We start from the raw sequence: 72,089 nt of genomic DNA, 5'->3' as shown, positions 1-72,089 counted from the left end.
TTTTCTGTCTTCAAAGGACAAGGTACGCTACCTTACACTTATAAAATACAGCTCAAGGAAGATGCTAAACCTGTAGTACATGCCCCGAGAAGAGTCCCAGCCCCTCTCAAAGAGAGATTAAAAAAGGAACTGAGCAGAATGACACGGATCGGAGTCATAGAGAAAGTGGAAGAAAATTCCATCACGTGTGTTAAAAAGGGGAACTCCCAAGAGTTACGTGTTTGCCTCGACCCCAAAGATCTGAATGAAAACATGATAAGAGAACATTATCAGATTCCCAAGCGTGAAGAAATCCTGAGTGACATGGCAGGTGCGAAGTACTTTAGCAAATGAGATGCATCGCATGGATTTTGGCAGCTGAAGCTGGACACCGAAAGCTGCAGGTACACCACCTTCAACACACCATTTGGGCGTTTCTGTTTTCTGAGACTGCCATTTGGCATAAAGTCTGCGCCTGAGATCTTTCACAGAGCTATGGAGTCAATCATAGAAGGTCTGGAAGGAACCCGTGTGTACATTGATGATTTGGTTGTTTGGGGAAACACGGAACAAGAACACAATGAAAGACTTGAGGAACTGCTACAAAGAGTTCAAATGAATGGACTTAAACTAAAACGAGAGAAATGTCTGTTTGGAGTTACAGAATTGACATTCTTGGGAGACAAGCTCACAGCAGATGGAGTGGTGCTAGACAGAACCAAAGTGCAAGAAATACTGGACATGCCAGTTCCAACTGAGAAAAAAGGACTTCTGCGAGCAATGGGGATGATAAACTTCCTGGGCAAGTTCATTCCAAACCTCTCTTCAAGAACAAAGTCCCTAAGTTTGCTGCTGCATCACAACGTAGTCTTTGAGTGGACAACAAAACATGACAAAGAATGGCAAGATCTAAAGAGAACTGTGACAACTGAGCCAGTCCTTGCCTACTTTGATCCATCAAAACCAACCAAAATTTCCACGGATGCGTCGAAAGATGGGCTAGGTGCCGTACTGCTGCAAAAGGCGAGAGACACATGGCAACCTGTACCTATGCATCCAGGTCAATGTCAGAGACTGAAAAATGCTATGCTCAGATCGAAAAGGAGTCACTGGGTCTAGTGTTTGGATGTGGCAAATTTCACACGTATGTTTATGGACTGCCCACGTTCATAGCAGAGACTGATCATAAGCCACTGATTTCAATGAGGAAGAAAAATCTCAATGACATGACGCCCAGAATTCAACGCATGATGACGTTGCAGCGCTATGATTTTGAGCTAATATACACGCCTGGAAAATACATCGTGCTTGCTGATGCGTTATCCCGAGCGCCGCACCCTATCAGTGACATCAAGGACTGCGTTACGGCGGAGGAGGCTGAGGCTCACATCAACATGGTCACAGCCGCGCTTCCTGCTACTGACGTTATGCTGTCAGTCTTGAACAAAGTGTCACAATGTATGAACAATGGATGGTCAAAAGGGAACTGCCCTCAGTTTTACCCGATGAGAGCGGAGTTGTGCATGGCGGACGGCCTCCTGCTGAGGACGGACAGGATTGTAGTTCCACAAGCTATGCCCAAGGACATGCTTCAGTGTCTTCACAAAGGACACCTGGGAGTGGAGATATGTAAGAGAAGAGCACGAGAAGCCATCTACTGGCCGGGCATTAACAAAGACATAGAAGAAATGATTCAAAAATGCCAAGTTTGCCAAAAACATCAACACAAACAAGTCAAAGAGCCAATACTGGTAGCTGACCTTCCCACAACTCCCTGGCAGAAGGTAGGCACTGATTTGTTTCAGATAAGAGAACATTATCAGATTCCCAAGCGTGAAAAAATCCTGAGTGACATGGCAGTTGCTAAGTACTTCAAATTAGATGCATCGCATGGATTTTGGTATTCATAAATGTGTTTGGTTTGCTTTTGAAATAAAGATTTTACAAAAAACGTATGAGTAAATATTTATCATCTCATCAATATTTGCACAACAGAGTACTGAGTTTCGAGATCCTCACAATAATAATTCTCAAAATTATATTTCTTATCAGTTTAGCTTAGTTAAGGGATATTTTATTGACAATCTAACATCACGATACAAAGACGGAAAAAAAATTGGTGGTGGGGGGGAGCGAATCTTTTTCTTCTTGGTAGGGGCCGGCGTGAAATAATTGAGAAGCACTGCTAGTATATGCAGACATTATATTCAAACAATCTTGCAGCCCGAGTGAACCGCAGCATCGGTCAGAGAATCGTAAACGTCCCACTGCTGGAGCAGCAAAGGCTTCTCGGGGCATAGGCGGAAGTGACGCGAGAGATGACTCACCAATGTGGCGTGAATTTAGTTATTTTGTTAATTTTTTTAATCAACCGAAATAAAATATTATATAAAAAATATATATATTAAAATAGAACAGCCAGGTGTAAAAACAAACACAGAAGCAAAGAAATATATTTGAAAAATACGCGCTTAAAGCATGACGTCATTAGCAAGCGCGCAGCTTCCGCAAGACATCGACCACATCCACCGATCCGTCCACACCGGAACAAAAACAGTCCACCGCTAAATTCTTCTGGTTTAGTGTGGAATGTTGTGTTTTTAATCCTGCAAATAAGGATGCCACTACAGCGAGGTCCGATACTGTCGGCTTTATTGACATACGCTCAACCCCACACTGAACTGCGTAGCGCCCGCCCATTGTCCCAGCTCGGGCCAATGGACCATACCACAACATAAAGGGGGTGTATGGGTTAAACCATCACCACCCGGTATATACACACAGATCACACCACATCTCCCCTTTTAAGTAAAACTATGAATGATCTTAAATAGTCCAAAGCATGCTCAACATTTAAACAATGACATCACATACTTTTTTTTTTCAAAACACCAACATTCCCATCAAAAATCCAATCAGTACATCCCAATGTTACCCCACCTATTTTTATTTCTTTCCTTGGATCTGTTTTTTTTTTTTTTTTTTTTTTGTTATTTTATTTTATTTTTTTTTACAGATCCAGTCTAACGGGCTTCCTGACAGGTTTGCCCGACCTCGTTCTGGGAACGCCCGATTGCGGGCTGGCCGTGGGTGCTGGGGGGGCTGACACTGGAGCGGGTACAGCTGCTGGCGCAATGCTAGGCTCCCCCGTTGGAATCAAGTGATGGCGGTTTCTGCGCACAGTCCCACCAGGCACATCGACCATGTAGGATCGTGGTGTTGTGTGCTCGCCAACCACAGTCCCCGTGATCTTTGAGTCAGTCACCCACACCTCTTGTCCAGGTGCAAGCTTGTCTAGAACATGCACCCTGTGGCGCCTGTTAAAGTGATTCTGTTCCACCAGTCGCATCTCCTTCTCCTTCGAGTTGACAATCGCGGCGTGAGGAAGAGACGGGATCAGCAGCGAAGGGAGAGTAGGGACAGTGGTCCTGAGCCTACGTCCCATCAGCAGCTCCGCCGGGCTGTGTCCGTTTTGGAGAGGAGTGGATCGGTAAGCCAGCAAAGCAAGATAGGGATCCTCAGTCTTCTTGAGGAGGCCTTTTACAGTCTGAACAGCGCGCTCAGCCTCACCGTTGCTTTGTGGAAACTTGGGACTGCTCGTGACGTGCTTAAATCCATAGCTCGCAGCAAAGGTGGCGAAGCCATGCGCAGCAAACTGAGGTCCATTGTCCGTTATCAAAGTCTCAGGCACTCCATGACGGGCAAACATGGACTTGAGATTCACTGTGATGTCAGCAGACTTTGTGAGGGAAAGGTTTGCTACTTCCACATACCTTGAATAGTAGTCAACGACCACCAAGTATGATTTTCCTGCCAAAGTGAACAGGTCCGCCCCAAGCTTTTGCCAAGGTCTCTCCGGGAGTTCTGAGGGCATGAGTGGTTCCATGTGATTTGTGCGCTCTTTAATGCACGTTCTACATTTCTGGACTAGCTCGTTGAGTTGTTGACTTAGGCCTGGCCACCACACAGTTTGTCTAGCGCGCTCCCTGCACTTCACTACTCCCTGGTGACCCTCATGTAACTTAGCAAGGACATCGTTCCGCATCGTTGACGGAATTACTAGCCTGGTCCCCTTTAACAGGAGACCGTCGTGGACGGTAAGAAAGGCACGTTCTGCCCAGTACAGCTTCAGGACCCCGCTACAGGAATTGTTGGCAGTCCAGCCCTCCTGGCACAGTTTCATGACAGCAGAGCACACACTGTCAGCTTTAAGGTTTTCTCTGAGAACGTCCATGTAGGTGGCGCTCACTGGAAGATTGTCGATGACGCTGTCTACATAGATATTTGTGCTCTCCATGAGCTCGTTGTCTGCGCGTGTTGTTTCTGCATGCAATGGCGCACGTGACAGAGTGTCGGCTGTCCACAGATTCTTTCCGGCAACATGAGACATTGTGTAGGAGTATCCCATGAGCCTCATCCTGAAGCGCTGTATGCGTGGTGGGAGAGTGTCCAAGGCTTGAGCACCTAGGAGACTCAGCAGAGGCTTGTGATCGGTCTCCAATCCAAAGTGATGTCCTAACAGGAAATCTCTAAAGCGTTCACATGCCCAAGTGAGTGCAAGGGCCTCCTTTTCGACCTGTGCGTATCTCTGTTCTACCGCTGTGAGAGAACGCGATGCGTAGGCGACAGGTCTCCATTCATCGCTCCACTTTTGCAGAAGCACTGCTCCCAACCCAAAGGAAGACGCGTCAGCCGACACCTTCGTCTCCTTGTTCGGGTCATATAGCGCCAGCACAGGCGTGGAAGAGAGCTCCTCTTTCAGTCTATTGAAAGCTTGGACTTGGTCAGCTCCCCAGACCCAACAGTTCTTCTTCGAGAGCAGGTCCCTGAGCGCTTTATCCTTCTCTGCCAGCTGCGGCAAAAACCTTCCCAGCTGGTTCACCATGCCTAGGAAGCTGCGCAACTCACTGACATTAGTTGGCTCAGCCATCTCTCTGACAGCTGACGTTTTGGCTGGATCGGACTTCACTCCCTTGTCTGAGATGATGTGGCCCAGGAATTTCACTTCTTGAACTGAGATTTCACACTTCCCAAGGTTGAGTGTCATTCCAGCATCCACCATCTTTTTTAGAACGGCATGAAGTCGAGAATCATGCTCTTCCTGTGTGGTCCCCCATACAAGCATATCGTCCATGTGACACACTACTCCTTCCAGGCCTTCTGTGACTTGTGTGGCCATTCGGTTTTGGAAATGCTCCGGCGCAGAAGTAATTCCGAATGGCAGTCGGTTGAAGTAGAACCTCCCGAAGGGCGTGATGAAGGTAGTCAATTTTGCTGACTCCTCAGCCAAGGGAATCTGCCAGAACCCCATGTTGGCGTCGAGCTTGCTGAAGATCTTAGCGCCTGCTAGTGAGCCCAGCGTCTGCTCAACTGACGGAAGGATGTACTTTTCTCGCCTCACCGACTCATTAAGCTTGGTTAGGTCGACACATATGCGTGGATCAGCATTCTTTTTAGGCACCACCACCATGCCCGAGCACCAATCTGTGGGCTCCTCCACTCTACTGATGACCCCGATCCTCTCCATGCGCTCCAGCTCCTTTTTGACTTTGGGCATTAAAGGAAGAGGGATCCTTCGTGGAGTCTTCAGCGAATATGGCACTGCATCGTCTTTCAGCTTGATGGTGTAAGGCTGCTCAACCACCCCCAGACCGTCGAATAGCTTCGGATAGCAGTCTTTCAGGGTCTGAATGCTAATGCTGTCCAGACGAGCAACTAGGCCCAACTTCACACTGGCTGACCTACCGAGCAGGGCTATGTGCAGGCTCCTGACCACAAACACTTCCTCGACAGTCTCTCTTCCTCGCCTCCGCAGCAGGATGTTCGTGGCCCCCAGCACATCAAGTGGAAAGCCGCCTGGACCCAGCAGGGGTTTAGGTGCTTTGTGTAGGGAGGGTTTGTTGCTGGTGTACACTGCATCGAACACATATTTCGGAATCACAGTCACATCTGCGCCAGTGTCAATTTTGAACCTGACTTTTTTATTTTTCAGTTTGAGATTAACAGTCCATGGGTCATTTCCTGCTGCCACAGAACCTAGAAACAGGCTTTCATCCTCTGAGTTCTCCTGAACCTCATTGACTGATTTGGCTGATAGGCACACTCGTTTAAAATGTCCTTTTTTTCCACAGCCGTGACATATGACATCATTAGCAGGACATTGGCTAGGATGGTGCGATTGACTTTTTCCACATTTGCGGCACCGCTTGATTTTCTCAGCTGCAGCGTTACTGCCCATCTCTTTCTGAGCCTTTGGCTTCTTGTGCAGTTGCTTGCCTCTGAATGTAACTCTGTCAACTTTAGCAGACGCATCACCTCGCAGACTTGTTTGCTGACGTTTTATTTCCTCACTCTGCCTTGCCATGCTGATTGCTTTGTCCAACGTTAGGTCTTTATCCATCTGCATACGTTCAGACAATTTGGAATCAACTAGTCCTACCACTAGTCTGTCCCTAATCAGTTCGTTATGCAGAGCACCATACTCACAGTGTTCTGACAATGTGTACAAAGCAGTCAAAAAGGAATCCACACTTTCGGTTTCCCCTTGCTTCCTCATATTAAAGCGTGCTCTTTCGTAAATCACGTTCTTTGAAACAATGAAGAAGGCATGGAAAGCATTCCTTACTGCGTCATACTGCCTCTCACGTGCGTAAGACAGGTTCAGTCCTTTCAAAATGTCGTCCGCCTCGTCGCCCATACAGTATATTAGAGTGTTCACTTGATTTTCCTGGGAAGATGAGTGAAGGTTGCTGGCCTGCCGAAACCTCTCGAACCTCCTAATCCACCTCTCCCAGTCCTGGGGTTTGCTGAAGTCGAACTGCTCCGGCGGTTGAATGCTGAACGTCGCACCCGGCGCCACCACAGCTGCCTCATGCATCCCCGACGCAGAAGCACGTTGGCCGCTTCGCGAACAAGGCTCGTCTTGCTCTCCGTCCATCACGTCCACCGTTTCCAATAAACTCAGGACTTTACAAGCTTACTCTGGACATTCGCCTGTAGCCACTTCTGACACCATGTTGTGTTTTTAATCCTGCAAATAAGGATGCCACTACAGCGAGGTCCGATACTGTCGGCTTTATTGACATACGCTCAACCCCACACTGAACTGCGTAGCGCCCGCCCATTGTCCCAGCTCGGGCCAATGGACCATACCACAACATAAAGGGGGTGTATGGGTTAAACCATCACCACCCGGTATATACACACAGATCACACCACAATTTTGTTAATTTTTTTATCAACCGATTTAAAACATTATATAAAATATATATTAAAATAGAACAGCCAGGGGTAAAAACAAACACAGAGGCAAAGAAATATATTTGAAAAATACGCGCTTAAACCATGACGTCATCAGAAAGCGCGCAGCTTCCGAAGGGCCTCGACCACATCCACCGACCCGTCCACACCGAAATAAAAACAACCACCGCTAAATTCTTCTGATTTAGTGTGGAACTGACTGTAATTTTATCAAAGGATGTCCAGTGCTACTCTAAAGGACTACGACATAATTCATTAAGTCTTTGTGTCCCGATAACCTCATCTTCGCGCGTTGATGCTTTTCGGCGTAGTTTGCTTAGCTTGTTAGCTAGCTAGCCGCTAACAAAAAGAGGCACATGACTCATCGCCAAGCAGAGATCAAGTGCGGATTTTTTGTAGTTATCATTTGAAAATGAGTGAAAGAACGACACCCAAGTACAAAGATGAACTTTCTGGAATAAAAGAAGAGAACGAGCAACATCTTCAACTGCTGGACGAAGTTTGCAACCAGCCTCGTGTTGTGCCACTCAAAGCAGGTTTGTACACGTCTTACTCTCATTTGCGTTGTAAAGAACGACATTGCATGCATCACAACATTAAGTTGTTTGGGGAAATGCGTTCAAGGTTATTGCCGTTTTATTTTTAAATATTGCCTTTTACTTGTCGGTTTTCTAAACATTTGTTTATGCCAAATAAAATCAGTGCAGAAAATAAATGCCAAAGAATAACCAATAGTGGGGGGTGAACTCCATGTTTTCCCAGTATAAAATTTGAACTGATTATTTTACATTTTCAAATTTCTGGTTTTTATATCTTGTTCAAGCAATTCCTTCCGGAAGGAATTCTGCCTGACTCTACAAAATGTGCACACTGCGGCGAAAACATCAATGGCGGTTGATCAATTTTAGTGGATACAACACAAAATATTACGTTTTTTTTTTTTTTTTAAAGTCAAGTACGTATCGGTCTTTTTTTATTTATGAACTTTGTACTGGCTTGGTCGTATGAGAGTCAATGAACCTCGGGTGGCCCTGCACTGTTTTGTGCACGTGTGCGTAGTTTCACCCCATCAAAACATTTAAAATACATTGAATGCATCCATCCAGGGTTGCACGGATCTCATCAGTGATCAAGCGCATGCTGCAAGGAATGCATCTGCATCTTTGGCTTACTATGGGCTGAAAAAGGGAGAATGTCACAACCCCCTTTTCTACCAACAAGTCCAGGAACATTTAGTTCCTGGTAATAAAGTTCCTGTGGCCCAGGTGGTTTGCATCTCCCCCACAACTCGTAGTTCCTGGTAATTTATCCAAATGACAATGATGACTTAACAGTGGGAGGTCTTTTGTCACTTTGTTACTCATTACTGACACCCTTTGGCTGTTAAGCATCATTGCAGTTACAAAATAATTCAGGGAACTCTTATAATATTATGGCGTATCTTAGTCTAATTTTAATACATATTGGATAACTTTAAAATATACATTCATTATTCAAATATGTCAACATGAAAGTCAGAGCGAAAGTATTGTTGCTTAATTTATGTGTAGGGATTTTGATTCTTCACACGTAATTTTGTTTTAAAATTTATTTAGAAACAAAAATTTTATAAAAAAAAAAAAGGGGGAATGTTGGAACGTACTAGCAGGCGAAATGTCAGTTTGGGAAAAAAAAACAAACAAAACACAAACATAAATCATGCAATAAATAGCGACTATGATGCCAGGGCCTAGGGCTGGGCGATAAACCGAAAATTTACCGTTACCGGAATTTATTACTATGACCGAAATCATTTTGCCCATGTCGGTAAATTCAGTGTTTAAAAAAAAAAAGAAAAGCCTTTTCTGTCTGCGGCAATGTTCATGCCCCTTTAAAACCGCTACAGCGCCTCTAGTCACGTGACTCCACCCGCCTGATCGAGAAAGAAAACAGACGTCGCTGTCGAAGCTGGCGAATCACATCCAGAAGCTTTTTCACCACCCACAACACAACCATGCTGTGCTGAAAGTTCAAAGTGAGAAGCAAGGTTCGACAAGTGACAACAGCCCATTAACGGAGGCGATACCATACAAGAGAACGTCTCAGAGGAGGACGCAATAGCCTAGCACATAGCTAAAGATAAAGCTCCTCTAGTTCCAGTGGCACGCACAGGATTTAAACGCTCCATGGAAGCCATATTTCCCGATATGGACTACATCGGGCCGGAAGCTTAGACATGTCAAGCATTTTGCATCTACATCCGACTTGTGGTCGGGTCGCAACATGGATCCCTGATTGGGCCTAACTGTGCATTACATAGATGACAAGTGGCGACTGCGCACCAGAGTACTCGAGACGGCACATTTTCCCCGATGATGCACACTTGTTTATTTGTCTTGCATTGACATTTTCTTTCATTTTATTTACCATTTTTTTGTTTGGCATTATTTGCACCATGACAGCATCTTGGCGCAAGCTAATTGCAGAAAAAGATTTTGCAAGAGGTACCCTTTTTCTTTGTGACATTGTTCAAGTCATGCAAAGCAAGCTATTTCGAATGTTTATACAAAGGATTTTTGGACATTTATTTTTCATTGAAAGTAATGTGTACCAGTTGGTCAATAAAAAAAACAGTCAGTACGCATTTCCTGCATTTATTTTGATTTTAGTCCACGGGGAATTTATCGTGCATTTATCGTTATCGAGGTAAAATTGCTCAATTAATCGCGATATGGTTTTGAGGTCACATCGCCCAGCCCTACCAGGGCCCCTTTAATTCTTTTAGGCATACAGATTAGAATGGAAGCAAAAAGTACCCACGATGAAACTATCTCTAAATGCAAAATGAAATACTTGTAAACATATTTCACTTGAAGGATTCCTATTCTATCAATGACATTATGTTGCGATGGCCCCCAGTGGTCTGCATCAATATGTTGGGGTCCCACAACAGGTGTTCCATCACACCCACACAATAGCCTGTGTGTGCTTACTTCAGCTCGCTTCCAGAAACGTCTGTGACTAATTCAGGAATTAAATCGGGCATCAGCCGCAACATGCTTCCTTTTTAAATGCTCGTTTATCACTGTTGTGCTGCTAGGAAAGGGAGGTTTACATCGTAGAATGTAATTTTGTGAAATGCACCCATGGTCCGGTCCAAATCGGGGTCGCACGCATTAATCCGTGTGCGGCAGGCACAAGTCAAGGTAGCACGGTAGAAACAATATAAGACAAAGTCGCCGCCTGACCTTTGACTTGACCAAATTAAATGTGTGTGTCTTATTGTGCCCGACAGAGGTCAGTGAAAACGATCTCCGTTTTGTGAAAGAGGAGCCAGACTTGAGTCACATCAAAAAGGAGGAGGAGGAGGAGGAGGAGATCAACAAGTCACCAGTGAACATTGTCCCTTTTAAGACTGAAGTTGAAAACAAGGATGTGAGTGAGGACAACAGAGGGGCGCAGCCTACAAGCAGCAGCTCAAGTCATCACGTGACAACAGAAGGTGATGAAGACCACTGGGGGCCATCACAAGCACACAGTGAGGACACATTATCAGACGCTCATGACAATGATGATGATAATGGGCAAGAAAACCCATTTTCTTGCTCAGTTTGTGGTAAAAGCTTCTCTCAAAATTCAAGTTTAACAATCCACACAAGAATGCACATTGGAATGCATCTGCATCTTTGGCTTACTATGGGCTTAAAAAGGGAGTACGCCACAACCCCCTTTTCTACCAACAAGTCCAGGAACATTTAGTTCCTGGTAATAAAGTTCCTGTGGCCCAGGTGGTTTGCATCTCCCCCACAACTCATAGTTCCTGGTAATTTATCCAAATGAGAATGATGATGTATCAGTGGGAGGTCTTGTGTTACTTTGTTACTCATTACTGACACCCTATGGCTGTTAAGCATCATTGCAGTTCCAAAATAATTCAGTGAACTCTAAAAAAATATTTTGGTGTATATTAGTTGAATTAGAATACATATTCCAGAAACGTCTGTGACTATGTCAGGAATGAAATCGGGCATCAGCCGCAACGTGCTTCCTTTTTAAATGCTCGTTTATCACTGTTGTGCTGCTAAAGGGAGGTTTACATTGTAGGACGTAATTTTGTGAAATGCCCCCATGGTCGGGTCCAAGTTGAGGTCGCACGCATTGCTCCGTATGCGGCAGGCACAAGTCAAGATAGCACGGTAGAAAATAAGACAAAGTCGCCGCCTGAGGTTTGACTTGACCAAACCAAATTTGTCTTTCTCCAGACGTCAGTGAAAACGGTCTCCGTTCTGTGAAAGAGGAGCCAGACTTGACTCACATCAAAAAGGAGGAGGAGGAGGAGATCAACAAGTCACCAGTGAACGTTCTCCCTATAAAGACTGAAGATGAAAACAAGAATGAGAGTGAGGACAACAGAGGGCCGGAGCCTACAAGCAGCAGCTCAAGTCATCACGTGACAACAGAAGGTGATGAAGACCACTGGGGGCCATCACAAGCACATAATGAGGACACATTATCAGACGCTCATGACGATGATGATACTAATGATGATGATGATGATGATGATGGGCAAGCCAAAGGTGAAAGGGCATGTCACACTGACTCATTCACTTCAAAGCTGTCTTTAAAAGGGCACAGAAAAACACACAGTGGTGAAAAACCTTTTTCTTGCTCAGTTTGTGGAAAATGCTTCTCTCAAAAGGCAAATTTAACAGAGCACGCAAGAACACACACTGGAGAAAAACCTTTTACTTGCTCAGTTTGTGGTAAAAGCTTCTCTCAAAATTCAAGTTTAACAATCCACACAAGAACGCACAGTGGAGAAAAACCTTTTTCCTGCTCAGTTTGTGGTAGACGCTTCTCTGAAAAGTCAAATTTAACTTGTCACACAAGAACACACACTGGAGAAAACTCTTTTTCTTGCTCAGTTTGTGGTAAAAGTTTCTCTCAAAATTCAAGTTTAACAATCCACACAAGAATGCACAGTGGAGAAAAACCATTTTCCTGCTCAGTTTGTGGAAGACGCTTCTCTGTAAAGTCAAATTTAACTTGTCACACAAGAACACACACTGGAGAAAAACCTTTTTCTTGCTCGGTTTGTGGCAAGAGTTTCTCCCAAAATTCTCATTTAACAATCCACACAACAACACACACTGGAGAAAACCCTTTTTCCTGCTCAGTTTGTGGCAAAAGCTTCTCTGGAAAGTCTAATTTAAGAAAACACACAGCAACACATAGTGGAGAAAAACCTTTTTCTTGCTCAGTTTGTGGCAAAAGCTTCTCTTTTAAGTCAAATTTAACAAGTCACACAAGAATACATAGTGGAGAAAACCCTTTTTCTTGCTCAGTTTGTGGAAAATGCTTCTCTCAAAAGGCAAATTTAACAGAACACGCAAGAACACACACTGGAGAAAAACCTTTTACTTGCTCAGTTTGTGGTAAAAGCTTCTCTCAAAATTCAAGTTTAACAATCCACACAAGAACGCACAGTGGAGAAAAACCTTTTTCCTGCTCAGTTTGTGGTAGACGCTTCTCTGAAAAGTCAAATTTAACTTGTCACACAAGAACACACACTGGAGAAAACCCTTTTTCTTGCTCCGTTTGTGGTAAAAGCTTCTCTAAAAATTCAAGTTTAACAATCCACACAAGAACGCACAGTGGAGAAAAACCTTTTTCCTGCTCAGTTTGTGGAAGACGCTTCTCTGTAAAGTCAAATTTAACTTGTCACACAAGAACACACACTGGAGAAAAACCTTTTTCTTGCTCAGTTTGTGGCAAGAGTTTCTCCCAAAATTCTCATTTAACAATCCACACAACAACACACACTGGAGAAAACCCTTTTTCCTGCTCAGTTTGTGGCAAAAGCTTCTCTGGAAAGTCTAATTTAAGAAAACACACAGCAACACATAGTGGAGAAAAACCTTTTTCTTGCTCAGTTTGTGGCAAAAGCTTCTCTTTTAAGTCAAATTTAACAAGTCACACAAGAATACATAGTGGAGAAAACCCTTTTTCTTGCTCAGTTTGTGGAAAATGCTTCTCTCAAAAGGCAAATTTAACAGAACACGCAAGAACACACTGGAGAAAAACCTTTTACTTGCTCAGTTTGTGGTAAAAGCTTCTCTCAAAATTCAAGTTTAACAATCCACACAAGAACGCACAGTGGAGAAAAACCTTTTTCCTGCTCAGTTTGTGGTAGACACTTCTCTGAAAAGTCAAATTTAACTTGTCACACAAGAACACACACTGGAGAAAACCCTTTTTCTTGCTCAGTTTGTGGTAAAAGCTTCTCTAAAAATTCAAGTTTAACAATCCACACAAGAACGCACAGTGGAGAAAAACCTTTTTCCTGCTCAGTTTGTGGAAGACGCTTCTCTGTAAAGTCAAATTTAACTTGTCACACAAGAACACACACTGGAGAAAAACCTTTTTCTTGCTCAGTTTGTGGCAAGAGTTTCTCCCAAAATTCTCATTTAACAATCCACACAACAACACACACTGGAGAAAACCCTTTTTCCTGCTCAGTTTGTGGCAAAGGCTTCTCTGTGAGGTCAAGTTTACGAAGCCACACAAGAACACACAATGGAGACAAGCCATTCAGTTGCAGCGTTTGTTCTAAAAAATTTGCCACGAAACCGGAAGCTGAGAGACACGATTGTGCTGGCGAGAATTGCTGCGATCCTTGAAGCTTAAAAAAAGACAAAAAAAACTGAAGGAACTGACTCTTTGTGGTAAGATGTAAATTTTGATTTTGAATAAAATATGAAAAATTGAATTTTTCAAAGCTCTTTTATTGACTTAATGCCAATGTGATCAGTGCCAGAAGAACCATTGTGTCTGAGTGATGATGATCGTTTTTTTTTGTTTTCATATCAAACATTATAAATGAAATTAATTGCCTTTGCCTAGAACAACATTTGTTAACGTTATGCTTTTCAGTTGTCTTTTTAATCGTACTTAATGGAAAAGGTGTGAGAAGAAACGGTGCTTATGAAATCGGTGCCTTCCACAGTCATCAATAAAATCACTTGTTCCACTTGCTCAACTGGCCTTCATTACACTGTGAAAAGGTGAAAAACTGAACTAGAAGTTGAACTCTAAAAAGAACCAGAAAGAGAAACGCAAATAGTCTCAGTTTCTCTCAAAGGTTTTGGTATGTCAGGAGTTGGCAACTTGATGGCGACTGGAGTCAGCGCTGGTTTTCTCGCTGTGTTAGGCTGGCTCGTATATGTATGGTCCATTGAACATAACTCAAACTCTTCAAATATCCCCTCACATTTAATATTATGCTTTCTGAATAAATTTCTGCAAAATACACTTAATGGGTTGAGCTCTATCAAGTGTTTGGGGTTTGTTGCTAAGCAGAATCTCACTTTGGAAAAAACTATCATTTTGTCAAATATACCAAATATTTTTTTTCATGCTGTATTATATTTTTTATACATTGGATTATTTATATATTGAAATAGGAAAATCTTAAAATGTAAAATTGGAAACCACCTACAGACTTAATTAAATTAACAAATATAGAAACATTTTATAAATAATGAACTAATTGAGAAGAGTCCTGATCTTGAAATAAATATTGAATTATAAAAAATACTAAAAAAATAATTCAATAACCCGACCCTGGATGAGCGGCAGAAAATGGCTGGATGGATGGAATAATTTAAATTGCACACATTTTCAAAAGAACAAATATGTTCAGAAATATTCAAGTGTGAAATAAAAAGGTTCAAATTGTTGATAATTTTACATACTAAAACAATTGAATAAATATTGTATTATTACATAAGCAAGCTTAAATATACATTGAAATAAATAAAAAAAAAAGTTGTGTATTTTTAAATGGCCTTATATAGATATGGGAAGTAATTCTCTTTATGAAACTATGAAGGGACTGGAGCTCACAGAAGTGACCAGTCTTGGTTCTGAAGTTCCGATGTAACCAGATACTGCCCTGAGAGAAAATAGGCCTGAGCATTGTTTATGGTGGGGGCAATTCTCTCGCCAGGTCAGTGACCTTCCAGGGTATGGAAGTAATTTAAGGTGCCTTCAGTGAAGTCCTACTTGAATGAATCCACATCAAAATACCATCATTTATGACACCACGGCTGGACAAATAATATCCAGAAACACACTTACGCACCACTGAGTGAGTGTTGGACGATATAGCTTCTCTTGAAAGGTCCGACTTGAAAATGTCTTTGCAAGTGTATCTACAAGGCGCCGCGTTCAGGACCCAGTCTCCCCAGGAGGCCTGGGTTCGAATCTCGAATTTCCCCATTGTGGGACTAATAAAGGGAATATTATTATTATTATTATTATTAATTAAATCCACAGGACCTTTTCAAACTTGTCTTTATCTTCGGGTTCATTGAATACCTCGATGGCCTCCGGCATTGGTTCGCAAAAGGGCTATTTTTCTTTCGTCCGCTCTGTTTCCGACTCCCACGTCGGCAAGGTAGAGCAGGAATTGTTGCTTGAAAGCCCGCCAACTCGCGTCCAGATTTCCCTTCATTTTTAGCGCTTCTGGTGGCCTTACGGAGTCCATCTCGCGTCAGTCCTTTTCTTGACCCGCGACCTGGTACCATGTAATGTTCTGTCTTCTATCTTAAGAAGTCACGCAGGTAACGTAATGCTGCAAGCTTGTGTGTCTTTATTTACTGACTTGCATTCTCGTCTATGTGCAGTCACACTTGTTCGTCTGGTAACCATTAATTGCACTCAATCACCTTTTTAAACTTGTTTGTGAAGCTTGTATCAGGCACTTGAATAAGATATTGTAATTAACGTAGACCCACCAAATTTTATATCTATATCTATTTCAATTCCCAGACTGTTGTAAAAGCTTTCTTTGTATATAATCTAGACAGTGGCATCCTCACAGGCATTGCCCCCAGAAACAATTTTACAACGTATACATTTCGTTGTGCCGATAATCACCACAATCCAGAAGTGTTGGTTCGCAATAATGTCCTAATGATATCCAGCTAATATGGCACAATGTTAGAATTTGGCTTTGCAAGATGGGCAAATTATTCCTGAATTGTCATGACCCGTGTCGGGCATGTCAGTGTGTTTGTTGTTATTTTCTTCCCTCCTTCGTGCCATGTGCTTTTCTGTTATTGTTTTGTCAGCTGTGTAGGGGCGTTTCCCTCTCAGCCATCTCGTCCTCACCAGCCACGCACCTGTTCCCTGTCAACCATCACGCACCTGATTCCCATCTGCTCCCCTGATTACTCGGACTATTTAAGCTTCCCAGACCAACTACTCAGCGTCGGGTCATTGCCACACTTTCCGGACTTCCACGACCACGTTTGTTCCTGTCAAGCTCATGCTCTTGTTCACGTCCTCGTTCCCGTTCCCGTTCCCGTTATGTCCCTCAGCGTTTTGCCCCGGCTTCTGTTCCTCGTCCTCCTTTTCTGTTAGTCACGTTTTGGTTGCCCTTGATACCTAGCACCCTGCCACGTTGTTTGTCCTTGTTTGTTTCATTTAATAAATTCCCTTCACGTTACCCACCTCTCGGCCTCCTCGCCTTTTGGGTCCACCTCCTCCTCGCCGTAAGGCGAGCCCCCCGACAGAATGACCCGACCTAGAAAGAAGGACCCAGCGAGGGGCTCGCGGCGGCGTCATGGACACCGCCACACGGACAACCTCCCTCAACCTGCCGATCAGCTCAGCGCCACGTCTGCTACACTCCCCTCGTCTCCAGATTACGTCATCGACGGTTTACCCGTCATTCCACCCCATCTGATCATCGACTCGGATCAAAAGGACGATCTCGAGTATATCTACAATCTTTCAGACGCCCAGCGCAACCCGGACTCAATCAGTGACCAGATTTCTGAACTTCAGGCCCACTTTGCTAAAATGGAAGCTCACTTGGCCCAGAAGGAGGAGGAGATGCTGGCTGTACTGGCAAAGAGGGAGGAGGAGAACCTCGCCCAGAAGAGGAACCAGGAACTGGAAGCTCAGATCTCGGAGCTGCAGGAGGATCTGGAATCGGAGAGACAGGCGCGCAACAAGGCAGATGAGGCGCGCAGAGACCTTGGAGAGGAGCTGGAAGCTCTCAAGACTGAGTTGGAGGACACTTTAGACTCAACTGCAGCACAGCAAGAGCTGCAGGTCAAGTTTGGAGAGAGCGAACAGCAGAGGCGGGAGATGGCTGACAAGTTGGCCAAGATGCAGTCGGAGCTGGACAATGTCAACAGTCTGCTGACTGAAGCCGAGGGCAGAAACATCAAAGTCAGCCAAGACCTGTCTTCAGTGGAGTCGCAGCTGCAGGATGCACAGGAGATGCTCCAAGAGGAGACTCGCCAAAAGCTGAGCCTCTCCACTCGCTTGCGGCAGCAGGAGGACGAGCGGAACGCTCTGCGGAAGATGCTGGCTGAGGCAGAAGAGGGCAAGAGGAACGCGGAGAAGCAGGTCTCCTCACTTCAAGCCCAGCTGGTCGACATGAAGAAGGCTGATGGGGATCAGGTCCCCCGTCTCGGCTGCGCCCGGTCCGAATGCTGCGCCCGGCCCGCAGTCGCCTCCACGTCAGCTGCAGCAACCCATGTCGCCTCCACGTCAGCTGCAGAAACCCATGTCGCCTCCACGTCAGCTGCAGCAACCCATGTCGCCTCCACGTCAGCTGCAGCAACCCATGTCGCCTCCACGTCAGCTGCAGCAACCCATGTCGCCTCCACGTCAGCTGCAGCAACCCATGTCGCCTCCACGTCAGCTGCAGCAACCCACGTCGCCTCCACGTCAGCTGCAGCAACCCACGCCGCCTCCACGCCAGCTGCAGCAACCCATGTCGCCTCCACGTCAGCTGCAGAAACCCATGTCGCCTCCACGTCAGCTGCAGCAACCCATGTCGCCTCCACGTCAGCTGCAGCAACCCATGTCGCCTCCACGTCAGCTGCAGCAACCCATGTCGCCTCCACGTCAGCTGCAGCAACCCACGTCGCCTCCACGTCAGCTGCAGCAACCCACGCCGCCTCCACGCCAGCTGCAGCAACCCACGTCGCCTCCACGCCAGCTGCAGCAACCCATGCCGCCTCCACGCCAGCTGCGCAGACCATGCCGCCTCCACGTCAGCTGCAGCAACCCACGGTGCCTCCACGTCAGCTGCAGCAATCCACGCCGCTTCCACGTCAGCTGCAGCAATCCACGCCGCTTCCACGTCAGCTGCAGCAACCCACGCCGCTTCCACGTCAGCTGCAGCAACCCACGCCGCTCCCTCGTCGGCTGCAGCTTCCAGTGCCGGTCCCTCACCAGCTGCAACCTCCAGAGTCCCACTCCGGCTCACCGTCAGCTGCTGAGCCCCGTCCCGGCACCTCCCTAGCTGCGAAGCCCCGTCCCGGCTCCTCGCCAGCTGCTGAGCCCCGTCCCGGCTCCTCGCCAGCTGCTGAGCCCCGTCCCGGCTCCTCGCCAGCTGCTGAGCCCCGTCCCGGCTCCTCGCCAGCTGCTGAGTCCCGTCCCGGCTCCTCGCCAGCTGCTGAGTCCCGTCCCGGCTCCTCGCCAGCTGCTGAGTCCCGTCCCGGCTCCTCGCCAGCTGCTGAGCCCCGTTCCGGCGCCTTGCCAGCGCCCCAGGTCCACGTTCCGGCGGAGCACGTCTTGCATCCGCTCCCAGTTCCCGATCCAGCGGAGCACGCTGTGCGTCCGTTCCAAGTTCACGTCCCGGCGGAGCACGTCCTGCGTCCGCCTCAAGCTCATGTCCCGGCGGAGCACGTCCTGCGCCCGCCTCAAGTCCATGTTCAGGCGGAGCACTCCCTCCGTCCGTCCCAAGTTCACGTCCCGGCGGAGCACGTCCTGCGTCCGCCTCAAGCTCATGTCCCGGCGGAGCACGTCCTGCGTCCGTCTCAAGGTCAAGTCCACGTTCAGGCGGAGCACTCCCTGCATCCGTCCCAAGTTCACGTCCCGGCGGAGCACGTCCTGCGTCCGTCTCAAGGTCAAGTCCACGTTCAGGCGGAGCACTCCCTGCATCCATCCCAAGTTCACGTCCCGGCGGAGCACGTCCTGCGTCCGTCTCAAGGTCAAGTCCACGTTCAGGCGGAGCACTCCCTGCATCCGTCCCAAGTTCACGTCCCGGCGTAGCACTCCCTGCATCCGTCCCAAGTTCACGTCCCGGCGTAGCACGTCCTGCGTCCGCCTCAAGCTCATGTCCCGGCGGAGCACGTCCTGCGCCCGTCCCAAGTCCTTGTTCTGGCAGAGCACGTCCCGCAGCCGCCTCAGGTCTTTGATCCGACGTCGCTCGTCCTGCACCCGTCGCAAGTTCCTGCCTCGACGGCGGTTAACAATTCCCTGCCGTCCCAAGTCACGTTCGCGACGGCGTCCAAAGGACCGCCGTCGTTTCCCGCCTCTGTCTCGGCGGTCGTCGACGACGCGCCGCCGCCCTTCGTCTCTGCCTCGGCGACGTCTGATGAACCGTCGCCGCCTCCCGCCTCTGTCTCGGCGACGTCCGATGATCCGCCACTGCTCCCGGTTCCTGCCTCGGCGGTGGACGACGACCAACCGCCGCTCCACGTTCCTGTCTCGGCGGGGCTCGACGACCAGTCGCCGCTCCACGTTCCTGTCTCGGCGGGGCTCGACGACCAGTCGCCGCTCCACGTTCCTGTCTCGGCGGGGCTCGACGACCAGCCGCCGCTCCACGTTCCTGTCTCGGCGGGGTTCGACGACCAGCCGCCGCTCCACGTTCCTGTCTGGGCGGGGTTCGACGACCAGCCGCCGCTCCAAGTACCTGCCTCGACGGCGCTCGACGACCTACCGCCGCGTCTCGTCCCTGCTCCGGCGGCGTCCGGCGATCCACCGCGTCTCGTCCCCGTCTCAGCGGCGTCCGACGACCAGCCGCCGCTCCACGTTCCTGTCTCGGCGGTGCTCAACGACCAGCCGCCGCTCCACGTTCCTGTCTCGGCGGGGTTCGACAACCAGCCGCCGCTCCACGTTCCTGTCTCGGCGGGGTTCGACAACCAGCCGCCGCCCCAAGTGCCTGCCTCGACGGCGGTCAACGACCCACCGCCGCGTCTCGTCCCTGCTCCGGCGGCGTCCGGCGATCCACCGTGTCTCGTCTCCGTCTCGGCGGCGGTGTCCAACGTCCTACCGTCGCTCCAAGTTACTGCCTCGGTTGCGCCCACCTCAACGCCGGCCCAAGCCCCGTCCTCTGCTGCACCCAGCGTTGCGCCGCCGCCTCTCGTCTCAGCCCCGTCGGCGGACTCCTTTTGGCGTTCGGGTCGCCCCGGACGTCCGCCTGAATGGCCACAATGGGACGTGCTGGTCTGGCCGCCCGCACGCCCTCCTGAAGGGCCGCGAAAGGACTTGCTGGTCTGGCCTCCCGGACACCCGCCAGACCGGTCCCGAACACGGGTGGTGGTCCCACCTCCCGACCCCTTCCGCCCACCCTCGTTTTTGGACTTTGTTCTTTGGGTTGTTGTTTTTTTTCTTTTGGCTTTATTTGGGACGTCTGGAATCCGTCCCTTGAGGGGGGGGTACTGTCATGACCCGTGTCGGGCATGTCAGTGTGTTTGTTGTTATTTTCTTCCCTCCTTCGTGCCATGTGCTTTTCTGTTATTGTTTTGTCAGCTGTGTAGGGGCGTTTCCCTCTCAGCCGTCTCATCCTCACCAGCCACGCACCTGTTCCCTGTCAACCATCACGCACCTGATTCCCATCTGCTCCCCTGATTACTCGGACTATTTAAGCTTCTCAGACCAACTACTGAACGTCGGGTCATTGCCACACTTTCCGGACTTCCACGACCACGTTTGTTCCTGTCAAGCTCATGCTCTTGTTCACGTCCTCGTTCCCGTTACGTCCCTCAGCGTTTTGCCCCGGCTTCTGTTCCTCGTCCTCCTTTTCTGTTAGTCACGTTTTGGTTGCCCTTGATACCTAGCACCCTGCCACGTTGTTTGTTTCATTTAATAAATTCCCTTCACGTTACCCACCTCTTGGCCTCCTCGCCTTTTGGGTCCACCTCCTCCTCGCTGTAAGGCGAGCCCCCCAACATGAATTAAAGAAAATTTAGTTCACTGAGTTCAAATATCTAACTGTCTCGAGATTATAAATTAAGCCCTGAGCTAACGCTCCAATTTTTACAGTTTTTTGGCAAATCTTTAAAGCAAACCAAATGAAATAGTAACCATTTATGATAAATAAAAATCCCAAACCTAGAATTACGCAGATACCAAATTAAACCATTTTTTACGGGAAGAATAGGTGCTCTCCAAGACGTAGACAGCTCCAAGACCGCTGCAGTCTTCACCTCCTCTTGTCTCCCGAATGCCTCCCTCCACCTCCAGGCTGTGCCAACTCTGATTCTGTCAACTGGGCGAGGGTGTAGAGACAGTAAAACAATTGGGGGAGCTGTGGAGCAGAGCCCAAAATCAGTCGGGCCCCGTGTCCACAACCCATCCGGCAGAGACGCACACAGAGCTACCTCTCCCGAGTGACCCGTCTCGTGAAATTTTGAAATTTAGTCACGTTCCCAAAACCGAAGAATTTGTAGTGGGTGCTGAAGTATGATACCCTGTTAGTGACGCGGAGTATTCAACATTTGTAATAGACGTCTGAACCCAGCCAACCGCCTCTACACACCGCTTTACCATGGGGCCTAGATCTTTAGTATGAAGACGCGCATCAATAGTCAATGTGATTTGTGGCTCAGCGAAAGTAAACAATTCATACCATTTCTGCTGCTCAGGGACAAGGCACGCATGCGAGGCAACGCCGGTAGACATAACACATATATAATCCTAATGCAAGATGAACTCCTGACTAAATTTGGATGAATGCATTTTGATAAACCAAATCATGTGTGCGATCATATGTACAGTGTACAATGTACTTGGTCAATTGGTGAATGGGTGGAGGTTGGATCAGGAACAGGGCATACCCACCGCGGGAGGATGGAGAACCAGGTTTCAGAGCTGCCCTCAGATGTTTCAGTTCAGCCAGTGGAATGGAGGAGAGCACCACATATGCGCCGCGGCCCCCTGTCATGGAATGGGGTACCAGCGGGTTGGTGTCAAGAGTGCGTTGGGAGTGGGTAGCGGTGGCGCCCCCTGCGCTGGTTGAGCTCTGGGCGACAGGAATGGCACCGGACCAGAGGATGGCACATTCCAGAAAGTGGCTCGGTATGTACAGCTCATCACCCAGTGACCCCGCAGCAAGATAACACCCCACTCACAACCCCCGTCTATAACCACCCCTACCTCTGTTACCGCAATCCCGACCTCGTTGACCGGCCGGGTACGGACAGCCAGTCTGCTGTGGTGCCGCGTCAACCGAACCTTGCCTAGGAGCAGCAGAAGCGGAAGGCGCAGGTGCAAAGGGAGCTGCATGCATTAGCTGCCCCACCCCTTTTTTTTCATTTTTTTTATTTTATTATTTTTTGCCCTCTTGGCCACCTGAACCTGCAAGTACAACAATTTTTAGTAACGCTCCTTAATCCAATCCCACATTTTCCTTTTCTGATGTCGTGCAAAATGATGTAAAAAAAAATGTGTTCTCCTGAGACTGATTAGCATTTTTTCATTGATGGACTGTTTCACATGATGTCCGTAACCGGAAGGACACGCCCTATGGACGGCCAACTGGAACAGCTGCGGAATGACGACATTATTGGATGGGTCACTGCCGGAAGTCTCACTCCATTCACGTCTCGCCCTGGCCACATAGACCAGGCCTGTCTCCCCCTTCCTCACCTGAAAGACACAGCCACATCGGCCCCAACAGGGCCAGAAATATCTGATGCACGGCACGGCCAATCTCACCTGAGGTGTCCCCATTCAGCCGGTGACCGTCATGCTGGTCTGTAGGTCTGGCCTCGGCCTCAAGTAAGGACAGTTCCTGACAAGTAAATTTTGTCCCGCATGTAACTCTGTAATCCTGTTTTGAAACAATTCTGATACTGCTTATGATCAATTACAGCATCAATAAGAGTGACTAGTAGCGAGACTGATACCCAATCGCCAGGCTACAATGGGTTAAGTTGTCTGTTATATCCAATCAGACAAGCATGAGCCCTTGAGTAGACACTGCTTATAATCAATTACAGTATCAAATAATATAATAGTCACAACTCATGATCAATTGCTATGACTTATTATTAACTTCAGGATCGCGGATCGTCGGCGACTTACATGGACAGCAAACACTTCACTGCGTTAAACAAGCGGCACATTTTATTTAACCCACAGTATAAAGTGTACAAGCAAGCAAGCAACAATTGTATCTCAGCTCATAGATTACATGCAATACATAAATCTCATTACCGTGTGCTGGGCGTCCGCGCGTAGAACCCTCAGCCGACTCCACTTACGTTTTGCCTCCGTCACATTCTTATAGCCAATATCGCACCCCATCCCCTCCCGCTCGAGTGCGCTTTGATGGTTTGCATGGCCCTTTGCACAACCTTGGCCTTTGCCAATCCTTACTCCCTTTTCGATACTCCCTTTTTTCGTTATCGGCTGTACCTTTTCGCATGAGTCAGACATTCCTGGTGCTTAGGCCCTGTGCGAATTCCCTCCAATTATTCCCATTCTCATAACACATAGACACAGCCTGTGCAAATTCCCTCCAATTATTCCCATTCTCATAACACAGACACAGACATCTACTAACGCATGTATATAGGTATAAAATGGTTATTATGCAGCATGTATGTGGTAAAACAACATTAATAAACCATATTTCACTTCAGTGATGCACAGGAATGACATTACAGCTCGCTCCACAGTCTATTTGAAATTTAACTTGTGTAGTGTCAATTAGCATACCAGCAAAGAGTTGTTTTTCTGGAGTATGTCTGTCTCCAATCTGGTTCACGTTCTCTTTTGTCTCAACGATGTGGGTTATCATCATAATATCTTCATATTCTTTTTTATCTTGCTCTTGAATTGCATTCACAGCTCTATCATTTTTACCATGTGCATTTTTTGTCTTACACATAGCAGCAAAATGATTATCCTTCCCACATTTTTTACACTTTTTTCCAAAAGCAGGGCACTTCTTTTTATTCCACTCATGCTTCTTGCCACAAAACTTACAGCAAACATCACCTCTGCTTGCTTTTTCTTGTTTGAGTAGATGCACTTCCTCCTCTGACTGCCCTTGCAGTGTTTTACCATTTTCTCGTGACAACTCTGTTGCTCGACAAATCTTCATGCGTTTTTCTAATGTCAGATTGTCTTCTCTCAGCAGTCTTTCCCTCAGCGCATTGTCCTTTGTGCCACACACTATTCTATCTTTTATCAATGAGTCTCTCAGCTGCTCAAAATTGCAGGTGCTGGCCAAAACTCTCAATTCAGTAACGTACTTGTCCACATTTTCGCCCGGTGTCAGATCTCTCATGAAGAATCTGTATCTCTCCACAGTATCGTTTAACTTAGGGTTACAATGTTCGTCGAATTTTCTCATCATCTCCCTCACGGTAGTTCTTGCCGACACATCATCCATCAACAACGTGTTCAACAGTTCTCTACCTTCTTCGCCTATGAGGTAATGAAACAGCTTGCATTTCGTGGATTCCTCCGAGTCCGGCATTGTCAGGTCCACATACAATGTGAATTCCTCTTTCCACGCTTTCCACGTCTTCGTCAAATTGTTAGAATCCAAAGCCAGAATCGGCGGCGGTCGCAGTCCTTCCATCGTAGCGACTGTCCGTAGTTAGCTTCCGTGCTAACAAGCTAGCGATCCTTTCAACACTCTCTTCCCGTCGCCAGTTATGACTCACGCGCTGCCACCATGTTTCACTCTGTCCTGTTTCTCATACAGAGTGGACGATTAAAGCATTGACTTGCTTACTTCACTTTTATTAACTTCTTAACCTTTGCAGTACAGTACGTTACTTCAGTCTGTTGACATAGGGAAAACGTCACTTCCTCCTTCTCTCGTCCGTCACTGTAACCGGCCCCTAAGCAACATAACATAACTAACAATAATATTGTTACAGTAACCATTAAAAAAACGTATAGTCACCATAAAATTATTTAAAAAAAACGTATCGTAAACATACTAAAGCTGTTGCTTTATGTTATTTACAAAGAATTTTTGTTTAAAATCCCCCTGGCTCTTCTTTTTGTCTTTTCTATATTATGTACGTATTAATAACTGTGTTTGGTTTGCTGATGTTAATAAAGTTTTTTACAAAAACCGTATGAGTAAATATTTATCATCTCATCAATATTTGCAGAACAGAGTACTGAGTTTCGAGATCCTCACAATAATAGTTCTCAAAATCATATTTCTTAGGAATTTAGCTTCGTTAAGGGATATTTTATTTTTATTGACTAATCTCAATCTACAAAGACAGAAAAAAATTGGTGGTGGGGGGGAGCGAATCTTTTTCCTCTTGGTAGGGGTGGGCGTGAAATAATTGAGAAGCACTGCTAGTATATGCAGAAATTATATTCATACAATCTTGCAGCCCGAGTGAACCACAGCATTGTTGCAAGTTCGGTAGGAGAAACGGAAACGTCCCACTGCTGTAGAAGCAGCGGCTTCTCGGGGCATAGGCGGAAGTGACGTAAGAGCTGACTCGCCAATGTGGCGTTAATTTAGTTATTTTGCAAAAAAAAATTATCGACCCAATTAAAATATTATATAAAATATATATTAAAATAGAACAGCCAGGGGTAAAACAAACACAGAGTCAAAGAAATATATTTGAAAAATACGTGCTTAAAGCATGACGTCATTACCTAGCGCGCAGCTTTGGAAGGACCTCGACCAGATCCACCGACTCCTCCACACCGGAACAAAAACAGCCACCGCTAAATTCTTCTGATTTCGTGTGGAACTGACTGTAATTTCCTCATAGGATGTCCAGTGCTACTCTAAAGGACTACGACATAATTCATTAAGTCTTTGTGTCCCGATAACCTCATCTTCGCGCGTTGATGCTTTTCGGCGTAGTTAGCTTAGCTTGTTAGCTAGCTAGCCGCTAACAAAAAGAGGCACATGACTCATCGCCAAGCAGAGATCAAGTGTGGATTTTTTGGAATTATCATTTGAAAATGTGTGCAAAAACGACACCCAAGTACGAAGAGGAACTTTGTGGAATAAAAGAAGAGAACGAGCAACATCTTCAACTGCTGGGCGAAGGTTGCAAGCAGCTTCGTGTTGTGCCACACAAAGCAGGTTTGTAGACGTCTTACTCTCATTTGCTTTGTATAGAACGACTTTCTATCGTTAGAAATATGCATCACAACATTAAGTTGTTTGGGGAAATCGTTCACGGTTATTGCCATTTTATTTTTAAATGTTGCCTTTTACTTGTCGGTTTGCTGAACATTTGTTGATGCCAAATGAAATCAGTGCAGAAAATAAATGCCAAAGAATAACCAATAGTGGGGGGTGAACTCCATGTTTTTCCCAGTATAAAATTTGAACTCGTTTAACATTTTACATTTTCTGGGTTTTATATCTTGTTCAAGCAAGTCCTTACGGAAGGAATTCTGCCCGACTCTAAAAAATGTGCACTCTGCGGCGAAAACATCAATGGCGGTTGATCAATTTTAGTGGATAAAACACAAAATATTAAGTTTTTAAAAAAAATCAAGTACGTATTGGTCTTATTTATTTATTAACTTTGTACTGGCTTCGTCGGGTGAGAGTCAATGAACCTCCGGTGGCTCTGCACTGTTTTGTGCACATGTGCGTAGTTTCACCCCATCCAATCATTTAAAATACATTTAATGCATCCATCCAGGGTTGCATGGATCTCATCGGTGAACAAGCGCATGCTGCAAGGAATACATCTGCATCTTTGGCTTACTATGGGCTTAAAAAGGGAGAACGTCACAACCCCCTTTTCCACCAACAAGTCCAGGAACATTTAGTTCCTGGTAATAAAGTTCCTGTGGCCCAGGTGGTTTGCATCTCCCCCACAACTCGTAGTTCCTGGTAATTTATCCCAATGACAATGATGATGTATCAGTGGGAGGTCTTGTGTTACTTTGTTACTCATCACTGACACCCTTTGGCAGTTAAGCATCATTGCAGTTCCAAAATAATTTAGTGAACTCTTAAAATATTATGGTGTATCTTAGTCTAATTTGAATATGTATTGGATAACTTTAATATAAACAGTCATTATTCAAATATGTCAACATGAAAGTCAGAGTGAAAGTGTTGTTGCTTAATGCGTATGTGAAGGGATTTTGTCTCTTCAAACATAATTTTGTTTTAAATTTGATTTAGAAACAGAAATTTTATTTTAAAAAAGGAAAAAGGGGAATGTCGGAATGTACTAGCAGGATAAATGTCATTTTGGGTAAAAAAAAAAAAAAAACAAATGTAAATCATGCAATAAATAGCCACTCTGATTCCAGGGCCCCTTTAATTCTTTTAGGGATCCAGATTATAATGGAAGCAAAAAGTACCCACGATGAAACTATCTCTAAATGCAAAAAGAAATACTTGTAAACATATTTCACTTGTAGGATTCCTATTTTATCAATGACATTATGTTGCGATGGCCCCCAGTGGTCTGCATCAAGATGTTAGGGTCCCACAACAGGTGTTCCATCAGACGCACACAATAGCCTGTGTGTGCTAACTTCAGCTCGCTTCCAGAAACGTGTCCGGAATGAAATCGGGCATCAGCCGCAACGTGCTTCCTTTTTAGATGCTCGTTTATCACAGTTGTGCTGCTAAAGGACCGTTTACACCGTAGGACGTAATTTTGTGAAATGCCCCCATGCTCCGGTCCAAGTTGGGGTTGCACACATTGCTCCGTGTGCGGCAGGCACAAGTCAAGGTAGCACAGTAGAAACAAAATAAGACAAAGTCGCCGCCTGAGGTTTGACTTGGCCAAACCAAATTTGTCTTTTTGTGTCCTGCAGACGTCAGTGAAAACGATCTCCTTTCTGTGAAAGAGGAGCCAGACTGGACTCACATCAAAAAGGAGGAGGAGGAGGAGGAGATCAACAAGTCACCAGTGAACGGTGTCCCAATCAAGACTGAAGATGAAAACAAGGATGAGAGTGAGGACAACAGAGGGGCGGAGCCTCCAAGCACCATCTCAAGTAGTCACGTGACAACAGAAGGTGATGAAGACCAATGGGGACCATCACAAGTACATAATGAGGACACATTATCAGATGCTTATGATGATGAAAATGATGATGATGATGATGGGCAAGCCAAAGGTGAAAGGGCATGTCACACAGACTCATTAACTTCAAAGTTGTCTTTAAAAGGGCACACAAAAACACACACTGGAGAAAAACCCTTTTCCTGCTCAGTTTGTGGCAAGAGTTTCTCTCAAAAGTCGCATTTAACAAACCACACAAGAACACACACTGGAGAAAAACTTTTTTCTTGCTCAGTTTGCAGTAAATGCTTCTCTCCAAAGTCTTTAGTAAGGCACACAAGAACACACACTGGAGAAAAACCTTTTTTCCTGCTCAGTTTGTGGCAAAAGCTTCTCTCAAAAGGCACAATTAACAAGGCACACAAGAACACACACTGGAGAAAAACCTCTTTCCTGCTCAGTTTGTGGCAAGAGTTTCTCTCATAAGATAAGTTTAACAAAACACACAACAACACACAGTGGTGAAAAACCTTTTTCCTGCTCAGTTTGTGGAAAATGCTTCTCAAGAAAGACATATTTAACAGAACACACAAGAACACACAGTGGTGAAAAACCTTTTTCCTGCTCAGTTTGTGGCCAAAGCTTCCTGTATAAGTCAACTTTAACAAGACACACAAGAACACACAGTGGTGAAAAACCTTTTTCCTGCTCAGTTTGTGGCAAGAGTTTCTCTCAAAAGCAAGATTTAACTAAACATAGAAGAATACACAGTGGAGAAAAACCCTTTTCCTGCTCAGTTTGTGGCAAAAGCTTCTCTGTAAAGTCAAATTTAGGAATCCACACAAGAACGCACAGTGGAGACAAGCCATTCAGTTGCAGCGTTTGTGCTAAAAAATTCTCCACTAAACGGAGTGCTAAGAGACATGATTGTGCTGGTGAGAATAGCAGCGATCCTTGAAGCTTAAAAAAAGAAAACAAAAAACTGAAGGAACTGACTCGTTGTGGTAAGATGTAAATGTGATTTTGAATGAAATATGAAATATTGAATTTTGCATAGCTCTTTTATTGACACTAAGCCAATGTGATCATTGCCAGAAGAACCATTGTGTCTGAGTGATGATTTTTTTTTTGCGTGTTTACTTCAAACATGTAAATAAAATTAATTGCCTTTGCCTGGAATAACATTTGTTAACGTTATGCTTTTCAGTTGTCTTTTTAATCGTACTTAATGGAAAAGGTGTGAGAAGAAACTGCTTATGAAATCGGTACCTTCCACAGTCATCAATAAAATCACTTGTTCCACTTGCTCAACTGGCCTTCAATAGGCCGTGAAAAGGTGAAAAACTGAACTAGAAGTTGAACTATAAAAAGAACCAGAAAGAGAAACGCAAATCGGCTCAGTTTCTCTCAAAGGTTTTGGTATGTCAGGAGTTGGCAACATGATGGCGACTGGAGTCAGCGCTGGTTTTCTCGGTGTGTTTGGCTGGGTCGTATAGGTATGGTCCATTGAACAAAACTCAAAGTCTTCAAATATCCCATCACATACATTTAATATTTCACTTTCTGAATAAAAGAGATAGAAAATAGGCCTGAGCATTGTTTATGGTGGTGGCAATTCTCTCGCCAGGTCAGTGACCTTCCAGGGTATGAGAGTAATTTAAGGTGGTCACTAGTAGACTGGTCGTATCAACGGGGAGACGCATCTGCTCTCCCTCTGGGGGACTTTTGGAGGGAAATCCCAAAGACTAGCATGATGGGAATGCATATGCGTCACGTCAAGTCAATTTTATTTGTATAGCCCTTAATCAGAGACAGTCTCAAAGGGCTTTACATAACCACAATCGACATCCACTGATCTTAACCCCCAGGGGGGCAAGGAAAAACTCAAAAAACCTCAGTAGGGGAAAAGTGAGAAACCTAGAGAAGGGACCACAGATGGGGGAATCGCCCTTCCAGGCTGCAATGGATGCCAACTGGGCAACATTTGACACATAAAATGATGCTATTCAATGTTAGATGAGATAATGTGAGAGTCAATCAAAAGAAGTGCTGCAGGAAGATGACTTCAGTGGAGTGGGTCCTCATCCAGGGCCGTAATATCCATGGCAGCATATCCGAGGATGAGCCTTCGATCTTGTACCGGTCAGTTGGTGTAAATTCAGAACAGCCACTTCCAAGTGAATCACCATCACCTAATTCCCAAGCCCGGGAATTGGGAACAGAAAAAAAAAACAAAGAACAGAAGCAGTAAACAGGCCAACAAGTAGTTCAACAAAGTTCTGAAATATAAGGAAATCAGAAGAGGCGCTGCATGAAGACGACTTCGGCAGAGCAGGTCCCTCCCCGGTTGGTCAGTGCCGTAATCTTCATTGCAGGTCACCATCACCTAATTCCCAAGCAGGGGAAGAGGGGGCAGAAAAGAGAAGAAGCGGCAGTAAACAGGCCAACAAATAATTAAGTTAGATGCTAAAGTATAAAAATAAATTGATCAAATGTCGCGCTGCAGGAAGACGACATCACTGGAACAGGTGCATGCCCAGTTGGTCAATGCCTTAAACTTCCTAGTGGGTCACCGTCACCTAATCCCCCAGCCGGGGGAAAAGGGGGCAGAAAAGAAAACAAAAGAGAAAAAAGAGAAAAAGGCGGCAGTAAACAGGCCAACAAATATTTCAGCTAAATGCACAAGAGTATAAATGCGTCTTTAATAGTGTTTTGAACATTTCTACTGAGGTGGCGCCTCTAATATCTGAGGGTAGTGCATTCCAAAGCATTGGTGCCCGAATAGAGAACGCTCTAGAACCTGCAGACTTCTTTTTGGCTCGGAGGATCACGAAAAGACGAGCATTTTGTGAGCGAAGGTTTCGGGACGGAACATATGGTACCACGAGGTCAACGAGATAGGAAGGTGCTAAGCCGTGCAATATTTTAAAAGTAAGTAGCAGAACTTTAAAATCACAACTTCCGAGGACCGGAAGCCAATGCAAATTGGCTAATATCGGGGTAATATGATCAAACTTTCTCGTCCTGGTCTTTTAATACTAGACATGGGGAGACCCGAGAGCAAAACGTTACAATAGTCGAGGCGAGACGTAACAAACGCATGGATTAAGATTTCCGCATCACACGTTGATAGAATTGGGCGAATTTTAGCAATGTTACGCAGATGAAAAATCGCAGTCCGAGTAATATTTTTAATGTGGATTTGAAATGACATAGTTGCGTCAAATATAACACCGAGATTTTTTGTTAAATCCTTCTGGGTAATATTACATTTATCGATACTCAGAGTGGTGTCTTTGATGACGCGCTGGTCCAATGATCAGCATCTCGGTTTTATCTGAGTTAAGACGCAAAAAATTTAAAGACATCCATTGTTTAATTTCGGCAAGGCATGCCTCTAATTTTGAGCAATCGCGCGGATTTGTTATATCCAACGGCATGTATAACTGCGTATCATCAGCATAACAGTGAAAACTAATGTTATATTTCCGTATAATATCACCAAGCGGTAGCATGTAGATGCTAAACAATAGAGGTCCAAGTACCGATCCCTGCGGAACTCCACATGTGATCTTACAAAGATCCGAAGTCGCTTTGCCATGAATTACACGGTGCGTCCTCTCCGACAGATACGAATTAAACCAAGAAAGCGCTGAACCTGAAATGCCAACACACGTTTCAAGGCGTTTTAATAATATGTTAAGATCGGGGATGTCGATTGTGGCTATGTAAAGCCCTTTGAGACTGTCTGTGATTAAGGGCTATACAAATAAAATAAACTTGACTTGACTTGACTTATGATCAACGGTATCAAAAGCGGCACTAAGATCGAGTAAGAGTAATATTGATGAGGTGTCGGCGTCCATAGCTATGAGAAGATCATTAGTAACTTTAGCAAGGGCCGCCTCAGTAGAGTGGTCGGCTCTAAAACCCGATTGGAAAGGTTCAAATTGATTATTAGCAGTCATATATTCATTAAGTTGTTGCGCTACGACTTTTTCAAGAATTTTTGCAATAAACGGAAGATTTGAAACCGGCCTATAGTTGTTGAGACTCTCTGGGTCAAGGTTTGGTTGCTTAAGTAACGGTCGGATAATGGCGGTCCTAAAAGCTGCTGGTACTACACCCGTGGTAAGTGATAGATTAATTATATTTAAAACAGACGGTCCTAGGGTCGTAAACAGTTCTTTAATTAGTTTACCAGGAAGCGGATCGAGCACACAAGTTGTCGGTTTTGCCGCACTAACCAATTTTGTTAGGCTTTCAAGAGATATTTTTTTAAATTGACATAATGTTATCGGACAGTTATCAGCCCTAATGTCCCTATTAACACCATTTTTCGCGGAATTCAACGGAATTTTAAGAACAGTGTCTTTAATCTCATCACGAATACATTCTATCTTCTGAGTAAAAAATTGCATAAAATCGTGATCTGAATAGGAAGAGCTATCCGAGGTTGGTTGCTGTTGCGTTAGCATTGCTACGGTATCAAATAAATATTTAGGGTTGTTTTTATGTAAAACAATTAATCTAGAGTAATAATTAGTTTTGGCTAGATCAAGCGCTTCTTTGTATATTAGTAAACTATCGCACCATGCCTGACGGAAGACCTCAAGTTTGGTCGCACGCCATTTGCGCTCAAGCTTCCTACAAGATCGTTTCAGTACGCGCGTTTCCTCTGTAAACCACGGAGTAAGCCTCTTTGGACGAGTTTTAGTTTTTAAAGGCGCGACGGAGTCAAGCGCATTTAACAAAGCGACATTAAAGTTGTTTGTGAGATCATCAATCGTACCAATATAATTAGGAAACGAAGCAGTTGCTAAAGGGAGTAGCTCAGAGAACGCAACGATGGTTGAGGAGCTAATGTTACGGCTGCTATAATTTTGATTATGGTCAGAACGATGACAGTGAGCCAAGACTTCAAATTTGATAAAGTAATGGTCAGATAAAGCGCTGGTATATGGTAATACAATTATTTTTGAGGATGCTAAGCCTCGGGTTAATACCAAATCTAACGTGTTACCATTTGTATGTGTAAAATATTTGCTTGTAGGACTGATTTTCAGGAGTTGATAACCGCTGCAGTATGTCCAGTTAGAACACAATATTGTCCAGATGAGGAATAATCAAACCAGTTTGGTCCATGTAAACTTTAATTTGTTTCGATATGGATGTGTGTATGTGTGTGTGGTTTCTGTGGAGCAATTAAAAAGAAAACATGAGCGGATACAATGGAAAGCCTCATCGACACAACATTAATTGCCGTAGTCATAACCATAACAAGTCAACAAAACAGCACAAGCAACATTAGCTGAAATGCCCACAAACAAATCGCTTTCCCACAAAAAATGATATTTTATGTTGAGTCACTTACATGCTAATGCACGCACACCTTGTGGTTGGATGGCTTCGGAGAGAATGACTGTACATCCCTTGTCTGTTACCTTTCGTGGGTCCTAAAATAGGTGGCTAAAAACATGCCCATCTAAAATGCAATTGTATGAACAGGCGAGCCACCAGAGGGTGCTACAACGGCATACTACAAAACAACCTGACCTTTTTAACAGCTGCCCCCAAATCTGAGAAGCAGATTTGTATCACTTGAAGCCAGTTAATTGTCTTCTTCTGGTGGAAAGGCGGGCAACTTTATGAGGCGAGACATCAGTCTTACGAAAATTTTGTCATTCACGCGAACCTCTGCCGGTTGGATCCTATTGGCTCTTCCCTGTATAGTAGTCTTAACTATTCCGACAAGCCAAAGGGCTCTCTGAGACTGTGGGTCCGCCAACATCACCACAGCTCCGACCCTGAGGTCATCCTTGTCCTCTGTCCATTTGTTACGAGTTTGTAAGGCGGGCAGGTGATTTTGTGTGAAGCATTTCCAAAACTGGTCACCGAGAATTTGACTGTCTCCAGCGCTTCCTGCTCAGAAGATCGGATTCGGGGTACACCACCTGTGGCAGAGATGAATCATGCCGCCCCGTCAAGAGTGTATTTGGTGTAATGGGATCGGGATCTGCGATGTCAGATGGGTCATGATGGGTTTGAGTGACCCAAAGTTGTGTACTTTCCGATGCGCACTCAACGGGAAGGTGTTCAAGCGTTTCTGGGTGACTGGTTGCCCACTGCCTGAGTTCAAATCCACCTTCTGCCAGCAAATCTCGTAGTTTGTTGGCTAGTGACTTAGCTTTCTCGACTGATGGTAAACTTTTCAGCCAATTGTCTACGTAGAAACAACGCTCAATTGCCGCACGCACATCTTCATTAGGTTGACTGTTATTTGTCACATGCATTTGCAAAGCAAACGTAGCACAGCAAGGGCTTGAGACGGTTCCGAACAACAGAACTAACCACTGGTACACTTCAGGGGGTTCAGTCACTGTGTTCCGCCAGAGAAATCTCAGGTACGACTGATCTTCGGGAAGGAGACGTATCTGGTGGGACATTCCCTTTATGTCGCTGCTAATGGACACCATATTCTTTCTGAACCGCAACAAGATCCCCAAAAGACTTGAGGTGAGTCTGGGGCCGGGCAGCAGATGTTCATTCGGTGATAGTCCTTTATACTTGAGTGAACAGTTAAACACTATTCGGTTTTTGGCATTGTGCATTACCGTGTGATGGGGAATGTACCAACCTTCGCTGGAATCGACTTCGTCAGGTGTGATTTTCTTGGTGTATCCCAAGGTGGGTAGCTTGTTGATCTCGTTTTTATAAGCTATCAACTTCCTATTATCCTTTGTTAACCTTTTCTCCATACTGCGTGAATGAGGTAGAAGAGCTTCTTTGGGTGCGACCAGCTGTGGCAGATTCTTTCTCCACGACAAGAGTGTGGCATATCTGGAGGCACCATTTACGTCACCCTTGACAGGTTTTTGGGATAACGTCTCGAGTGCTTCAGTGTCATCCCTGGACCTGGTAACCACCCTCTCACTTCGATAAGGCAAGATGTCCAACTGCCATAAACGTTCGACATGAGTAAGAAGATTGGCTTGGGGTGGCTGAGTGGAGGTGAAATGGCATTGCGCGGAGTGGGGGGAATGCTTCAGGTACCTGGAAGGACCTTGCAGGGTCCAGCCCATCGCTGTCTTGATTGCAGCTGGACCGTCAAGTGGTCCGCGCCGGACACGCTCTGTTGGTAGGATGAGGTGTGGATGGTCCGACCCTATTAGGAGCAGTGGTTGTGCATTATATATTTCAGGGATTGGCAACTCTCTCAGGTGGTGATATTTCGTCTTGAGGGCGGCTACTGGGTAGGAATGACTTCCTAGAGCTAGCTCTTTAGCTGTAAAGGCATCTTGTATTTGGTATTTATAATTGGGATTGGTCGCTGAGGACACGGTGAATGACACAGAGGCACCATGAATGATACAGACATCTTGCCGTACAGTGCGCAGGTGTAAGTCCTCCGGGCTCCCCAGGATACCTAATGCTTGAGCTGCCTCGTGAAGTAGAAAAGAGCGCTCCGATCCATCATCGAGCACAGCATGGGTGTCGAGTGATGCATCTCCATGTCTCAGGGTGACAGGAGTAATTTTGAGCAGCACTTTATTGTGTCCAATTGGTCTGTCCACATAGAGTGTTTCGGCGGTAGAATTTATTGCACGGGGGCTGTCGGCCATGATCGGATGGATGGATGTGGGAGTGGGAAATTCACCGGCATTTACCTCATGAAGCACTTCCAAGTGTTTCCCTTTGCATTTATTACATCTTGCCTTTAAAGTGCATTGTGATGAGAAATGGTTACGCCCACATCTCCAGCACCTCTTGTATGTCTTAATCCAGTTATTAATTTGCTCTTTTGTGAGAATCTTAAAGTTTGTAAAATGGTTGAGATAGTGTTGAGTGGTGTTACAGAATGGGCAGAATTTCTTTGGTTCCATTGTAGTTTCTTCGGGTTCGCATGTAACTGTTGTGCTTTCTATTTGATTATGATCACTACCAAGGAGAACAAATGTACCTCTAGGCCTAACCCCTTGTGCTTGCTCTTTCTTGGTGAAAGGGCGGTCTCTGCTGGCGGTTTGGGGGGACTGCATACTATCATCTTGTACCCTGACTTCGTATTCGAGCCAATCTGATAAGTGTACTAAGGTAGGGATGGGGGTTCTAAGAGGGTTAATATGTCTCTTGAAGTCTGCTCTGAGATGATGCGGCAACTTAGTTAATACTCGGGTGACATGTGATCCACATTTTAGCTCCGTTTGGCCTATGTCGCCCAACTGGTCCAGCATTCCTACTAGGGCCCGAAGCTTTAGAGCAAACTTTCGGAATGATTTTATGTCACCGCTCTTGATGTTCGGTTCATCCCTAAGCTGGGCGATACGCTTCAGTGCTAACTGATGGGGCTGACCGTATTGTTCATTAAGAGCATCCATAGTGTCACTGTATGGATAACGACTGCTACAGTACGAATCGGCTATAAGTAGTGCCTCCTCTAGCCTGAGATGATCTAGTAAAATCTGGTATTTAAATTGTTCTGTCGCATCCCGTGGCAGGAGATTATCGAGTGCGACCCTAAGACGTGTGAACTCTCGTGGGTCTTCATTTACAAAATGGGGAATAGTAGGAGTTGGCCCTCGATATGTTGGTTCACCACGAGATGGTGAAAGTGTACGTTGGCGTGTATTGTATCTAGGGGGGTCATATCTGTTCTCTGGACTATCACTTTGTGGGTTGTAGCTTGAATCAATGTAGGTGGACATGATTCGTCTTTGATCGCCTGACTCATAGTGATGCTGGTGGTGAGAATAATACTGTCTATTACGCTGCTGGGTGAGTTCATGACGGCATTCACGTAGATTCTGAGACTCATGGTCACGCTGGCAATGGTGTGAAATTGAAAGTTCACGACGGTGATAGTGAGGACTTGCAGACTCACGAAGATGTTGACGCGAACTTGAAGCTTCACTACGGTGGCTGCGCGGACTTGGAGGCTCGCGACGACGATGATGTGGACGACGGTGCTGACGTGGACTTGAAGACTCACAACGAGGTTGATGAGGACGACGACGTGGACTTGGAGACTCACGACGGCGTGGACTTGGAGACTCACGACGACATGGACTTGGAGACTCACGAAGGCGTGGACGCGGAGACTCACGATGGCGTGGACTTGGGGACTCACGACGGCGTCGACACGGAGACTCACGACGATGCTGACGTGGATGTGGGGACTCGCGACGATGTTGATGAGCACGGTGACGTGGGCTTGGAGACTTACACCGACGTTGGCGTGGACTTGGAGAGTCACGACGGCGCTGTTGTGCACTTGAAGACTCACGATGACGATGATGATGTGGGCTTGAAGACTCACGACGGCGTTGGCGTGGACTTGAAGACTCACGACGGTGTTGCTGATGACGATGACGTGGACTTGGAGGTTCACGACGGTGTGGATGAGGACGGTGAGGTGGACTTGAAGACTCACGACGGCGTTGGCGTGGACTTGAAGACTCACGACGGTGTTGCTGATGAAGATGACGTGGACTTGGAGGTTCACGACGGTGTGGATGAGGACGATGACGTGGACTTGGAGACTCACGACGATGCTGACGTGGACTTGAAGACTCACGACGATGCTGACGTGGACTTGTGGACTCACAACGATGCTGATGTGGACTTGGAGACTCACGGCGATGCTGACGTGGACTTGAGGACTCACGACGGCGTGTACTTGGAGACTCACGACGATGCTGACGTGGACTTGAAGACTTACGACGACGTGGACTTGGAGACTCACGACGATGCTGACGTGGACTTGAAGACTCACGACGATGCTGACGTGGACTTGTGGACTCACAACGATGCTGATGTGGACTTGAAGACTCACGACGATGCTGACGTGGACTTGGAGACTCACGGCGATGCTGACGTGGACTTGAGGACTCACGACGGCGTGGACTTGGAGACTCACGACGATGCTGACGTGGACTTGTGGACTCACAACGATGCTGATGTGGACTTGAAGACTCACGATGATGCTGACGTGGACTTATGGACTCACGACGATGCTGATGTGGACTTGTGGACTCACGACGATGCTGACGTGGACTTGAAGACTCACGGCGATGCTGACATGGACTTGAAGACTCACGACGACATTGGCGTGATGACTCTTTTTTTCTAAGACTGTTTTCACCACTCATTTGTACTGCTTCTTGATTATTTGGTGGTTGTATTGACTGATTGTATGTCAAACAGGAGATTATGGTCTCTTCCGCTGGACTGTCTTCAGAAAATTGTTGTTCATTTATAGATTCCATTAGTTGAGTATGTTCAGAGTCATTCTCGTGATGTTCAGTTGTAACATCATAGTCTTTTAAGTAGTGTGGAGGGTGAGTTAAACGTTTAGGTCTGGTTTGTACTTCTTCCTGAGAGGGCATCGTTGTCTGCAGTAATTATCGAATCCGGCTCGAAGGACCATGTAAAATATTTGCTTGTAGGACTGATTTTCAGGAGTTGATAACCGCTGCAGTATGTCCAGTTAGAACACAATATTGTCCAGATGAGGAATAATCAAACCAGTTTGGTCCATGTAATCTTTAATTTGTTTCGATATGGATGTGTTTGTGTGTGTGGTTTCTGTAGAACAAAATAAAAAGAAAACATGAGCGGATACAATGGAAAACCTCATCAACACAATACTAATTTGCCGTAGTCATAACCATAACAAATCAACAAAACAGCACAAACAACATTAACTGAAATGCCCACAAACAAATCGCGTTCCCACAAAAAAGGATATTTTATGTTGGGTCACTTACATGCTAATGCACGCACACCTTGTGGTTGGATGGCTTCGGAGAGAATGACTGTACATCCCTTGTCTGTTACCTTTCGTGGGTCCTAAAATAGGTGGCTAAAAACATGCCCATCTAAAATTCAATTGTATGAACAGGCCAGCCACCAGAGGGTGCTACAACGGCATACTACAAAACGACCTGACCTTTTTAACAGTGTGTATTGTTTTTACTGTCTCTACACCCTCCCCAGTTGACAGAAGCAGTGTGGGCACGGCCTGGAGGTGGATTGAAGCATTCGGGAGACAATGGGAGGTGAAGACTGCAGCGGTCTTGGAGCTGTTTATGTCTTGGAGAGCACCTATTCTTCCCGTTAAAAAAAAAAAAAAAAAAAGGTTTAATTTGGTATCTGCGTTATTATAGTTTTGGGAATTTTTATTTTAAGCATAAATGGTTACTATTTCATTTGGGTTGCTTTAAAAATTTGTCAAAAAACAGTCAAAATTAGAGCGTTAGCTCGAGGCTTAAATTGTAATCTCTAAACACAGTTAGATATTTGAACTCAGTGAACTAAATTTTATTTAATTCAGGAATGATTTGCCCATGTTGCGAAGTCATATTCTAATATTGTGCTATATTAGCTGGATATCATTTGGACATTATTGCGAACCAACACTGCTGAATTGTGGTGATTATCAGCAAAACTAAATGTATACGTTGGAGAATTGTTTCTGGGGCCAATGCCTGTGAGGATGACACGGTCTAGATTACATTCGAAGAAAGCTATTACAACAGTCTGAGAATTGAAATAGATATAATATTTGGTGGGTTTACGTTAATTAAAATATATTATTCAAGTGACTGATACAAGCTTCACAAACAAATTGAAAAAGGTGACTGAATACAATTAATTATGGTATTATTGCGATTATTTAGCATGCATATTTTGAAGGATTGTATAACGATTGCTGGCATTATTGTAAACACTTACGGGAGAGAAGGGCAATTATTTAATTTAGCAGGTTCATATTTACTAAAGTATGTTAAACATTAATTAAACAGAAAGCATTTATCAAATGAAAGTACGGTGCAATTAGATACAAAAGGTCGTAAGTGGTTCTATTACTCACAACTTCGACCCGCACCGGAGTTCTTTCCCCAATATGGTGAGCCTGAAGGTTGACCGCCCGGATGGGCAGGTCAAGAGAGGGGCAGATACTGACCAATTGAAACACATACAAATCAAACATAAAAATGGACACGGCTGTCCTTTTTCTGATTATTTCTGGATGACAGGCTTGCTTTCTACGCTTCTAGTATGTTTGCTTCTCATGTATGAGACTGTTTTTCAGACAGACGGAGGGGAGACAAAAATTGTGATGTTACAGTACCACTGCAGCCAGACGGTCATGTACGAGGAACGGGAGGACAGCTCGGATAGGTTGACAGACACACAGGTGATATTGTTTTATAAAAATTGTGAACAAGACCCCGAGGTTGGTATATATGCGAAATTATTCAATCACACAATTGATTTAGAGAATTCAAGGGTTTGATAATGAGGTGGCCAAGCAAAATTTTACGTGTTTGAAGTTGAATGGAGCAGGGCACACAATTGGACAAATACCGTGGGATTGGTGTGAAACGAATGTGTCTCTTCCAGCAGGACCCCCGCTTTCCTGTGCAGACGTCTGGTTGTGTTATGGTGGAAAATTTCTATACGACAGGCTGCCGACCAATGCCTCTGGCAGGTGTGCCCTGGCTTTTAAAGGTTGATTTACTAACTACTTCTCATTTCCACGGTGACTCAACTCCAACAATAACATGACAAATATTTGTCATCTCATCAATATTTGCACAACAGAGTACTGAGTTTCGAGATCCACACAATAATATTTCTCAAAATTATATTTCTTATTAATTTAGCTTAGTTAAGGGATATTTTCTTGACAATCTAACATCAGACAGAAAAAAATGGTGGTGGGGGGGAGCGAATCTTCTTTCTTCTTAATAGGGGCGGGTGTGAAATAATTGAGAAGCACTGCTAGTATATGCAGACATTATATTCATAGAATCTTGCAGCCCGAGTGAACCACAGCATTGTTGCAAGTTCGGTAGGAGAAACGTAAACGTCCCACTGCTGTTCCAGCAGCGGCTTCTCGGGAAATAGGCGGAAGTGACGTCGGAGCTGACTCGCTTTTGTGGCGTTATTTTAATTATTTTGTTACATTTTGTTATCAACCGAATTAAAATATTACATAGAATATATATTAAAAGAGAACAGCTAGGTGTAAAAACAAACACAGAGGCAAAGAAATATATTTGAAAAATACGTGCTTAAAGCATGACGTCATAAGCAAGCGCGCAGTTTACGAAGGACCTCGACCACATCCACCGACCCCTCCACACCGGAACAAAAGCAGTCCACCGCTAATTTTTTCTGATTTAGTGTGGAACCGACTGTAATTTTCTCACAGGATGTCCAGTGCTACTCTAAAGGACTACGACATAATTCATTAAGTCTTTGTGTCCCGATAACCTCATCTTCGCGCGTTGATGCTTTTCGGCGTAGTTAGCTTAGCTTGTTAGCTTAGCTTGTTAGCTTGCTAGCCGCTAACGAAAAGAGGCACATGACTCATCGCCAACCAGAGATCGAGTGCGGATTTTTTGGAATTATCATTTGAAAATGTGTGAAAGAACGACACCCAAGTACAAAGAGGAACTTTGTGGAATAAAAGAAGAGAACGAGCAACATCTTCAACTGCTGGACGAAGTTTGCAACCAGCCTCGTGTTGTGCCACTCAAAGCAGGTTTGTACACGTTTTACTCTCATTTGCTTTGTAAAGAACGACTTTCTATCGTTAAAAATATGCATCACAACATTAAGTTGTTTGGGGAAATCGTTCAAGGTTATTGGCGTTTTATTTTTTAATCTTGCCTTTTATTTGCAGATCTGCTGAACATTTGTTGATGCCAAATAAAATCAGTGCAGGAAATAAATGCCAAAGAAAAAACAATAGTGGGGGGTTAACTCCATGTTTTTTCCAGTATAAAATTTACATTTAAAATAACAAAATAACATTTTCTGGTTTTTATATTTTGTTCAAGCAATTCCTTACGGAAGGAATTCTGCTTGAATCTAAAATATGTGCACACTGCGGCGAAAACATCAATGGCGGTTGATGAATTTTAGTGGATAAAACACAAAATATTAACTTTTTCTTTTTAAAAATGAAGTACGTATCAGTCTTTTTTATTTATGAACTTTGTACTGGCTTGGTCGGGTGAGAGTCAATGAACCTCGGGTGGCCCTGCACTGTTTTGTGCACGTGTGCGTAGTTTCACCCCATCCAAACATTTAAAATACATTGAATGCATCCATCCGAGGTTTCACGGATCTCATCAGTGAACAAGTGCATGCTGCAAGGAATGCATCTGCATCTTTGGCTTACTATGGGCTTAAAAAGGGAGAACGTCACAACCCCCTTTTCCACCAACATTTAGTTCCTGGTAATAAAGTTCCTCTAGCCCAGGTGGTTTGCATCTCGACTGCAACTCATAGTTCTTGATAATGTATGCAAAAGACAATGATGACGTAACAGTGGGAGGTCTTGTGTTACTTTGTTACTCATTACTGACACCCTCTGGCTGTTAAGCATCATTGCAGTTACAAAATAATTCAGTGAACTCATAATATTTTGGTGTATCTTTCGTCGAATTTGAATACATATTGGATAACTTTAAAATATACAGTCATTATTCAAATATGTCAACATGAAAGTCAGAGTGAAAGTGTTGTTGCTTAATGCTTATGTGTAAGAACTTTTACTCTTCAAACGTAATTTTGTTTTAAAATTTATTTCAAAACCTAAATTTTATAAAAATAAAAAGGGTAATGTCGGAACTTACTCGCAGGATAAATATCATTTTGGGTAAAAAAAAAACAAACGTAAATCATACAATAAATAGCGACTCTGATGCCAGGGCCCCTTTAATTCTTTTAGGGATCCAGATTATAATGGAAGCAAAAAGTACCCACGATGAAACTATCCATAAATGCAAAATGAAATACTTGAAAACATATTTCGCTTGAAGGATTCCTATTTTATCAATGACATTATGTTGCGATGGTCCCAGTGGTCTGCATCAATATGTTAGGGTCCCACAACAGGTGTTCCATCAGACGCACACAATAGCCTGTGTGTGCTAACTTCGCTTAGCTTCCAGAAACATCTGTGACTATGTCAGGAATGTAATCGGCATTAGCCGCAACGTGCTTCCTTTTTAATAGCTCGTTTATCACTGTTGTTGTGCTGCTAAAGGGAGGTTTACATCGTCGGACGTAATTTTGTGAAATGCCCCCATGGTCCGGTCCAAGTTGGGGTCGCACGCATTGCTCCGTGTGCGGCAGGCATAAGTCAAGGTAGCATGGTAGAAACAATATAAGACAAAGTCGCCGCCTGAGCTTTGACTTGACCAAACCAAATTTGTGTTTGTCTTTTTGTGTCCTGCAGACGTCTGTGAAAACGATCTCTGTTCTGTGAAAGAAGAGCCAGACTTGACTCACATCAAAAAGGAGGAGGAGGAGGAGGAGATCAACAAGTCACCAGTGAACGTTGTCCCTTTTAAGACTGAAGATGAAAACAAGGATGAGAGTGAGGACAACAGAGGGGCGGAGCCTACAAGCAGCAGCTCAAGTCATCACGTGACAACAGAAGTTGATGAAGACCACTGGGGGCCATCACAAGCACAAAATGAGGACACATTATCAGACGCCCATGACAATGATGATGATACTAATGATGATTATGATTATGATGGGCAAGCCAAAGGTGCATGCCACACTGACTCATTCACTTCAAAGCTGTCTTTAAAAGGGCACAGAAAAACACACAGTGGTGAAAAACCTTTTTCCTGCTCGGTTTGTGGCAAAAGCTTCTCTCGGAAGTCTCATTTAGTAAGGCACACAGGAACGCACAGTGGAGAAAAAACGTTTTCTTGCTCAGTTTGTGGCAAAGGATTCTCTCATAAGGCAAATTTAACGAGCCACACAAGAATACACACTGGAGAAAAACCTTTTTCTTGCTCAGTTTGTGGCAAGAGTTTCTCTCAAAAGTTTCAATTAAAAATCCACGCAAGAAGACACAGTGTTGAAAAATCTTTTTCCTGCTCAGTTTGTGGAAAATGCTTCTCTCATAATTCGAGTTTAACATATCACACAAGAACACACACTGGAGAAAAACCTTTTTCATGCTCAGTTTGTGGAAAAAGCTTCTCTCAAAAGTCGCATTTAACAAGCCATGCAAGAAACCACAGTGGAGAAAAACCTTTTTCCTGCTCAGTTTGTGGCAAAAGCTTTAATGTAAAGTCATTTTTAACAAATCACACAAGAACACACACTGGAGAAAAACCTTTTTCATGCTCAGTTTGTGGAAAAAGCTTCTCTCAAAAGACACATTTAACAAGCCACGCAAGAACACACAGTGGAGAAAAACCTTTTTCCTGCTCAGTTTGTGGCAAGAGTTTCTCTCGAAGCTCTCATTTAATAATTCACTCAAGAACACACACTGGAGAAAACCCTTTTTCTTGCTCAGTTTGTGGCAAAAGCTTTTCTTTTAAGTGGAATTTAAAAACACATACACGATTACACACTGGAGAAAACCCTTTTTCATGCTCAGTTTGTGGAAAATGCTTCTCTCGAAAGGCAAGTTTAACAGAACACACACGAAAACACAGTGGAGAAAACCCTTTTTCCTGCTCAGTTTGTGGCAAGAGTTGCTCTCGAAAGTCTGATTTAATAAATCACACAAGAACACACACTGGAGAAAAACCATTTTCCTGTTTGGTTTGTGGTAAAAGCTTTTCTCTCAAATCATATTTAACAAGTCACACAAGAACACACAGTGGAGACAAGCCATTCAGTTGCAGCGTTTGTGCTAAAAAATTCTTTTCTAAAACGGGTGCTGAGAGACACAATTGTGCTGGTGAGAATTGCAGCGATCCTTGAAGCTTAAAAAAAAGACAAAAAAAACTGAAGGAACTGACTCTTTGTGGTAAGATGTAAATGTGATTTTGAAAAATGTAATTTTGCAAAGCTCTTTTATTGACATTCAGCCAATGGGATGAGTGCCAGAATAACCATTGTGTCTGAGTGATGATTTTTTTTGTGTTTACATCAAACATGTAAATAAAATTAATTGCCTTTGCCTGGAATAACATTTGTTTACGTTATGCTTTTCAGTTGTCTTTTTAATCGAATTTAATGGAAAAGGTGTGAGAAGAAACGGTGCTTATGAAATCGTTGCCTTCCACAATCATCAATAAAATCACTTGTTCCACTTGCTCAACTGGCTTTCATTACGCTGCGTGAAAAGGTGAAAAACAGATGTAGAAGTTGAACGATAAAAAGAACAAGAAAGAGAAACGCGAATAGTCTCAGTTTCTCTCAAAGGTTTTGGAATGTCAGGACTTGGCAACTTGATGGCGACTGGAGTCAGTGCTGGTTTTCTCGCTGTGTTTGGCTGGCTCGTATATGAATGGTCCATTGAACAAAACTCAAACTCTTCAAATATCCCCTCACATACATTTAATATTTCACTTTCTGAATAAATTTCTGACTGGCTAAATACACTTTCTAGGTTGAGCTCTATCAAGCGTTTGGGGTTTGTTGTTAAGCAGAATCTCACTTCGGAAAAACTTAAATCATTTGTCAAATATACCAAATATTTTTTTTTTATGCTATATTATATTTTTTATACATTGGATTAGTTATATAATGAAATAGGGAAATATTAACATTGGAAACCACATACAGACTTAATTCAATTAATAACAAATATAGAAACATTTTATAAATATTGAACTCATTGAGAAGAGTCCTAATATTGAAATAAATATTGAAATATAAAAAATACTTAAGTATTAAATTAATTCAATAACCCGACCCCGGATGAGCGGCAGAAAATGGCTGGATGGATGGAATAATTTAAATTACATACATATTCAAATGAACAAATATGTTAAGAAACATTCAAGTGTGAAATAAAAAGGTTTAAATTGTTGATAATTTTACACATTAAAATAATTGAATAAATATTGTATTATTACATAAGCAAGCTTAAATATACATTGAAATAAATTTTAAAAAAGTCATGTATTTTTAAATGGCCTAATTTAGATATGGGAAGTAATTCTCTTTATGAAACTATGAAGGGACTGGAGCTCACAGAAGTGACCAGTCTTGGTTCTGACTGATTGGTTCTCACTGAACAAGAAAAATGAACATTGAAACACCAAATGAGGCAGTTAGACCACAAATGTAGGCATGTTACTGTAAGGCACCAGATAACAATGAACTGGGACACTTTTTCTCAAAATCACAGTTCAGTGACAGTCAATATGTTGTATCTTGCTAAATGTTTGGTGCAAAAAGACAATATTGTGATGTCTTTAAAATGCTCAGAACCTTTACACAACTATCCAACAGTATATGGAACTCAAAATGTGTTTTGAAGTGAATGTGACAGAATATGTTTATACTAATATGAGTCACAAATAGTAAAAAATGTTAATATTTTGTCTACCATTGTGTTGAGAAATTTGAATGAATAAATTTTTGTAAGGCAACCTCATTTTTTCAGTTTATTTGGTATTTAGTTTCATTGCTTAACTTTAATATATACTCTTGCCAGCTTGTCAAAACAGTGCTATTTACTGCTTTTTAAAAAAGAAATACAATTAATATTATGCAGAATTGAGTTCAGCCTTTTGGCCCGGCCCTCCACAATATTTTATGTTTCTTATGTGGCCCCATGGAAAAAATAATTGCCCACCCCTGATCTAGGTAGACAAAAACAAACCGGTTCAACATGTCTCTCAGGATGTCATTCATGAGGGCTTGGAACACCGCAGGGGCGTTTGTGAGGCCAAAAGGCCAAAATGACCCAAGGGAGTGTTGAATGCCGTTTTCCGCTCATCACCCTCTTTAATCCGGACCAAATGATAGGCGTTTCTGAGATCCAGTTTGGAGAAGACCTGGGCCTCGCAGAGAGGTTCAAATGACGGATCGATGAGTGGAAACGAGGACTTATTTTTAACTGTGATATCATTTACGCCCTTGAAGTCTATACAGGGGCGGAGTGAGGAATCTTTCTTCTTAACGAAGAAGAATCCTGCCCCGAGGGGTGAGGAAGAGGGCCGAATGAGACCGGAGGCGAGGGAATCTCGAATGTACGTCTCCATGGCATCCCTCTCTGGACGGGAGATGTTGTACAGTCGGCTGGTGGGGAGGGAAGCTCCAGGGAGAAGGTCAATGGCGCAGTCGTAAGGGCGGTGAGGAGGCAAGGTGAGAGCGAGGTCCTTACTGAACACCCGGGAGAGGTCATGATAGTTGGAGGGCTCCGAGGAAAGATCCGGAGGAGTCGTAGCCGGAGGGGAAGATCGGGGAGCCAGGTCAGCGGACAACAGGCACTGCGAGTGGCAAAAAACACTCCAGCTGGTAATGGAGCAGTTTCTCCAGTCGATGGAGGGGTTGTGTTTTTGGAGCCAGGGGAACCCCAGCACTAGGGGAACATGGGGTGAATTGATGAGGTACAGCTGAATGGTTTCTCTGTGGTTACCTGAGATGATGAGTGTAAATGGTATAGTTTGCTGGGAGACCAAGGAAATGAGATGTCCATCCAGGGCCACCACTCTTCGAGGGGAAGTAAGGGGTTCCCAAGAAACCCCCAACTGTTTAGCCAGGGCTTGATCTATGAAGTTGCCATCTGCTCCGGAGTCGATTAAAACAGGGATTGAGAAGGATTTGCTTTGCCATAAGATACTGGAGGGAACAGACATGCGAGGGGAAGAGATGCAATTTGGCTCACCAATGTGCTCTCCTTCATTGGCAAGCCCCATCTTTTGGCCTAGATGGACAGGCAGCAAGATAATGTCCGGGGTTTCCACAATAAATACACAAGCGATTAGTCAAACGTCTATGGCGTTCCTGAGCGTCCAGACCAGTCCTTCCCAGTTGCATAGGCTCCTCCTGGCGAGCAGAGGGCAGAAATTGGCCGGGTGATGACGGCTCAGAATGATAGACAGGCGGAACGGCTTTTCCGTCCCCCCTCCGCGATTTTTCTGCGCTTCTCACTCTCAGCCGATTGTCAATTTTTATGGATAGTGAGACCAACTCCTCGAGGGAGGTGGGCTCGTCACGGACCGCCAGCTCATCCTTTAATCGTTCGGTCAAACCATTCACAAAAATACCTCTCAGAGCGGGCTCGTTCCATCCACACTCGTTCGCCAGGATTCGAAACTCGATGGAGTAATCCGCTACGGATTGTGTTCCCTGCCGAAGGGCTAGCAATCTGCGGGTCGCTTCGCGTCCTTTGACTGGGTGATCGAAAACCCTCCTTAGTTCCTGGCAAAAATCTGCATAAGAGGACATCACTGGCGAAGACGCCTCCCACAGCGCCGTAGCCCATTTTGCGGCTCTTCCGCGTAACAGGTTAACCATAAAGGCTATTTTGGATCGATCAGAGGGGTAGCTTAGCGGTTGTAAGTCAAAAACTAACGAAGAATTCAGGAGAAACTGACTACATGATCCTAGATCCCCGGTAAACGGCTCGGGAGTAGGAACAAAAGGTTCCTTGCTGCCAAGAGCGGGCATTGCGGAAGCAGAAGGGACCGGGGGAGTGTTTACGGGAGGATGGGTGGAGGGAGAGAGAGATAGGACCTGGGTGGAGAGGTGCGTGATCTTATGGTGTAGATTTTGGACCGATTCCATAAGCTCGTGAAACATTTTTTCGTGGCGGCCGAGCTGCCTACCTTGGATAGATAGGGCTTCTTTGAGGGGATCCGGGGTCGCTGGGTCCATTGTATTGGCCGGATTATTCTGTCACGGGTTGAGGAACCGTAATGGAGAGAGAAAAGGAACCCAAGAGCAACCTGGATATGAGATGGGATTTTATTTGTGCGGAAGCGGGTCCGGAGTTCTGCAGGGCAGGCGAGGGGGCGGTAGACGCGGCGGGAAGCAAGCGCAGGCAGCGGGTCCGGAGGGCGCAGGTCGGGCGATGAGGTGAGAGACGCGGTCTGGTCTTCTCGGGAAGGCGGTGGTGTCACGGGCTTGGGCGGGCAGGAAGAAGGCTTGAGGAAGCACATAAGAGAACGGAGTTATTACGAGCACCAAGGACAGCGCCAACAATGCCAATCTGTGTCGTGCAACTGCGGCCAAAGTACCACGGGTATAACGGGATAATCCGGCACCTGACTCCTGGCTGCGCTGATCTTTTATGCTGTTGCTGATGAGCTGCAGGTGCACAGGGGCCGGCGCCAGAAATTGCAGGGGCGTGCCTGGGCGTAGAACCAGGAAGTTGCCCAAGCCCTGCAAGACAAGTCATAGACTCCACCAAACATTAAAAGCACAGGACATCACAAAAATCGTGTCATATGACGAAAGCGATGTGCAACAACAAACTATAGGAGACCCAGAGCATGCTGTTAATGCAGTAAAAGAAGATAAATGGATTGCACCACTGCCTGTCAATGGGACACTAGTTACTTTTAAAATTGACACAGGAGCAAAAGCAAACAAAATTAATGAAAAAGACTTGAAATCACTTGAAGAGAAACCGGAAAGAGTCACAGACAAGCCCGTGAAATTGAAAACCTACGACAATCAGCCAATAAAAACAAAGGGATGTTGGAGGCTAAAAGTGACAGCAAAGGGAAGACAACACAAGTTAACGTTCACAATTGTGCCAAGTGGACTGGAGTCAATCCTTGGAGACAAGACATCTGAAGAGCTTGGACTGGTAAAAGAAATTTACCAAATCAACAGCAAGGATGTCAATAAGAACAACAAAATGTTGAAGAGTGAAGGTAGTAAGAGTATTGTGAACAAATACTTTTCTGTCTTCAAAGGACAAGGTACGCTACCTTACACTTATAAAATACAGCGCAAGGAAGATGCTGAACCTGTAGTACATGCCCCCAGAAGAGTTCCAGCCCCTCTCAAAGAGAGATTAAAAAAGGAACTGAACAGAATGACACCGATCGGAGTCATAGAGAAAGTGGAAGAACCCACCGACTGGGTAAATTCCATCATGTGTGTTAAAAAGAGGAACTTCCCAGAGTTACGTGTTTGCCTCGACCCCAAAGATCTGAATGAAAACATTAAAAGAGAACATTATCAGATTCCCAAGCGTGAAGAAATCCTGAGTGACATGGCAGGTGCTAAGTACGTTAGCAAATTAGATGCAACGCATGGATTTTGGCAGGTGAAGCTGGACACCGAAAGCAGCAGGTACACCACCTTCAACACACCATTTGGGCGTTTCTGTTTTCTGAGACTGCCATTTGGCATAAAATCTGCGCCTGAGATCTTTCACAGAGCTATGGAGTCAATCATAGAAGGTCTGGAAGGAACCCGTATGTACATTGATGATTTGGTTGTTTGGGGAACACGGAACAAGAACACAATGAGAGACTCGAGGAACTGCTACAAAGAGTTAAAATGAATGGACTTAAACTAAAACGAGAGAAATCTCTAATCTCGTTGCACACTTGAGTACAATGTCAATAAAGGGATGTCTGATTTCTGAAATGTCTGTTTGGAGTTACAGAATTGACACAGCAGATGGAGTGGTGCCAGACAGAACCAAAGTGCAAGCAATACTGGACATGCCAGCTCCAACCGAAAAAAAAGGACTTCTGCGAGCAATGGGGATGATAAACCTCCGGGGCAAGTTCATTCCAAACCTCTCTTCAAGGACAGTCCCTAAGTTTGCTGCTGCATCACAACGTAGTCTTTGAGTGGACGACAAAACATGACAAAGAATGGCAAGATCTAAAGAGAACTGACAACTGAGCCAGTCCTTGCCTACTTTGATCCGTCAAAACCAACCAAAATTTCCACTGAAGCGTCGATGGGCGATGTGCCGTACTGCTGCAAAAGGCGAGAGACACATGGCAACCTGTAGCCGATGCATCCAGGTCAATGTCAGAGACTGAAAAACGCTATGCTCAGATCGAAAAGGAGTCACTGGGTCTAGTGTTTGGATGTGGCAAATTTCACACGGATGTTTATGGACTGCCCACGTTCATAGCAGAGACTGATCATAAGCCACTGATTTAAACTAGGAAGAAAAATCTCAATGACATGACGCCCAGAATTCAACACATGATGATGACATTGCAGCGCTATGATTTTGAGCTAATATACACGCCTGGAAAATACATAGTGCTTGCTGATGCGTTATCCCGAGCGCCGCACCCTAACAGTGACATCAAGGACTGTGTTATGACGGAGGAGGCTGAGGCTCACATTAACATGGTTACAGCCGCGCTTCCTGCTACTGACGTTATGCTGTCAATCTTGAACAAAGTGTCACAATGTATGAACAATGGATGGTCAAAAGGGAACTGCCCTCAGTTTTACCCGATGAGAGCGGAGTTGTGCATGGCGGACGGCCTCCTGCTGAGGAAGGACAGGATTGTAGTTCCACAAGCTATGCCCAAGGACATGCTTCAGCGTCTTCACAAAGGACACCTGGGAGTGGAGAAATGTAAGAGAAGAGCACGAGAAGCCATCTACTGGCCGGGCATTAACAAAGACAGAGAAGAAATGATTCAAAAATGCCAAGTTTGCCAAAAACATCAACACAAACAAGTCAAAGAGCCAATACTGGTAGCTGACCTTCCCACAACTCCCTGGCAGAAGGTAGGCACTGATTTGTTTCATATAAGAGAACATTATCAGATTCCCAAGCGTGAAAAAATCCTGAGTGACATGGCAGGTGCTAAGTACTTCAAATTAGATGCATCGCATGGATTTTGATATTCATAAATGTGTTTGGTTTGCTTTTGTGAATAAAGATTTTACAAAAAACGTTTGAGTAAATATTTATCATCTCATCAATATTTGCACAACAGAGTACTGAGTTTCGAGATCCTCACAATAATAATTCTCAAAATTATATTTCTTATCAATTTAGCTTAGTTAAGGGATATTTTATTGACAATCTAACATCAATATACAAAGACAGAAAAAGAATTGGTGGTGGGGGGGCGCGAATCTTTTTCTTCTTGGTAGGGGCGGGCGTGAAATAATTGAGAAGCACTGCTAGTATATGCAGACATTATATTCATACAATCTTGCAGCCCGAGTGAACCACAGCATTGTTGCAAGTTCGGTAGGAGAAACGTAAACGTCCCACTGTTGTTCCAGCAGCGGCTACTCGGGGCATAGGCGGAAGTGACGTAAGAGCTGACGCGCAAATGTGGCGTTAATTTCGTTTTTTTTTTTATCAACCGAATTAAAATATTATATAAAATATATATTAAAATAGAACAGCCAGGGTCAAAAACAAAACCAGAGGCAAAGAAAGATATTTGAAAAATACGTGCTTTAGCATGACGTCATTAACAAGCGCGCAGCTTCCGAAGGACCTCGACCACATCCACCGACCCGTCCACGCCGGAACAAAAAATCCCACCGCTAAATTCTTCTGGTTTAGTGTGGAACTGACTGTAATTTTCTCACAGGATGTCCGTTGATATTCTAAAGGACTACGACATAATTCATTAAGTCTTTGTGTCCCGATAACCTCATCTTCGCGCGTTGATGCTTTTCGGCGTAGTTAGCTTAGCTTGTTAGCTAGCTAGCCGCTAACGAAAAGAGGCACATGACTCATCGCCAAGCAGAGATCAAGTGCGGATTTTTTGGAATTATCATTTGAAAATGTGTGAAAGAACAACATCCAAGTACAAAGAGGAACTTTGTGGAATAAAAGAAGAGAACGAGCAACATCTTCTACTGCTGGGCGAAGGTTGCAAGCAGCCTCGTGTTGTGCTACACAAAGCAGGTTTGTACACGTCTTACTCTCATTTGCTTTGTATAGAACGACTTTCTTTCGTTAAAAATATGCATCACAACATTAAGTTGTTTGGGGAAATCGTTCAAGGTTATTGCCGCTTTATTTTTAAATATTGCCTTTTACTTGCATGTCTGCTGAACATTTATTTTTGCCAAATGAAATCAGTGCAGAAAATAAATGCCAAAGAATAACCAATAGTGAGGGGTGAACTCCATGTTTTCCCAGTATAAAATTTGAACTGATTATTTAACATTTTCTGTTTTTTATATCTTGTTCAACCAATTCCTTACGGAATGAATTCTGCTTGAATCTAAAATATGTGCACACTGCGGCAAAAACATTAATGGCGGTTGATGAATTTTAGTGGATAAAGCACAAAGGATTTTTTTTTTTAATAAATCAAGTACGTATTGGTCTTATTTATGACATTTTTACTGGCTCGGTCAATGAACCTCCGGTGGCTCTGCACTGTTTTGTGCACATGTGCGTAGATTCACCCCATCCAATCATTTAAAATACATTTAATGCATCCATCCAGGGTTGCACGGATCTCATCAGTGAACAAGCGCATGCTGCAAGGAATGCATCTGCATCTTTAGCTTACTATGGGCTTAAAAAGGGAGAACGTCACAACCCCCTTTTCTACCAACAAGTCCAGGAACATTTAGTTCCTGGTAATAAAGTCCCTGTGGCCCAGGTGGTTTGCATCTCCCCCGCAATTTATAATTCCTGGTAATTTTTGCAAATGACAATGATGACGGAACAATGGGAGGTCTTGTGTTACTTTGTTACTCATTACTGACACCCTGTGGCTGTTAAGCATCATTGCAGTTACAAAATAATTCAGGGAACTCTTATAATATTATGGTGTATCTTAGTCTAATTTGAATATGTATTGGAGAACTTTAATATAAACAGTCATTATTCAAATATGTCAACATGAAAGTCAGAGTGAAAGTGTTGTTGCTTAATGCTTATGTGTAAGAACTTTTACTCTTCAAACGTAATTTTGTTTTAAAATTTATTTCAAAACAGAAATTTTATAAAAATAAAAAGGGTAATGTCGGAACTTACTCGCAGGATAAATGTCATTTTGGGTAAAAAAAAACCCCAAACGTAAATCATACAATAAATAGCGACTCTGATGCCAGGGCCCCTTGAATTTTTTTAGGTATCGAGATTATCATGAAAGCAAAAAGTACCCACGATGAAACTATCTCTAAATGCAAAAAGAAATACTTGTAAACATATTTCGCTTGAAGGATTCCTATTTTATCAATGACATTATGTTGCGATGGCCCCCAGTGGCCCCCATTAATAAGTTAGGGTCCCACAACAGGTGTTCCATCAGACGCACACAATAGCCTGTGTGTGCTAACTTCAGCTCGCTTCCAGAAACGTCTGTGACTGTCAGGAATGAAATCGGGCATCAGCCGCAACGTGCTTCCTTTTTAAATGCTCTTTTATCACAGTTGTGCTGCTAAAGCAGGGATGTCCAAACTTTTTGCAAAGGGGCCGGATTTGATGTTGTAAAATGTGGGAGGGCCGACCTCGGCTGACATTAACTACATAAAGAACAATATATTCAAACACATTTTAGCAAGTGATTCTGTGTTTCACATTTGCTTTTTTATTTTCATTTAAACCATCAAACATGTATTTTGGTTCATTTGAAACATGAACATCACATGCAATTGAATATTTGCTTTTTTTCTTAAACAGAACTAATTATAGTCTTGAGTGCAAATAATATTTGAACATGAATTATATCATCACGGGAGTTCAATGTTCACAGAATTTTTGAATTACAGAAATGATTATCCACAAGTGCAAGGGCTAATTTGATATATATGACATATCATCAAATATAAATGTTGAATGAACATTTTATTCTGGAATGAAAACCGACAACTTGTCTAAATTTGTGACTGAACAAAACAAAATTAAGTCAGTTATTTAAATGACTTGCCTGCATTAATGTGACGGGTGATACTGAGATCTGGACTGCAGCACAAAGGCCAGGTCTGGCTCAAAGGCAGTGGTATTGATGCGCGAGGTGTGAGTCTGTGAGCCGTGTCCTCACGCGACTCTGATTTAAGTTCATAACCGAGAATGTCTTTTCACACAAATACGTCGACCCAAACAAGCTCAGCATTTTCCTAGCAAACCCTCGAATCTCTCGAAACCTGCCTTTATCCATCTGTCGGTAAAAGTTGCCGAGAGAAAGTTGCCGGTGCCGACTGCGGCTCTCGGCGTCACACTGCAGCTCAATGAGCTCCAGCTGGGCTGGAACATTGTCTGTGTCCACGGAGAAAGGTGATGAAAAAAAAGAGATATCCTCCTCAATAGCTGCAAAATCCCGAAAGCGTCGTGTGAACTCTTCAGCCAAAGACTTCATATCTAATGCGTACTTTGTTTGCGCACTGATATTGCTCTCAGTCAACTTTCCTTTTTTTGTTTATTGTCGCCATTTTAGAAATTGGGGGTAAAGGTCACCCGGGGTGATGTCGCAGAGTGGTACTGCCTCTAGTGGGTAAATTAGGAACAGCAATTAAGAAGAGAGCGAACTAAGCACTGTATATGTGCGGGCCAGAATGTATTAATTTTATTACAGAGACTGCGGGCCAGATGAAGTTTGACCCCGGGCCGCATTTGGCCCCCGGGCCGGACTTTGGACATGTCTGTGCTAAAGGGAGGTTTACATCGTAGGACGTAATTTTCTGAAATGCCCCCATGGTCCGGTCCAAATCGGGGTCGCACGCATTGATTCATGTTCGGCAGGCACAAGTCAAGGTAGCAGGGTAGAAACAATATAAGACAAAGTCGCCGCCTGAGGTTTGACTTGGCCAAACCAAATTAGTCTTTTTGTGTCCTGCAGACGTCAGTGAAAACGATCTCCTTTCTGTGATAGAGGAGCCAGACTGGACTCACATCAAAAAGGAGGAGGAGGAGGAGATCAACAAGTCACCAGTGAACGTTGTCCATATAAAGACTGACGATGAAAACAAGGATCAGAGTGAGGACAAGAGAGGGGCGGAGCCTCCAAGCAGCAGCTCAAGTCATCACGTGACAACAGAAGGTGATGAAGACCACTGGGGGCCAGCACATAATGAGGACACATTATCAGACGCTCATGACGATGATGATGATAATGGGCAAGCTAAAGGTGAAAGGGCATGTCACACTGACTCATTAACTTCAAAGCTGTCTTTAAAACTGGGCACAAGAACACACAGTGGAGAAAAACCATTTTCTTGCTCGGTTTGTGGCAAACGCTTCTCTCGAAAGTTTCATTTAACAATCCACACAAGAACACACAGTGGAGAAAAACCTTTTTCATGCTCAGTTTGTGGCAAGAGTTACTCTGACAAGTCTAATTTAACAAGCCACACAAGAACACACAGTGGTGAAAAACCATTTTCTTGCTCTGTTTGTGGAAAATGCTTCTTTCAAAAGGCAGGTTTAACATATCACACAAGAAAGCACAGTGGAGAAAAACCTTTTTCATGCTCAGTTTGTGGCAAGAGTTTCTCTGACAAGTCTAATTTAACACGCCACACAAGAACACACAGTGGTGAAAAACCTTTTTCTTGCTCGTTTTGTGGCAAAAGCTTCCTGCGTAAGTCGCATTTAACAATCCACACAAGAACACACACTGGAGAAAAACCTTTTTCCTGCTCAGTTTGTGGCAAAAGCTTCTCGAAAAAGACATATTTAACAGAACACACAAGAACACACAGTGGTGAAAAACCTTTTTCCTGCTCAGTTTGTGGAAAATGCTTCTCGAAAAAGACATATTTAACAGAACACACAAGAACACACAGTGGTGAAAAACCCTTTTCCTGCTCAGTTTGTGGCAAAAGCTTTAATGTAAAGTCAATTTTAACAGATCACACAAGAACACACACTGGAGAAAAACCTTTTTCCTGCTCAGTTTGTGCCAAGAGTTTCTCTCAAAAGTCGCATTTACGAAACCACACAAGAACACACAGTGGAGACAAGCCATTCAGTTGCAGCGTTTGTTCTAAAAACTTTGTCACTAAACAGGGAGCTGAGAGACACAATTGTGCTGGCGAGAATTGCAGCGATCCCTGAAGATTAAAAAAAGAAAAAAAAATGAAAGATCCGACTCTTTGTGGTAAGATGTAAATGTGATTTTCAATAAAATATGATGAAATTGAATTTTGCAAAGCTCTTTTATTGACACAAGGCCAATGTGATCAGTGAATTGTGTCTGAGTGATGATGATTTGTTTTGGTGTTTACATCAAACATGTAAATAAAATTTATTGCCTTTGCCTGGAATAACATTTTTTAACATTATGCTTTTCAGTTGTCTTTTTAATCGTAGTTAATGGAAAAGGTGTGAGAAGAAACGGTGCTTATGAAATCGGTGCCTTCGACAATCATCAATAAAATCCCTTGTTCAACTGGCCTTCATTACGCTGTGTGAAAAGGTGAAAAACAGATGTAGAAGTTGAACTATAAAAAGAACAAGAAAGAGAAACGCAAGCACTCAGTTTCTCTTTCTAGGTTGAGCTCTATCAAGCGTTTGGGGTTTGTTGCGAAGCAGAATCTCACTTCGGAAAAATTTTGTCAAATATACAAAATACTTTTTTCATGCTATATTATATTTTTTATACTTTGGATTGCTTATATAATGAAATCGGGAAATATTAAAATTTAAAATTGGAAACCAAAATACAGACTTAATGCAATTAATAAGAAATATAGAAACATTTTATAAATATTGAACACATTGAGAAGAGTTAATCTTGAAATAAATATTGAAATATAAAAAATACTTAGGTATTAAATTAATTCAATAACCCGACCCCGGATGAGCGGCAGAAAATGGCTGGATGGATGGAATGATTTAAATTGCATCCAAATTCAAAAGAACAAATATGTTAAGAAATATTCAAGTGTGAAATAAAAAGGTTTAAATTAATATTGATATAATTTTGCATATTAAAATAATTTAATAAATATTGTAGTATTACATAAGCAAGCTTAAATTTACATTGAAATAAAAAAAAAAGTCATGTATTTTTAAATGGCCTAATATAGATATGGGAGGGGCCTAAGGGGTCGGATGCAGTGTGAGTCGGGCGGCGGCAAGAGGCAGGGACCTTGGCGCTCTGATCCCCGACTACAGAAACTAGCTCTTGGGACATGGAATGTCACCTCTCTGGCGGGGAAGGAGCCTGAGCTGGTGTGCGAGGCAGAGAAATTCCGACTAGATATAGTCGGGCTCACCTCCACACACAGCTTAGGCTCTGGTACCAGTCCTCTTGAGAGGGGTTGGAAACTCTTCCACTCTGGAGTTGCCCAAGGTGAGAGACGGCGAGCAGGTGTGGGCATACTTATTGCCCCCCGGCTCGGCGCCTGTACACTGGGGTTCACCCCGGTGGACGAGAGGGTAGCCTCCCTCCGCCTTAAGGTGGGGGGACGGGTGCTGACTGTTGTTTGTGCTTATGCACCAAACGGCAGTTCAGAGTACCCACCCTTTTTGGAGTCTTTGGAGGGTGTGCTGGAGAGCGTTCCCCCTGGAGACTCCCTCGTTCTGCTGGGGGACTTCAATGCTCACGTGGGTAATGACAGTGAGACCTGGAAGGGCGTGATTGGGAGGAATGGCCCCCCCCAATCTGAACCCAAGCGGTGTTCTGTTACTAGACTTCTGTGCTCGTCATGGATTGTCGATAACGAACACCATGTTCAAGCATAAGGGTGTCCATATGTGCACTTGGCACCAGGACACCCTAGGCCGCAGTTAGATGATCGACTTTGTAGTCGTGTCATCGGATTTGCGGCCGCATGTTTTGGACACTCGGGTGAAGAGAGGGGCGGAGCTGTCAACTGATCACCACCTGGTGGTGAGTTGGCTCCGAGGTTGGGGTACGATGCCGGTCCGACCCGGCAGACCCAAGGGTATTGTGAGGGTCTGCTGGGAAGGCTTGGCAGAATCCCCTGTCAGAAAGAGTTTCAACTCCCACCAGAACTTTGACAACGTACCGGCGGAGGCGGGGGACATTGAGTATGAGTGGACCATGTTTCGTGCCTCCATTGTTGAGGCAGCCGATGGAAGCTGTGGACATAAGGTGGTCAGTGCCTGTCATGGCGGCAACCCCCGAACGCGCTGGTGGACACCGGCGGTAAGGGATGCTGTCAGGCTGAAGAAAGAGGCCTATCGGGCCTTTCTGGCCTGTGGGACTCCGGAGGCAGCTGACAGGTACCGACTGGCCAAGCGGAATACAGCTTCGGTGGTTGTCGAAGCAAAAACTCGGGCGTGGGAGGAGTTCGGTGAGGCCATGGAAAACGACTTCCAGACGGCTTCGAAGAAATTCTGGTCCACCATCCGTCGTCTCAGGAGAGGGAAGCAGTGCACCATCAACACTATAGTGGAGATGGGGTGCTGCTGACCTCGACTCGGGACGTTGTGAGTCGGTGGGGAGAATACTTCGAAGACCTCCTCAATTGTACCGACACGCCTTCCATTGAGGAAGCAGAGCCTGAGGACTCCGTGGTGGACTCATCTATCTCAGGGGCTGAAGTAACCGAGGTGGTTAACAAGCTCCTCGGTGGAAAGGCCCCAGGGGTGGATGAGATCCGCCCGGAGTTCCTTAGGGCTCTGGATGTTGTGGGGCTGTCATGGTTGACACGCCTCTACAACATTGTGTGGACATCGGGGACAGTGCCTCTGGATTGGCAGACCGGGGTGGTGGTCCCCCTTTTTAAGAAGGGGGACCGGAGGGTGTGTTCCAATTATAGAGGAATCACACTCCTCAGCCTCCCTGGTAAGGTCTCAGGGGTACTGGAGAGGAGGGTCCGTCGGGAGGTTGAAGCTCAGATCCAAGAGGAGCAGTGCGGTTTTCATCCTGGCCGTGAAACAGTGGACCAGCTCTACACTCTCTACGGGGTCCTTGAGGGTTCATGGGAGTTTGCCCAACCAGTCTACATGTGTTTCGTGGACTTGGAGAAGGCATTCAACCGTGTCCCACGGGGAGTTCTGTGGAGCGTGCTTCGGGAGTACGGGGTACCGAGCCCCTTGATACGGGCAGTTGGGTCCCTGTACCACCGATGTCAAAGTTTGGTCCGCATTGCCGGCAGTAAGTCGGATTCGTTTCGATGAGGGGATCCGGTTTGGTGAACTCAGTATTTCATCTCTGCTTTTTGCAGATGATGTGGTACTGTTGGCTTCGTCAAGCAGTGATCGCCAACTCTCATTGGAGCCGTTCGCAGCTGAGTGTGAAGCGGTTGGGATGAAGATCAGCGCCTCCAAATCTGAGACCATGGTTCTCAGTCGGAAAAGGGTGGAATGCCCTCCCCAGGTTGGGGAGGAGATCCTGCCCCAAGTGGAGGAGTTTAAGTATCTTGGGGTCTTGTTTACGAGTGAGGGGAGGATGGAGCGAGAGATCGACAGGCGGATGGGTGCAGCCGCCGCTGTGATGCGGACGCTGTATCGGTCTGTCATGGTGAAGAGGGAGCTGAGCCAAAAGGCGAAGCTCTTGATTTACCGGTCGATCTTCGTTCCTACCCTCACCTATGGTCACGAGCTGTGGGTCGCGACCGAAAGAACAAGATCTCGGATACAAGCGGCTGGAATGAGTTTCCTCCGCAGGGTGTCTGGGCTCTACCTTAGAGATAGGGTGAGAAGCTCGGCCATCCGGGAGGGTCTCAGTGTCGAGCCGCTCCCACTCCACGTAGAGAGGAGCCAGATGAGGTGGCTCGGGCATCTGTTTAGGATGCCTCCTGGATGCCTCCCTGGTGAGGTGTTCCGGGCATGTCCCACCGGCAGGAGGCCCAGAGGACGACCCAGGACACGCTGGAGAGACTACGTCTCCCGGCTGGCCTGGGAACGCCTGGGCATCCCTCCGGCAGAGCTGGAAGATGTGGCTGGGGAGCGGGAAGTCTGGGCTTCCCTGCTGCACCGCAACCCGACCCGGATAAGCGGCGGATAATGGATGGATGGATGGATAATGAAGGCAACTTGAGCAAATGGAACAAGTGATTTTATTGATGATTGTGGAAGGCACCAATTTCATAAGCACAGTTTCTTCTCACACCTTTTCCATTAACTACGATTAAAAAGACAACTGAAAAGCATAATGTTAACAAATGTTGTTCTCGGCCAGGGGTCTCAAACTAAATTTACCTGGGGGCCACTAGAGGCAGACTCTGGGTGAGGCTGGGCCGCATCAGGTTTTCCGCAAGAAAAAAATTAAAAATATCTAATCTTCTCAAATGTCTTTATTTTTATTTTTTAACACAAAATAAGATTTAAAAATAAATAAGGAATTAATAAGAAAATAAATAAGGAATTAATCAAATTAATCAGTAATCAATAATAATAATAATAATGAGTCAAATGTCTGTATTAAGAGTTCTTTAATAATATAATAATATTCCCTTTATTAGTCCCACAATGGGGAAATTCGAGATTCGAACCCAGGCCTCCTGGGGAGACTGGGTCCTGAACGCGGCGCCTTAGATCACTCGGCCATCCTGGCAGCCCAATCTTCTTCTGAACATGAATTTTTTATTATTTCGTGGCGAGACAGAGGGGGAGGGTGGGAGGAGGAGGTGAGGATTAGCCGGGAGGTAAGGATTAATTATGAAATACAACACAATTTCAAGGCTTTTGGCGGAAAGCGGGGAACATAGGACCCTTTTGGGGAAAAGCGGGGAACATCGGACTTATATTTAGAAAAAGGGTCCTATATTCCCCGGTCCCATACAAAGCGGGGAACATAGATACGCTCCCCATGAAGGCCATGGTGTTTCTATGGTAAGGACCGGGATGGCGAGCGCAAAAAGGCAACTGCTTACGGACCGTTGTTGTCATTTATTTTGACTACTTTTACAGAGAGAGATAACGATAACTACAACCTATTTCATAATAACAGATAACTGCCCCTGCGACTCTCTGACACTAAACTGGTCGGGACCAAGTTTCATGAATGAAACCGAGTCCGTCTCCGCCAGCTTTCACAGGCACAGACGAGAAATCATTTCCTTATTCAATCAAACAGCCGGCCAATTTTGCCGTAGTTCCGTCGTCTTGAATAAAAAAAAAATATTGTTCATCACTTTTCACTACTATTACGAACATGGCATATCCTTTTGATGAGGATCCCATTAATGAAAGTGCAGCATTAACCCACAGAGAATTAACTACGTCGCGAGCGGATCATTAGACCCCGCATAGACGTATAATCATATCCTGACAACTATCTGTTTGAGTGATACAGTTTCACTTTATAGTCCATTTCTAAATCCATAACCTGCTATAATCCGTACGCAGATCTTCAACATCAACAGTCACAGTCTCATCCCAGCACACGAATGAACTCGCTGCTGTAACTCTCTGCTTACGTCAAGCCCACCCTCGAGAGCCATATACTCCACCGTGATTGGTAGGTTCGTTCAGCTCCGCACAAAACACTGTAACGTGCCAGTCATATCAAATTCGCGGGCCGCACGAACATTAAACTTTCATAATAAGGCGGGGGCCGCAAACTATCATGCCGCGAGATTGAGACCCCTGTTCTAGGCAAAGGTAATTAATTTCATTGATAATGTTTGATATGAAAACAAAAAAAACTAATTATCACTCAGACACGTTGGTTCTTCTGGCGCTGATCACATTGGCTTAGTGTCAATAAGAGCTTTGCAAAATTAAATTGATAATATTTTATTCAAAATCACATTTACATCTTACCACAAAGAGTCAGTTCCTTCAGTTTTTTGTTGTCTTTTTTTTAAGCTTCAAGGATCGCTGCAATTCTCACCAGCACAATTGTGTCTCTCAGCACCCTTTTTAGAAAAGAATTTTTTATCACAAACGCTGCAACTGAATGGCTTGTCTCCAGTGTGTGTTGTTGTGTGGCTCGTTAAATGCGAAACTCTTTCCACAAACTGAGCAGGAAAATGTTTTTTTGCAGCGTGTATTCTTGTGTGTTCTGTTAATCGTGACTTTTGAGAGAAACCTTTCCTCCAAATTGAGCAGAAAAAAGGGTTTTCTCCGCTGTGTGTTCTTGCGTGCCTTGTTAAATGAGAATTTTGGGAGAAGCTTTTACCACAAACTGAGCACGAAAAGGGTTTTTCTCCAGTGTGCGTTCTTGTGTGTTTTGTTAACGTTGCATTTTGAGAGAAGCTTTTGCCGCAAACTGAGCAGGAAAAGGGTTTTTCACCACTGTGTGTTCTTGTGTGGCTTGTTATATGCGACTTACGATAGAAACTCTTTCCACAAACTGAGCAGGAAAAGGGTTTTTCTGCAGAGTGTATTCTTGTATGTTCTGTTAATCGTGACTTTTGAGAGAAACTTTTCCTACAAACTGAGCAGAAAAAAGGTTTTTCTCCACTGTGTGTTCTTATGTGGCTTGTTAAATGCGACTTACGAAATAAACTCTTTCCACAAACTGAGCAGGAAAAGGGTTTTTTTGCAGCGTGTATTCTTGTGTGTTCTGTTAATCGTGACTTTTGAGAGAAACTTTTCCTCCAAACTGAGCAGAAAAACGGGTTTTCTCCACTGTGTGTTCTTGCGTGCCTTGTTAAATGAGAATTTTGGGAGAAGCTTTTACCACAAACAGAGCACGAAAAGGGTTTTTCTCCAGTGTGCGTTCTTGTGTGTTTTGTTAACGTTGCATTTTGAGAGAAGCTTCGGCCGCAAACTGAGCAGGAAAAGGGTTTTTCACCAGTGTGTGTTCTTGTGTGGCTTGTCAAATGCGACTTACGAGAGAAACTCTTTCCACAAACTGAGCAGAAAAAAGGTTTTTCTCCACTGTGTGTTCTTGTGTGACTTGTTAAATGTACCTTTTGAGAGAATTCTTTGCCACAAACTGAGCAGGAAAAGGGTTTTTCTCCACTATGTGTTGTTGTGTGTTTTATTAAATTAAACTTTCCAGAGAAGCTTTTGCCACAAACTGAGCAGAAAAAAGGTTTTTCTCCACTGTGTGTTCTTGTGTGCGGTTTTAAAGACAACTTTGAAGTTAATGAGTCAGTGTGACATGCCCTTTCACCCTCGGCTTGCCCATCATCATCATCATCGTCATGAGCGTCCGATAATGTGTCCTCATTATGTGCTTGTGATGGCCCCCAGTGGTCTTCATCACCTTCTGTTGTCACATGATGACTTGAACTGCAGCTTGGAGGCTCCGCCCCTCTGTTGTCCTCACCCTCACCCATGTTTTCATCTTCAGTCTTTCTAGGGACAACATTCAGTGGTGACTTGTTGATCTCCTCCTCCTCCTCCTCCTTTTTGATGTGAGTCAAGTCTGGCTCCTCTTTCACAGAACGGAGATCGTTTTCACTGACGTCTGAAGGACACAAAGACAAACACACATTTTGTTTGGTCAAGTCAAAGCTCAGGCGGCGACTTTGTCTTATATTGTTTCTACCGTGCTACCTTGACTTGTGCCTACCGCATATGGAGCAATGCGTGCGACCCCGATTTGGACCGGACCATGGGGGTATTTCACAAAATTACGTCCTACGATGTAAACCTCCCTATCGCAGCACAACTGTGATAAACGAGCATCTGAAAAGGAAGCACGTTGCGGCTGATGCCGATTTCATTCCTGACATAGTCACAGACGTTTCTGGAAGCAAGCTGAAGTTAGCACACACAGGCTATTGTGTGCGTCTGATGGAACACCTGTTGTGGGACCCTAACTTATTAATGGGGGCCACTGGGGGCCATCGCAACATAATGTCATTGATAGAATAGAAATCCTTCAAGTGAAATATGTTTACAAGTATTTCTTTTTGTATAGAGATAGTTTCATCGTGGGTATCGTATTTTCACGACCATAAGGCACACTTCAAAGTCTTAAATCTTCCCCAAAACAAACGAGGCTCCTTGTAATGCGACATGCCTATTATATGGACTGAGCAACTCACTCGACCATCGGGCATGTTCCCCTTGAGGTATTTCAGAGTGCATGTTAGCACACCGTGCCGGCCAAAATCTGAGACATCTTTGCTTCAAATTGACTGTGACATATATATTATGTGAATACGTTCTTTGGCTGATGGTGCAGGAGAAAGCGGGACAAAATGGCAGCTGTACACGATGTTGTAGTCTGTCTTATCATTCATGTTATTGCAAGCAAGATACATCACAGGTTTAGACTACAGACTGCAAAAATATAAATAAAAACACACTACCCAAAGCACACGACTCACATTTCTCTAACCAGCCATCTGATTGGCTGAGGCTCCCAGAATGCATCAGTACTGTTCTTGTGTTGTTTTTATTTCTTATGAGGATATGAATGGCATGAGAGATGCACGTTTTGTGATAATTTTATTTCTTTGTTTCATTGTTTGCTTGTAAGCTGTTCAGAGATATTTTTGGTTTTGATTTGAAACCATGACTCTATGGTGTGGTGACCAGTGAAATCCCTCCCCTGACAATCTCAACAAATCCGCACTTGATCTCTGTGCTTCTATTTGTTAGACGAGACGAATGAAAGATCGCGTCGTTTTTTAAAGTAGCGCTGAATGGATCCCCTGCTTGAAAACGGCAGTCTGTTCGTCACGAACGCGGAAGAACAGGACACACCCCGCTGTGATATGATTGGCTGCTGGCCGTGTGGGGCACTGTCATCAACTCACCGACAGATGTCGCCATTTGCTATGCAAATCATTGTCATATTCTTCTAAACATCGGAAAAACTTAAGATTTAAACCGTATGCAAATGAACAAACATTTTAGTTCCCAAACATGAACTTGACAGATGAATTAAACTTAACTTTTGTTGCTGGTTTTGTTGAAACATCTGCCACCATGTTGTCGGTTGGACAGTATTCCAAATGTCATGCCATGTCATTATCCACACCGCTTTTCCTGTACTGGGTCGCGGTAGGGTGCCGGAGCTGACGTGATAAAGTTTTTCTTAATGTCAACATATTTGCACCTTTGCCTTTTACAGGCTTTTTCGCCAGTGCTATGGTGCCTTGATTGTCCTCAAAAACAATTAGTTGCTCTTTATTTTTTGCATGAGATCTTTTTTTTATCTCCCAAGGGGATATTTCACGTGGATTGAGCTCTTAAGTAACTAAAAAAGTAAAAGAAAAAAATAATTAAGGTTCATTAGGAATATGAATACGCAAGAAAGAAATCTCTCAGATCAACATTTCACATTGTCGTTTGTCAAATGTTGATAAATTGTATTTTTCATTAGGGATTTGTGTTGTTTTTCATTTATTTGCACGTCACTATTTAAGTATTTTTTCTTTTACTATTCTTTACCTCTATCAGTATTTGATTCGATTTTCATGGAATTATTTAATCTTGCTTATGTAATACTGCAATATTTATTTAATTTTTTTAATACATAAAATTTCAATATTTTTTAATTATTTTATTTAAATCTTGAATATTTGTCAACATATTTGTTCATTTAAATATGAGTGCAATTATTTTATTTATTTATTGCAATAATTAATACTTAAAATTTCATTCATTATTTTTTATCTTTCAAAATTCGTTCAATATTTATTAAATGTTTCTATATTTATTATGAATTTAATTAACTCAGTATGTGGTTGTGAATTTTAAATTGAAATATGTTGCTGTTTTATTATGTAAATGTTAGAGTGTTAAAAAATATTTCGGTATTTATTTAGGTACTTAAATATTTAATTATTTGTTTCAGTATTCATTAAATTACGGTGATTCACTTTTGCAATTCAGACGCGCAGCAACAAACTGCGTAATGCGGATCCTCTCCTCCGTGGTGACGGAAAAAAAGAAGCGGGAAGATTTACGAAAGCAGGAACGGACCGTGTAACAGCAGAGCGATAAATACACTGTGTTCAGGAGGCGCACACGATATTTGTGCCTTTCTTCATTTTTACTTTGTTTATTAATGTACATTGTTTGCATTAGCCTCAAGGACTCATTCGGCGTGTATGTATTTGTAGTTTTCACTGTCACGTGATTTCCTAGAGCCATCAAAGGAAGAGAAATAAAAAAAGAAAATCTGGACATCAGTCTGAATCGTGGCCTTTTCGCTGGACCGGTGTAGCTACACTCTTGACATTCCAAAATCTTTGAGAGAAAGTTAGACTACTTGCATTTATCTTTCTTGTTCTATTTAAAGTTCAACTTCTAGTACAGTTTTTCACCTTTTCACAGCGTAACGAAGGCCAGTTGAGCAAGTGGAACAAGTGATTTTATTGATGATGGTGGAAGGCACCGATTTCATAAGCACCGTTTCTTCTCACACCTTTTCCATTAGGTACGATTAAAAAGACAACTGAAAAGCATAATGTTAACAAATGTTGTTCCAGGCAAAGGCAATTAATTTTATTTATAATGTTTGATATAAAGCCACTGATGGTGTAGTGGTACACTTGCCCGATCTGTGTGCAGGCAGCGTGGGTTCAGTTCCCACTCAGTTCTCACTGTCTATGTCTGCCCTGTGACTGGCTGGTGACCAGTTCAGGGTGTAGTGAGCCTTTCGCCCGGAGTCAGCTGAGATAGGCTCCCGCACCCTCCTGCGACCCTGTACCGCATAAGCGGTGTGGATAATGACATGACATGGTTGATATAAAAACAAAAAAAATCATCATCACTCAGACACAATGGTTCTTCTGGCAATGATCACATTGGCTTAGTGTCAATAAAAAAGCTTTGCAAATGTCAATTTATCATATTTTATTCAAAATCACATCTTACCACAAAGAGTCGGTTCCTTCAGTTTTTTTGTCCTTTTTTTAAGCTTCAGATCGCTGCAATTCTCACCAGCACAATCGTGTTTCTGAGCACTCTGTTTAGTGGCAAATTTTTTAGCACAAACGCTGCAACTGAATGTCTTGTCTCCACTGTGCGTTCTTGTGTGGATTCGTAAATTTGACTTTACAGAGAAAGATTTACCGCAAACCGAGCAGGAAAAAGGTTTTTCTCCACTGTGTGTTCTTGCGTGGCTTGTTAACGTTGAGTTTTGAGAGAAGCTTTTACCACAAACTGAGCAAGAAAAATTGTTTTCTCCAGTGTGCTTTCTTGTGTGGCTTGTCAAACTTGACATATCAGAGAAGCTTTTGCCACAAACTGAGCATGAAAAAGGTTTTTCACCACAGTGTGTTTTTGTGTGAATTTGTAAATTTGACTTTCTAGCGAAGTATCTTCCACAAACTGAGCAGGAAAGAGGTTTTTCTCCAGTGTGTGTTCTTCTATGTTTTGTTAAATTTGACTTTTGAGAGAAACTCTTGCCACAAACTGAGCAGGAAAAAGGTTTTTCTCCACTGTGTGTTCTTGTGTGGTTTGTTAAATGCGACTTTTGAGAGAAACTCTTGCCACAAACTGAGCAAGAAAAAGGTTTTTCTCCAGTGTGTGTTCTTGTGTGCGTTTTTAAACTTGACTTTTGAGAGAAACTATTGCCACAAACTGAGCAGGAAAATGTTTTTTCTCCACTGTGTGTTTTTTTGTGCAGTTTTAAAGACAACTTTGAAGATAATGAGTCAGTGTGACATGCCCTTTCACCTTTAGTTTGCTCATTATCATCATCATCGTCACGAGCGCCTGATAATGTGTCCTCATTTTGTGCTTGTGATGGCCCCCAGTGGTCTTCATCACCTTCTGTTGTCACGTGATGACTTGAACTGCTGCTTGTAGGCTCCGCCCCTCTGTTGTCCTCACTCTCATCCTTGTTTTCATCTTCAGTCTTTATAGGGACAACGTTCACTGGTGACTTGTTGATCTCCTCCTCCTCCTCCTCCTTTTTGATGTGAGTCAAGTCTGGCTCCTCTTTCACAGAACGGAGATCGTTTTCACTGACGTCTGCAGGACACAAAAAGACAAACACAAATTTGGTTTGGTCAAGTCAAACCTCATGCGGCGACTTTGTCTTATATTGTTTCTACCGTGCTACCTTGACTTATGCCTGCCGCACACGGAGCAATGCGTGCGACCCCAACTTGGACCGGACCATGGGGACATTTCACAAAATTACGTTCTACGATGTAAACCTCCCTTTCCTAGCAGCACAGCTGTTCCGGCTGATTCCCGATTTAATTCCTGACATAGTCACAGACGTTTCTGGAAGCGAGCTGAAGTTAGCACACACAGGCTATTGTGTGCGTCTGATGGAACACCTGTTGTGGGACCCTAACTTATTGATGGGGGCCACTGGGGGCCATCGCAACATAATGTAATTGATAGAATAGGAATCCTTCAAGTGAAATATGTTTACAAGTATTTCTTTTTGCATTTAGAGAAAGTTTCATCGTGGGTATTTTTGCTTCCATTATAATCTGGATCCCTAAAAGAATTAAAGGGGCCCTGGCATCAGAGTCGCTATTTATTGCATGATTTACGTTTGTTTGTTTTTTTTGCCCAAAATGACATTTAGCCTGCGAGTACGTTCCGACATTACCCTTTTTATTTTTTATAAAATTTCTGTTTTTAAATACATTTTAAAACAACATTATGTTTGAAGAGTCAAAATCCCTCCACATAAGCATTAAGCAACAGCACTTTCTCTCCGACTTTCATGTTGACATATTTGAATAATGACTGTATATTTTAAAGTTATCCAATATGTATTCAAATTCGACTAAGATACACCACAATATTTTAAGAGTTCACTGAATTATTTTGGAACTGCAACGATGCTTAACAGCCATAGGGTGTCAGTAATGAGTAACAAAGTAACACAACATTGTCATTTGCATAAATTACCAGGAACTATGAGTTGTGGGGGAGATGCAAACCACCTGGGCCACAGGAACTTCATGACCGGGAAATAAATGTTCCTGGCCTTGTTGGTAGAAAAGGGGGTTGTGACGTTCTCCCTTTTTCAGCCCATAGTAAGCCAAAGATGCAGATGCATTCCTTGCAGCATGCGCTTGTTCACTGATGAGATCCGAGCAACCTTGGATGGATGCATTCAATGTATTTTAAATGTTTGGATGGGGTCAAACGATGCACACGTGCACAAAACAGTGCAGGGCCACCCGAGGTTCTTTGACCGAGCCAGTACAAAGCTCATAAATAAATAAGACCAATACGCACTTGATATTTTTAAAAAAAATTTATATTCTTAGTTTTATTCACTAAAATTGATCAATTGCCATTGATGTTTCGCCGCAGTGTGTACATTTTTTAGAGTCGGGCAGAATTCCTTCCGTAAGGAATTGCTTGAACAAGATATAAAAACCAGAAAATGTGTTAAATAATCAGTTAAAATTTTATACTGGGAAAACATGGAGTTCACCCCCCACTATTGGTTATTCTTTGGCATTTATTTTCTGCACTGATTTCATTTGGCATAAACAAATGTTCGGCAAACCGACACAGGGTTCGCGGTTAACAGCTTCCCGATTGCCCGGGGCAAGTGAAATTTGGCCACGTGCAAGATAAAATTATGGGCAACTTACAAGCATTTTTTTAAGCAGCCAAATATCTTTAATTTCGACGAAAACTGTGGTGTGATCCGTTTGTGTGCACTGTATGGTGATGGTTTAACCCAGACACCCCCTTATGTTATGGTTTGGTCCATTGGCCTTATCGGGGGCAATGGGCGGGCGCTACGGGGATCAGTTAGTTCAGTGAATGTCGAGTTAAAGTGGACGACAATAAATCCCGCAGTATTGGAACTCGCTGTAGTTGCATCCTCATTTGAAGTTTGAAAAACACAACAAAAACCGACGATATTTCGGCCGAAAATTGACAGCTGGAAGTTTTCTTACCTTCTGCGCATGTTTACAAGTAGCGACGAGTTCGTTCAAATACGAACATTTCGGATTCCTCTGACATGATTAAAATAGCTCGAATATTTTTAAGTAGACAATTCAGTTGCGAGTAAGGAAGGGAGTAATATTTGATTATTGGCTGTTAATTCATTAGCTCCATGATGTGACCTGACATGTGTTCTGTTTATGCTATGAAACTTATGGACGCAGCGCCACAGGCACTGGTCCTGACCTAAAGGAATACACAAATTTCCCACACTCATAATTTACTCATGTGATTACTCAATTAATAGGCTGGACTTAAAATTGATAATCTGGATTGCTGTAATATCGTTTTCCCAATTTAACATGCATATTTGTTAATTATTAAAACTACAATTAACATTTTCATTAACTGCACAGGATGATACATGCTGTTGTGAGTAGGGTTTCAGATTAATTTATGTTTATCAGATTATATGTTTATTTACATTTGTGGCGCACATTTTACAACCATAAACATTTTATTCTTAGAGAAAAAAAATTGTCACTTGCCCAAGTCGGGCAAGTAATTTGGCCACTCGGGCAAGGCAAATTTTAGTGGCACTTGCCCTATGGGCAAGCAGTTTTTAAAGTTAACCGCGAACCCTGGTTACGTGACCTTGTTGACCGGCCGGTGCGGACAACAAGCCTGCTGTGGCGTTGCGTCACCAGAACCTGGCCCAGGAGCAGCGGAAACGGAAAGAGCAGACGCAATGGGAGCTGCATGCGTCGGCTGCTGCATGAGCTGCTTCCCCTGTTTTATTTTATTTATTTTTCCCATATTCTTTTTTCCGTTCCCGGGGAATTAGCACTCTTGGCCCCCTGAACCTGCAACTGTAACAATTCTTTTTCTACATCCAATACAATATTTTCTTTCATCGATGCAAAAACGGGGGTTCTACTCATTCTGATTAGCAGTTTCTCATGGACGGACTGTTTCGCTTGATGTCAGTAACTGGGAGGCGCACGCCCTTGAGGACGGCCACCCGGCACAGCTGAGTGGTGGTGACACTATTGGACGGGTCACTGGCGGAAGCTTCAATCCATTCGCGTCTCGCCCCGTCTCCCATAAGAGCTCACCAACTTAATCCCTCATCATATTTTACAAATGCCAATGCCAATTGGTTTTGTCTTCTGTTTATGATTCATATTCAATCCCCATGAACACGTCAATTATAATTTAGCTATTCTTTTTTAACTAACTAATACAGTGATTCTCAAATAGTGGGGCGCGGTGCCCTGGGGAGGCGCGGTGCGATGCTGAGGGGGGCGCGTGGGACCCTGGGGAACCAGCTTTTTTGCATGGTTTTGGGACCAAAAAAGGCGATCTCAGACCACGCGAGTTTGAGCTCGTCAAAGCTGTTTGTGCCCCGAGTTCACGCAGTACTGGTTTAAAAAAAAAAAGCGTCGCCCCGTCGCTCGTTGACCCGGAAGTGATTTCTTTCGCCGCTCCTTAAATGCCCCACGCCAAGCTATCTTGCGCCGCAGCAGAGCGAGCAAGAAGACGCTAAGCGCGCTAATCGCTAAAATTAATTGCTTCGA

General features: G+C 44.2%; 3 protein-coding genes across 3 annotated transcripts; all 3 read left to right on the top strand.

The window, feature by feature from the left end:
• The first annotated feature begins 12,116 nt into the window (after positions 1-12,116).
• LOC148341651 (uncharacterized) lies at positions 12,117-33,834 on the top strand. The gene is made up of 5 exons (XM_088283315.1): positions 12,117-13,208; positions 13,285-13,776; positions 28,396-28,530; positions 28,607-29,051; positions 33,738-33,834. Exons 1-5 carry the CDS (start codon positions 12,194-12,196, stop codon positions 33,832-33,834), a joined length of 2,184 nt encoding a protein of 727 aa, XP_088139441.1. The 5' UTR covers positions 12,117-12,193.
• A 7,525-nt stretch (positions 33,835-41,359) lies between these two features.
• On the top strand, positions 41,360-62,175 carry LOC148341649 (uncharacterized). The gene is made up of 3 exons (XM_088283302.1): positions 41,360-41,778; positions 55,706-56,844; positions 62,131-62,175. Exons 1-3 carry the CDS (start codon positions 41,655-41,657, stop codon positions 62,173-62,175), a joined length of 1,308 nt encoding a protein of 435 aa, XP_088139428.1. The 5' UTR covers positions 41,360-41,654.
• LOC148341650 (uncharacterized) lies at positions 43,325-45,238 on the top strand (the record flags this gene model as incomplete). Its single annotated transcript, XM_088287066.1, has 2 exons — positions 43,325-43,391; positions 43,483-45,238. Coding segments are annotated over 2 exons (1,560 nt in total), but the record flags the coding sequence as incomplete, so codon positions are not given.
• Positions 62,176-72,089: the final 9,914 nt, after the last annotated feature.

The sequence above is a fragment of the Idiotropiscis lumnitzeri genome, chromosome 2 (assembly GCF_059441095.1).
Source record: "Idiotropiscis lumnitzeri isolate Australia: NSW breed Sydney's pygmy pipehorse chromosome 2, RoL_Ilum_1.0, whole genome shotgun sequence".
In the NCBI taxonomy this organism is placed as follows: Eukaryota; Metazoa; Chordata; class Actinopteri; order Syngnathiformes; family Syngnathidae; genus Idiotropiscis; species Idiotropiscis lumnitzeri.
Note: the sequence above shows the minus strand (reverse complement) of the source record. Positions and strands in the feature narration are given on the sequence as shown.

Bases quoted from the DNA above. Each gene is read 5' to 3' on its own strand.
- LOC148341651 (XM_088283315.1), top strand. From the start codon at position 12,194: ATGCACAGTGGAGAAAAACCATTTTCCTGCTCAGTTTGTGGAAGACGC. The intron at 13,209-13,284 runs GTGGAGAAAACC...AGAACACGCAAG, and splicing joins AAGTCACACAAGAATACATA to AACACACTGGAGAAAAACCT. The intron at 28,531-28,606 runs GTAAATGCTTCT...TTTCCTGCTCAG, and splicing joins TTTTTCTTGCTCAGTTTGCA to TTTGTGGCAAAAGCTTCTCT.
- LOC148341649 (XM_088283302.1), top strand. From the start codon at position 41,655: ATGTGTGAAAGAACGACACCCAAGTACAAAGAGGAACTTTGTGGAATA. The intron at 41,779-55,705 runs GTTTGTACACGT...TGTGTCCTGCAG, and splicing joins TGTTGTGCCACTCAAAGCAG to ACGTCAGTGAAAACGATCTC. The intron at 56,845-62,130 runs GTTTGTTCTAAA...ATCCGTACGCAG, and splicing joins ACAAGCCATTCAGTTGCAGC to ATCTTCAACATCAACAGTCA.